Below are 72089 nucleotides of genomic sequence, written 5' to 3'. Positions count from 1 at the left end.
CTATTTTATACTAGTTAATCATAGTCACTCTGGGCAGGAAACTATTTTCTGATTTGCGTTTGTAGTCTTCGAATCCCGTAATGGTTATCTCTGTCATAACGCTTCTACTAGGGTATGATTAGGTTAATACATTACGTGTTATAGCCGCCTTCCACTTAACGAGCTGGAAGGTACTGGGTTCGCCTCCCGGTACCGACTTCCACCCATAGCGTGTTTAACGATTGGATGGGCAGCTGTAAGGCTACTACACCAACTTCTCTCTCACTAACCACCAACAACTAATCATTAACCTACCGTCCTGGAAAGACAGACCATATAGCTGAGGTGTGACACAGTGTGCCCAGGACAGCATGCTTGAACCTTAATTGGATATAAGTACGTACGGCTGTAATTTCCCGTCTGGTTTAATTTCCCTGATGAAGTTAAAAAAAACATTTTTTAAGTTTGTTTTGTTTTGGGGTTTTTAAATAATTTATTTGCATTGTTGTTTATTCAGTTGGGTTAGACTGTGGAATTAATAAGTGGATCAATCGAATTTTCAAAACGAAATCATAAATACTTAATGATATCCTGGAAAGGTACAGAAGAACTTTGTCAATAATATGCATTAACTCAATTGATTAAAATACGACACACTGAACAATGATGCTAAAATGTACCTTACAAAGTGGAATTAATTATTAATTAACAGATCATGGATTTACAACCAGAACTGATACAAATCTTGATTGTTTTTAAATGAGAAAAAAAAGAGTAAATTTACTTTTTAAAAAATGATTAACTTTTGTGAAGTATATAGCTTTGCACTCTCTACCAAATGAAACAAAAACAAGCAAACAAACAAAAACCGCAAAAATTACATTACAAAACGAGGTTTCGGGGGGAGGGGGGGGTGTCATCTCATTTTGGCCAAAAGTGGACCAAAAAGTTAAAGTTAACATTTGTTTTGTTTAACGACACCACTAGAGCACATTGATTTATTAATCGGCTATTGGATGTCAAACATTTGGTAATTTTGACATATAGTCTTAGACAGGAAACCCGCTACATGTTTTTCGTTAGTAGCAAGGGGTCTTTTATATGCACCATCCCACAGACAAGATAGCACATATCACGGCCTTTTATATACCAGTCGTGGTGCACCGACGACCGGTCTCGGTAGCGTCGTGGTTAGGTCATCGTTCTACAGGCTGGTAGGTACTGGGTTCGGATCCCAGTCGAGGCATGGGATTTTTAATCCAAATACTGACTCCAAACCCTGAGTGAGCGCTCCGCAAGGCTCAATGGGTAGGTGTAAAGCACTTGCACTGACCAGTGATCCAGAACTGGTTCAACAAAGGCCATGGTTTGTGCTATCCTGCCTGTGAGAAGCGCAAATAAAAGATCCCTTGCTGCCTGTCGTAAAAGAGTAGCATATGTGGATACAGCGGGTTTCCTCTAAAAACAAAAGTGTCAGAATGACCATATGTTTGACGTCCAATAGCCGATGATAAAATAAACAAATCAATGTGCTCTAGTGGCGTCGTTAAATAAAATAAACTTTACTTTTTGGTGCACCGACGAGGATCGATCCAAGATCCAAGATCGACCGCGCATCGAGCGAGCGTTTTACCACTGGGTTACGACCCGCCCTGTCCAGCCACAATGCTATTTTATACTAGTTAATCCTGTAGTCATTCTGGGCAGGAAACTATTTTATACTAGTTAATCCTGTAGTCACTCTGGGCAGGAAACTATTTTATACCAGTTAATCCTGTAGTCACTCTGGGCAGGAAACTATTTTATACTAGTTAATCCTATAGTCACTCTGGACAGGAAACTATTTTATACTAGTTAATCCTGTAATAACTCTGGACAGGAAATTATTTTATACTAGTTAATCCTGTAATAACTCTGGACAGGAAACTATTTTATACTAGTTAATCCTGTAGTCACTCTGGACACGAAACTATTTTATACTAGTTAATCCTGTAGTCACTCTGGACAGGAAACTATTTTATACTAGTTAATCCTATAGTCACTCTGGACAGGAAACTATTTTATACTAGTTAATCCTATAGTCACTCTGGGCAGGAAACTATTTTATACTAGTTAATCCTGTAGTCACTCTGGGCAGGAAACTATTTTATACTAGTTAATCATAGTCACTCTGGGCAGGAAACTATTTTATACTAGTTAATCATAGTCACTCTGGGCAGGAAACTATTTTATACTAGTTAATCATAGTCACTCTGGGCAGGAAACTATTTTCTGATTTGCGTTTGTAGTCTTCGAATCCCGTAATGGTTATCTCTGTCATAACGCTTCTACTAGGGTATGATTAGGTTAATACATTACGTGTTATAGCCGCCTTCCACTTAACGAGCTGGAAGGTACTGGGTTCGCCTCCCGGTACCGACTTCCACCCATAGCGTGTTTAACGATTGGATGGGCAGCTGTAAGGCTACTACACCAACTTCTCTCTCACTAACCACCAACAACTAATCATTAACCTACCGTCCTGGAAAGACAGACCATATAGCTGAGGTGTGACACAGTGTGCCCAGGACAGCATGCTTGAACCTTAATTGGATATAAGTACGTACGGCTGTAATTTCCCGTCTGGTTTAATTTCCCTGATGAAGTTAAAAAAAACATTTTTTAAGTTTGTTTTGTTTTGGGGTTTTTAAATAATTTATTTGCATTGTTGTTTATTCAGTTGGGTTAGACTGTGGAATTAATAAGTGGATCAATCGAATTTTCAAAACGAAATCATAAATACTTAATGATATCCTGGAAAGGTACAGAAGAACTTTGTCAATAATATGCATTAACTCAATTGATTAAAATACGACACACTGAACAATGATGCTAAAATGTACCTTACAAAGTGGAATTAATTATTAATTAACAGATCATGGATTTACAACCAGAACTGATACAAATCTTGATTGTTTTTAAATGAGAAAAAAAAGAGTAAATTTACTTTTTAAAAAATGATTAACTTTTGTGAAGTATATAGCTTTGCACTCTCTACCAAATGAAACAAAAACAAGCAAACAAACAAAAACCGCAAAAATTACATTACAAAACGAGGTTTCGGGGGGAGGGGGGGGTGTCATCTCATTTTGGCCAAAAGTGGACCAAAAAGTTAAAGTTAACATTTGTTTTGTTTAACGACACCACTAGAGCTGCATATTTGATTAGTTAATCATCGGCTATTGAATGTCAAACATTTGGTAATTTTGACACGATGTCATCAGAGGAAACCCGCTACAGCTGTCCTAATGCAGCAAGGGATCTTTTATATGCACTTTCCCACAGACAGGACAGCACATACCACGGCCTTTGACCAGTTGTGGTGCACTGGTTGGAACGAAGAAACCCAACCAAATCAATTGAATGGATTCAAAACAAAGTTTTAGCCAGAGATACCCTACAACGTTTTTGTTAAGAGAAAAAATACTTTACTTTCTCTGTCGGATTGATTGAAAACATAGTTTATTCCATAAACAACAAACGAATTGGGAACAAGTTTGATAATCTCCTGTATAAATGCAAAATACTAATTAGATTAAAGTTTGTTTAACGACACCAACAGAGCACATTGATTTATTAATCATCGGCTATTGGATGTTAAAAGTTTGGTACTTCGGACATATAGAGAGGAAACCCGTCACGTTTTTCCATTAGTAGCGCGGGGTCTCTTATATGCACTACAACAGGATAGCAAATACTACGGCCTTTGGTATATAAGTCGTGGTGCACTGACTAGAACGAGAAATAGCCCAATGGTTCCCACTGACGGGGATCGATCCTAGGGCGACCGCACATCAGGCGAGCTCTTTACTACTGGGCTACATCCCGGCCCGTATAGTAATAAACTAAAGTTTGTTTTGTTTAACGACACCACTAGAAAACATTGATTTATTAATCATCTGCTATTGGATGTCAAACATTTGGTAATTTTGACATATAGTCTTAGAGAGGAAATCCGCTATACGTTTCCATTAGTAGCAAGGGATATTTTATATACACCATCCAACAGGCAGCACAGGCAGGATAGCACATACCACAGCCTTTGATATACCAGTTGTGATGCACTGGCTGGAACGATAAATAGCCCATGGACCCACCGACGTGGATCGATCCCAAACTGACCGAGCATCAAGCAAGCGCTTTACCACTGGATTACGTTGCGCCCCTGTATATTAATAAGTAATAATCTTTTAATTTTAGGCTTGAAATAACTGCTCTTAAATCAATTACTGTATACTGTAAACTACACATTTGTTTTTTGAATGGTGAATATTATTATATATGAGAAAGGGAATATCAGAGAAGTGAAACGTCAGCGTATTTACAGGGGAATTGGGTATGACGGGGTTTTTTGGGGGGGGTTTTGTGGGAGGTTTTGTGAGGGGGGGGGGAGTTGGGGGATTTTTGTTTGGGGGGGGGCAATTGGGAGGGGAGTTGCTATCGAGTCTCCCCTAGGTTGTCATGCCACGATCTGAACAGATCAGAGATCAGACCCTTATAAGGGCCCCTATGTGCAACCTAGGGAGACATCTCAACACCAGCTAGGTCCTAGTAACGAGTAACTCTCGGCAAACTAAGTTACAAAACATATATAGCTCCCCTTTTTCCATTCGGCGGATCGATAAAAAATGCGCCATATTTCCTTCACTCAAATTGCACACCTGTTTTTCTTTGGCATTAATCCTACGGGACATTCCACATTCCATAGCACCAACCCCACCCCCCCCCCCCCCCACCCACACACCCCCACCCCCACCCCACCCCCCACCCCCCGCCTGTTACCGACCCTGGTCGGGCTGCTGGTCCTTTCTTCCACCAACACTAACGCTTTCCTATCCTGTACGGAGGACACTGTGCCCATGACAGGCGTGCGCTAAAACAGCTTGCTCTGAATGTGCACGTTAATCCCTATATCATACCATACCAAGATGTTTTTGAATGCGATCTATGTCTACTTCTAGAACAAAATCACCGTTTAAACTGAGCAAATCTAAGGTAGAACATGACAGTTATTTGTGAATCTTCAGCTGAGATTTATGCATACCAGCTCATGGCATCCTAAATGCTCACCTATGGTTTAAAATTTTTAAAAGGTATTTTTAGTCGCAAGGAAATTGCAAAAAGGGTCATAATTGTAAAGTGTACTCATTTAAAATATTTTAGTTAAATGTATGTGTTACTTTCTTCATAATGGGAAAAAAGCATGTTTTATTTAATGACGCACTCAATATATTTTATTAATGGCGTCAGACATATGGTTAACGACTTCTTCATAATGTGCCCAAACATTTAGGTGCATTTTTGACAATGTTCACATCCATACAAACCACACCCAAGCGGGAGTTGGCGGATATGGCGCATATATTTATGGAAACCTTTCTCATCAAACCTTACAAAAAACCTCATTTGAATAACGGTTTAGCTAATCAATTTTTCACAAGATTAGCTTGTTTGAAAATTGACCCATGTTGATCGCGCCCCACTTTTGTCACAAGAAAAACCCGGTGTATGAATACCAAACCTCATTACAGCTAAACCATTTGCACTGCTGATAAAAAAAAAATCATTTTTTAAAAAGGACTCATTGGCTATCACTAAGCTTAAGAATTTACTTCCTAATCCAAATAATTAGCTTTCATACATGGATCTGTGAAAAACCAACAAGCGAACTCTTTGCCCGGGTACTCAAGGGAGTTAACTGTATAATGCTAACCAATAAAGTCAGGGGATTTTTTTACTTGTTTATTGATTAGAATAATTGCATAAATATAATACATGTACAATAATACAATAGTATAATTATTATCTTACTTAAAATAAAATAAAATAAAATAAAATAGTATTACTCCAAATGAATATTTTGAAATACAAATATAAAAGATCAAACTATTTCATTCTTTACATATTTACTCACAGAATACAAACATAAAAGATAAAACTAATTCCATTCTTTACAGATTCACTCACAAGTAGAATACTGACATATATTTCAGATTTGATTAAAACAACAACAAGATGAAGAAGAGAGTTCTTGGTAAATGTTGACATTTACCATTTTAACAATACTAATTGGGATAGCACGGGAAAGAAAAATGGGACTATCCAAAATACCCTCCCCCATTTAATAAATTACAAGGGGCGGGGTGAAGTCAAGTGGTAAAGCGCTCGCTCGATGCGCGGTCGGTCTAGGATCGATACCTGTCGGTGGGTCCACTGGGCTAAATCAGTGAATCACGACTGGTATATCAAAAGCCGTGGTATGTGCTATCCTGTCAGTGGGATAGTGCATATAAAAGATAGCTTGCTACTAATGGAAAAAATGTAGCAGCTTTTCTTTCAGAGACTATATGTCGAAATTGACATCCAATTATAGTCGATGGTTGATATACCAATGTGCTCTAGCGGTGTCGTTAAACAAAACAAACTTGTTTCTAAACTTTAATAAATTACAACTTAAGCTCTTTCGACTGCAAATCTAATGCAAGTTGAACACAATTCGCACGATCTAGTTGGCTAATATCAACGAATAATACTAAAAGTCTAATTTCTCAAAATACTCATATTGTACATATAGTAATGACTACAGTTGCGTCCCTTTAACAATGCTAAAACCAGTTTATAAGAAACATAATTGTGATGACGATTGGCCCACCGGCCTCAGTGGTTTGGTGGTTACAGGTTAGTAGGTACTGGGTTCGTGTACCGGTACCAACTCGTACCGAGTGAGTTTTACTGACTCGTTGGAGAATGGAAAGGCTACTACGCCAATTTCCCTTTTTCTCTCTCACCTACTAGTAAACCACTAACCCACTGTCCGGGACAGCAGACCAAATAAATATGGTATGTGCCCAGAGCAGCATATTACTGGAAAACAAGTTAACGTAAAATGAACTTAAAGCTATAGTTTCTCTTCTCCATCGTGTAATATTTCTTACAAAAGCAAAATAGAAACAAAACTACAAGCAAAATACAAACAAAATTATAATTTTAATAATATCGTGTCGTTTCAATATGAATAGAAATCTTCAACTGCTTATGTACTACAAATCTGTCGTCGCCATTTTTAAAAAACGCAAACCAGCTTTATAAATGTCTTATGTGAAGGCCTTATATATTGTACTGACCACAGTATATTCTTTTCCAAAAGAGTTTTCAAATAAATGTGCAGAAATAAACTCCAGATTTATATTTTCCAGTCTATGTATATGCTGTGCACATGCGTGTTATTTCTTTTAAGTGACTTAGATTGTGAAAAAAAATAATCTAAAGGAAATCGAAGAATGACGCGTCAAGAGTAGAAAACAATGATCTATTCTAAATACTTTAAAATGTTAAAAGTGTTCTAGATACCGCAGCTTCAATAAAAAAAATATCTATTAAAAATATAGATAAGACAATATATATATATATATATATATATATATATATATATATATATATATATATATATATATATATATATATATATATATACATATATATATATATATATATATATATTGTTATATTGTTATATCGCTTGGTAAGACAATCAAAATATATGCAATGTGTCACCATTATGGTACAACACAATACAAAATACATATAGGTACTTATTACATCATTTGGCAATACACTTAAAATATCGACATTTTCTTTTTAATTTAACATGATTAATAAATCATAGTGCTGCAACATACAAACTAGTTCTGAAAACCCCCACAAAAAAAAATTGCAATACCCTGAATTAAAACACACGTCCCATAATCCAGCTTTAACCATATCCCACAATGCAACTAAATCCCGGAATCCAGTAGCTATTAAGCACAAGCCTCGCTTCCAGCTTGAGTATCGGGTTGGTCCTCGGGCTGCTCCTGCGCTAGAGTGGGTATCTGACCTTGAAGCAAGTCCTTCATGGTGTCCCCGTCATCCTTGTCCCTGGCCCCGTGTTTGAGGGTCCGCGTGAACTCGTTGTAGTCGAAGCGCCCCTCGGAGATGGGGGCGCAGTGGAACAGGTCATCGACCATCTCCTCTGACCACCTCTCACCCATAGACATCATACACTCCTTCAGAAACTCCTCTGGAATGTACCCTGAAATACATTTAGTGAACATTAGGATAGAGCAAATCGACTATTGGATGTGAAATACATTTAGTGAACATTAGGATAGAGCAAATCGACTATTGGATGTGAAATATTTGGTTATTTTGACATAGTTTTATAGTCTTAAGCTGTATCCTTAACTGTAACTTTCTTCCCTCTCTTAAGCTCTATCATAACGAGCGATTTTTTGTTTGTTTTAGAAACCATTATTTTAATCGCCGTATCCTAACCGCAATTAAAAGCAATGATTTCTAAAATAATCGCTCGCGTCGATCGCGACCGGTAAGGATACAGCTTAAGAGAGTAAAGAAAGTTAAAGTTTGTTTTGTTTAACGACACCACTAGATCAATCGGTTATTGGATCTCAAACATTTGGTAAATTTGACAGGAGAGGGGAAAAGTTAGTTTATTTTGTTTAACGACACAACTAGAGAAAATGGCTATTGAATGTCAAACATTTGGTAATTTTAACAAGACAGGATGGAACGTTAAATTTTGTTTTGTTTAACGCTACTACTAGAGCAATCGGTTATTGGATGTCAAACATTTGGTAAATTTGACATATAGCCTTAGAGGGGAAAAAGTTAAAGTTTATTTTGTTTAACGATACTACTAGAGCAACTGGTTACTGGATGTCAAACATTTGGTAAATTTGACATATAGCCTTAGAGAGGAAAAAAGTTATAGTTTGTTTTGCTTAACGATACTACTAGAGCAACTGGTTATTGGATGTGAAACATTTTGTTATTTTGAGATATAGCTTCAGAGAGGAAAGAAAGTTAGTTTCTTTTTGTTTAACGACACCACTAGAGTAATCGGTTATTCAGTTTTGCTTTGCTTTGTTTTGCTTTATTCTGTTTTGCTTTGTATTGTGTTTGTTTTTGCTTTCCTTAGCTTTATTTTGCTTAGCTTTGCCCTATTCAGTTTTGCTTTGCTTTGTTTTGTTTTTTGTTTGTTTTTGCTTTCCTTAGCTTTGTTTTGCTTTGCTTTGCCCTATTCAGTTTTGCTTTGCTTTGTTTTGCTTTATTCTCTTTTGCTTTGTATTGTGTTTGTTTTTGCTTTCCTTAGCTTTATTTTGCTTTGCTTTGCTCTATTCAGTTTTGCTTTGCTTTGTTTTGTTTTTTGTTTGTTTTTGCTTTCCTTAGCTTTGTTTTGCTTTGCTTTGCCCTATTCAGTTTTGCTTTGCTTTGTTTTGTTTTTTGTTTGTTTTTGCTTTCCTTAGCTTTGTTTTGCTTTGCTTTGCCCTATTCAGTTTTGCTTTGCTTTGTTTTGCTTTATTCTCTTTTGCTTTGTATTGTGTTTGTTTTTGCTTTCCTTAGCTTTATTTTGCTTTGCTTTGCTCTATTCAGTTTTGCTTTGCTTTGTTTGGCTTTGCTTTGTTTTGCTTTATTTTATTTTGCTTTGCTTTATTCTCTTTTGCTTTGTATTGTGTTTGTTTTTGCTTTCCTTAGCTTTATTTTGCTTTGCTTTGCTCTATTCAGTTTTGCTTTGCTTTGTTTGGCTTTGCTTTGTTTTGCTTTATTTTATTTTGCTTTGCTTTATTCTCTTTTGCTTTGTATTGTGTTTGTTTTTGCTTTCCTTAGCTTTATTTTGCTTTGCTTTGCTCTATTCAGTTTTGCTTTGCTTTGTTTGGCTTTGCTTTGTTTTGCTTTATTTTATTTTGCTTTGCTTTATTCTCTTTTGCTTTGTATTGTGTTTGTTTTTGCTTTCCTTAGCTTTGTTTTGCTTTGCTTTGCTCTATTCAGTTTTGCTTTGCTTTGCTTTGTTTTGCTTTGCTTTGTTTTGCTTTGCTTTGTTTTGCTTTATTTTATTTTGCTTTGCTTTGTTCTGTTTTGCTTTGTATTTTGTTTGTTTTTGCTTTGCTTTGCTTTGCTTTGCTCTGCTTAGTTCTGTTTTTATTTTATTTCATATTTATTTGGGCTGTTTGTTATTGTTTTGTTTTTTTGTTTCTCTGTTTATTGGCCTGCTGTTGGTTATTTTAGAGTTTGCTTGTTTGTTTGGTTTGATTTGTTGTTGTTGATGGGTTGTTTTTGTTTGTTTGTTTTTATTGTGTTGTTTTTTGGGGGGGATTTTGTTGGTTATTTGTTGTTGGGGTTTTTTTTGTTTTTTTTTGGGGGGGTATGTGTTGTTGTTGTGTTTTTTGTGTGTGTTTTTTGTAGTTTTTTGGGGGGAATGGGGGTATTTCTTTGTTTCTTTTTCAGTACCCACCCATATTGCGCTCGTCGAAGCACGTGAAGGCGTTCCGGATGACCTCCTCTGGGTCCGTTCCGTTGAGTTTCTCGCCGAACAGCGTGAGGAACATGGTGAAGTTGATGGGGCCGGGCGCCATGTTGAGCATGCAATCGAGGTCGTCGTCACTGGGGTTCTTGCCGAGAGACGTGTAGATCTCGAACAGGTCGTCCTTGTCCACGAAACCGTCGCGGTTCTGGTCGATCATGTTGAACGCTTCCTGCAATTTAAAACCCAGGTATTAAAGTCGCAGATCCCAGTTTCAGCCCTTGAAAAATAGACACTACGTTTGGTTAAAGTGACGGACACTAGTGTTTAAACACTTCAGCGTATGTTTCACTATTAAAGCCGTTTTTGATAATTGAAATCAGACATTGCTTAAATATTATTGTTTAGATTTTTCATTTCCGTACATCCGAAGTGTTTATGGTCATCCTGGTGTTACTAATACAGCTAAATAGATGATTCATATTTTTAAAACTGCATGTACCTCTGAGACGTAACGGTTGTAGAGACGAGGTCTAGTCTATTTTAAGGGCGTTTTCACGTTTTAACGTCACCGACACGTGTTTCTCTCTGTTGTAACTTTATCCAGATGTGTTACAGGTTTGTAGGTTAATTAAACTCAGTGTCCATATCTACGTTCTGAAACTAGGGTCTGCGCCTTTAATACACATACCTGTACAAATATGTATAAAATGAGAATAAAGTGAAGTTGGAATGGGCAAAAACACTTTAAGAATAACCGTTACTTCTCAGAGGCAGAACATAACGTTTTTATAATTATGGAAAGAAAAACTTTGGATGTAGGAAATGAATAATAGAAATAATAAAATACTAGTAATGTTTAATTTAAGTTATCAAAATTTGGCTCTAATAGTGAAAACTACTAGCATCTATTAATTTAAAGGCATGATATCACGCCCGTTAACCTACTAAGGGAGAGTCGAATGCATTACATGACTTGAAATATACACGTTCCTCTTCAGCTAACGCTCGCTATAATTAGCCGCTGTGCAACATTTTAAACAGCCATCGTTAGCTAAAGCTGAACGAAATGGGTTTTTTTTTTAAATATGTTTTATGTCTACGTAGCCATAATTCCGTAAAATACCAAAATATTGGTAAACATTGGATATAATGACCGTTTAGCCGGTATATAATAATAAAAAACGTTTTCGGAACAAATTAAATATGCATGTAACATACGTTTAGAAAATATTTTTGCTGGGCTATTCAGTAAGTCAACTGCCGTGCGAGCCTACCTTTAATCTATAAGAAATTCTATTCGTCGTTGCTTATAGAGGAAATTAAAACGGAATACAAAACATGGCGGCTGATTTTATTTGACACAAGAATATGACTCTGTGCATCCATACATATGCAGCTTAATTATTTCTTTTGTATTACTTTTGTAACATTATATGATATTGTACGACCCATAAATAATTAAGCTAATATATATAGTTAAAAACTTGTATGTGTTTGCTGCTAGTGTATGACGATTCCGAACAACAGTAAGGTAGCATGGTACCAAAGAAGAAAGTTCCGTGTCAAAGTTCGAGGTGTACCGTCAAATATTTATGGAGTAAAACCAGTTGTGGGTGTGATTGGTAGTAATATGTAACATTGATTATTTGTGCAAATACTATTATCCATTGATAATAAATAAATACACTTTTATTTGTTATACAGTTGTTATGCTGTATATACCAGAAGTTGAAACTAATGCAGGGTACACCCAAAAATTGAACTGCAATTTTCAGCAAAACTGACGGATGCTAATTAAATTTAAAAAATTAAATCTCTTAAATGGTATGTGACCCCTCCCCTCCCCCATTTTCTTGCAGGTAGGTTAGATGTGAGGTGCTACAGTTTGTATTGCTGTACTTCCTGGGTGTGTTGATACGCTGCTTATATCAGCTATATTAGTAAACGTTAACATTATCGGCAATAGGGATTATTTGGTCTATTAGAACCTATACAGAGCCTTTGTTTTTCATATTCAGCCTATGTAGTCCGGTAGAACCACAGCTGGACAAAGAAATTTCGTATATAGTTTCTTTTTCTTCGTTGAATTGTGTAGCCTAGGGAGACCCTTTTGAGAAATTCAAGATGGTGTCTAAGATGGCCTCCAATTTATATCTTCGGATATAATTTCCACCTTACTAAACCCATTTTATAACTTATTTAACCGGAGATCTGAAATGATGATCGTGGTTCACCAGGCAGATTGTTAAAAGGAACACCTTTGGCTATGCAAGTTCATCGAGAAATAAAACTATAAGCAAGATTTCTAGGATAAGTAATAAAAATCCTTTTGTAGGATCCAAAACAAAAATTGTGTTTGTATCTTGCATCAGTAAACAGTGTAATTCGAGGCGAAACAGCATTTTTGAAGAATCTATATTTAATGTATATTTGAATTTGAATAAAATAACTCCTGAATTACGTTTAACGTTTGTATCTGCACATGGCTGAACATGACATGATTACAGATTTAAATACTCTAGATATACATATTGTATATTTGAATTTGAATCACAGACCCCTCTCGACTTATCTTGAACTCTTTTATCTGGGCCTGGTTGAATATGACACAATTATAGATTTAAATAATAATAATAATAATAATAATAATAATAATAATAAATAAATATAATAATAATAATAATAAATAAATAAATATATATATAAATATATATATATATATATCCAAGCACATACAGGATATGTGAAAAGAGCTCAGTCAAACCCTATATGAAACCAAACAACACACCTTTATACATCCACAACAAGAGCAACCACCCTCCAAATATCATCCGCAGTATACCAAAAACAATAAATAAAAGGCTTTCTGATATATCTTCGAATGAGTGCATCTTTGAAGAAGCGAAACGCCCATATAAGGAAGCCTTACTCAAGAGCGGATATAACTATAACCTCAAATACACCCCAACAGCAGAAAACAACAGACGCAGAAACAACCGCAATAGAAACATCACCTGGTACAACCCACCATATAGCTCCAACGTGAAAACCAACGTAGGTCACCAGTTCCTCAGATTACTCGATGAGTGCTTTCCCAAAAGCAACCCTCTCCACAAAATTATAAATCGAAACACCGTTAAAATTAGCTATAGCTGCATGCCTAATGTTGGGAAAATAATTTCAGCGCATAACAAAACTCTACTTCAACAACACAGAGACAAAGACGCAGTTCCCCCCAGAGAATGCAACTGTAGACGAAGAGCTGAATGTCCACTTGAGGGCAAATGCTTGCAGAAAGGAGTAATATATCAAGCTACCGTTAATACACTCGATAACAACAAGCAAGAAACATACGTTGGTTTGACCGAGAACACATTTAAGACGAGATATACTGCGCACACGAGCAGTTTTCAAAACGCAACACAGAAGAACGCAACAGCGCTAAGTCAGTACATTTGGACACTGAAGGATAGATTCACCCCATACACCATTAAGTGGAAAATTTTATCCAAAGCAAAATCATACTCTCCAGCGAGCAAAAGATGTAACCTCTGCCTGAAGGAAAAACTGTTCATAATGTATAAACCTGAAACCAGCACACTAAACTCCAAGAATGAACTCGTATCAGCATGTCGACACAGACGCAAATACCTTCTGTGCGCATACCACACATCACCTATTATAGACCTGCATAGTGACGTAACCTCGACGTCACAGAGTCCATTACGTCATCAGCTTTCCGTTGACGGTGTAATTAAATCTACATCTGATGAGTGAGAGCAATAATTCAACTCTCTCACGAAACAAGCCTGTCATGTAGAGAAAAACATACACTTTTTAACGAATATATATATATATATATATATATATATATATATATATATATATATATATATATATATATATATAGATATATATAACTATCGACTTACCTTGAACTCTTATATCTGGGTCTGGTTGAATATGAAACATTTATAGATTTAAATAATCTCTATATATTGTATATAACTCTCGTTACCTTGAACTCCTGTATGTGCTTGGTTGAACATGACGAGATTACATATTTAAATAATCTCTATATATTGTATATAACTCTCGTTACCTTGAACTGCTGTATCTGTACCTGGTTGAACATGGCGAGATTACGAGATTACATAATTAAATAATCTCTATGTATTGTATATAACTCTCGACTTACCTTGAACTCCTATATCTGGGCCTGGTTAAACATGACGAGATTACATATTTAAATAAGCTCTATATATTTTATATAACTCTCGACTTACCTTGAACTCCTGTATCGGGGTCTGGTTGAACATGACGAGATTACATATTTAAATAATCTCTATATATTGTATATAACTCTCTTGTTACCTTGAACTCCTGTATCTGGGCCTGGCTGAACATGACAAGATTACATATTTAAATAATCTCTATATTATATTGTATATAACTCTCTTGTTACCTTAAACTCCTGTATCTGGGCCTGGTTGAACATGACGAGATTACATATTTAAATAATCTCTATATATTGTATATAACTCTCTTGTTACCTTGAACTCCTGTATCCGGGCCTGGTTGAACATGACGAGATTACATATTTAAATAATCTCTATATATTGTATATGACTCTCGTTACCTTGAACTCCTGTATCTGGGTCTGGTAAAACATGGCGAGATTACATATTTAAATGATCTCTATAAATTTTATATAACTCTCGATTTACCTTGAACTCCTGTATCTGGGCCTGGTTGAACATGACGAGATTACATATTTAAATAATCTCTATATTATATTGTATATAATTCTCTTGTTACCTTGAACTCCTGTATCTGGGCCTGGTTGAACATGACAAGATCTGGTTGAACATGACGAGATTACATATTTAAATAAGCTCTATATATTGTATATAACTCTCTTTTTACCTTGAACTCCTGTATCTGGGCCTGGTTGAACATGACGAGATTACATATTTAAATAATCTCTATATATTGTTTTGACTCTCGTTACCTTGAACTCCTGTATCTGGGTCTGGTTGAACATGACGAGATTACATATTTAAATAATTTCTATATATTGTATATAACTCTCTTGTTACCTTGAACTCCTGTATCTGGGCCTGGTTGAACATGGCGAACACGTTGGACGTGTAGCGCTGTGTCCTCGTCCGCTTGTTCTTCTTCGACTTCATGCTCGACATCTTCAACGTGGTCAGCGACGACGACGAGTTTCCTGAAGTATAACACAAACTGTTAACTACACCATACAAGGGTTGGGAAAACGTGAAGCGTTTTCTTAAAAGTATTTTGCAGAGTTGTTTGTATGGCCATTTTGCTCGTAGAATCTGAATCCGATGAACGTTTTGACGTAGCAGGAAGTTTTATATCGGTTAATGACAAAAATTCAAAATGGCTGCAAAAAATGACAATTTTCGTAAAATTAGGTTACGTTTTAACATATTATGGGTTGCACATTTGCAGAGTCCCCTGCATTCCTTCTTACAGCCACACCGTAGCAACTCTGAACAGGACACTGCTGCTTCTGGCAACTCTGTCCACAATGGCTCCCATCCTCCTGAAGTATTCTTTTTCCATCCCCATTACTCTGGCGAAGGAACATCTGGAGCTCGTATGTGTGCCTGCCCCCAAACATGTCCGCCCTGGTAAATGGCACGTGTTGCGTGCTGCAAAAGCGCTGCGCTAGTTGGTGGGATGGTACCGATGGATCTTGCTTTGGTAGTGAATAGATGTCTCCTGGCTGAGTCAGCGGTAGCTTCAAAACTCGTTCTGTCATATAGCAGCACTACGTACGACTCTAGTACTGATATACAATCATCATTGAAGCTTGCTGGCTTTGCAGCAAGTTTCGAAAATACTGCAGTAACTGCATTGAATGATTTCCATGTGTCAAAGGCAGTTGTCTTGCCCCTTCCAGCAAAGGAAGAGACCGTGTCACAACCGGTGAATGCGTGGAACATGGGAAGAGCTCGTGCCTTTTCTGCACCCAAAGATGTGGCGATTTGATGAGCTGGGATGTATCGAAGGTGTTTGCCAGTACCAAACGCTATCCAAAGTTGCGTGTTCTCGAGTTGCATAACAGTCGAGACAGCCAGGATGACGACATCCGTGTCCACTGTACGCAGCATCTGCTGCATCCATGACGTGCAGAAACATCCTGGTGTCGGCCTTTTCGTGAATACAAGGTGCTAACGATGAGACATCCTGATGAACACGAGAACAAAGCACATTCTCGCCGCATGTTGAGATCACTTCCTTCTCTGTCGAAAGATTTTCCACCACTTGATGTGCCAAGAAATCAAAGAGCTCAGTCTTGTTATCATCTATTCTCAGAAACTCCTGCCAGTTTCCTGGGATTGAGTTGGCTGTTGTGACACGCCTTCTGACGCCCTTTCCTCGTTTCTCTCTTGTTGTATACTTTAGACTATCTTGGCGATACACATCCCAAATAATGTCAACTCTGTTGGATTTTGCCAACTGTGCCTTGATGTACGGCAGGAACACTAGTGTGGCGTAGTCTTGGAAGCTTTTCGCTCCCACTGGCCTCAGCATATTGACGATAGCAGCTCCATCCAGTATGATGACGTCGACTGTTGGCGGCTCGCCTTCAGATGTACAAAGCTTCTCTAGACAGTCGGTTAGATCCGCTTTGGTACCAAGCCGTAGTTTTCCCAACTGAGACAAGGCTGGCGGGTATGCATGGTTTTCATGCTTGAAAACGTTTACCAAACCACCGTCACGTGTTTGGCATGCGATGTAAAGCCTGGAGAACAGTGCACAGTCACTCTTGAGCGATGCTACCATCTGTGTCGCTTTGGATGGAGTCCTTGTGGGTGGCCGGCTGAAGAAGGCCAATCTGTTTCTGGGACTCGTATCCGATACAGGTGTTGTTCGCTCAATTAACCGCTGAGTGACACAGCTGTCATATTGGTCCTGACTCAGCTTCTCTATCCCACGAAACATTTTAGCTACAGCTTGATCTGGGATCTCTCTGGTATCTAGAACCAGAAGGTCGCCACTGTCTTCCATGAATGGATTACCGAGGTCTTTTATTACTTGCACAAGAGCCCTGACCTCGCTGGCAAAGGAGACTTGTGCGGATGGTGTATGCTCATGATGCCTGACTTGGTCTTTCCCAGTGTTGTTATCCGAGCAAACTGTTTCGAAACTGTCTATGGCCCTCGCGATTTCTGGTCGGATTGCCCCACCATCTCCCTTGACGATTTTGTTGTTTTGTTGTTTTGTTCATGTGCCTGGTCGATAGCCATGGCTGAGAAGGGGCGAGTCGTCTTATGAACAATGAAGCTGCCTTGATCGAACTCCTTCGCTACATGGGGAAGTCGTTGGTGTAGTGTTGTCATATCAAGTATGAGCACGGGAACCCATCGAGCATAGTGAGTGTGGTCCAAGGCAAAGAACAATGGAGCTAATGCCTTCAGTACAGGAACGTAGAGTGAAAAGTTACCATCACGAAGTGACCGCACATAGACCAGGAGGAGACATGCAAGGTGCATGACCATATACCAGTAGTGGAACTGTGGAGAAACCTCAGCTTTCTTCACACACCAATCGTCAAATGACAGTGGTGCACTTGTTTTCATGCTATACACATCATAAGCTGTGTGGAGCAAACTTGATAATGCACTGGAGGTGACTTGGTGTGCATGTCTAGTGCGCTTGACATGGGCACCTTTGAGAAAGGAGTCATCCGTTCCTGCTGTCGCAATACCTGCTTGGGTAAGAACATTAGTCCAGCCACTGCCATCCAGCAAATCCCCGAGAGTGGTCAAAGCAGCCATTTCTATATGCAACCCTCCAAGTAGGATGACAAAGTTCTCTTCGCCGTACACTTCTGGCCAGTTCCATTGGATGAGCTTTGCGATCGCGAACAAAGGCTGATCTACTGTGAGCACAGGAATCTGTCCAGGGTTCAGATGTTCGACAGCTTGTTTGATAACATCCATCGAATGACGAATCATGGCCACTGACTTTGAGTCGTCCGGAAACAATGGCAGAAGTGATGTGATGGTGACATCTAAGTTACGTGATTGTTTTTCATATATCAGCTTAATCGGGATTTTAATGCCTTTTAGCGACACATGAGTGGTGCCATTGGCTTCCTTATGTGTGAAAACATATAAAACGATATGTTATTCATGTCTATGTGATATATATTCAGAAAGATAGGACGTAAAATAGATTTTCACGATTCAGATGGCGGCCATCTTGGATTTTTCCACTTTATGGGTGTAAAAGGAAAAAATGTGCTTGGCCCTATATCTGAAATCATTTAGTATGTCATGATCATCAACTGTGCCAATTTTGGTGCTTTTACCACAAAAGCCACAATCATATCTCATAACTGCCTAACTATTAGATCACTATGGGGATATACTGTTGTATTTATCAATTCACTATTTAAAAAAAAAAAGTTTGCTACTAGATTATTTGAAGTATCTAAAAGTATAGCTTTCCTTCCTTTCTTTGGTTTCTTTCATAAGTATGTTAGTCTTGCCATCCCCTCGAGAATAGCCTCATTTTGTACTTTGGTGGTGACTATGAATGCGCATTCTTATGTCATTCCAACCAAAACTTTATCATGTTTTCCTTCTGCATTTCATTATCAGTTTACTGTATAACAAATAAGGAGAGAAATAAGGAGCACTCCAACCAATCTGTACATTTAGGATCTCGCACTTGGAAGAATGCATACAACGTAATATTGGTCAATATTAATGTGATTCTATAAATAAATTCATTAATTATAAGTCACTTTAACAGCAATTGTTTTTATATCCGTGCTTCATATCAAATGCTTGACATCATATTTAAAATCAGCATTCTGAAAAACGTAACAAATCATATATTACATGACATAGTGTATTACAAAATACACATATGTAATGTTGTGACAAATTATACCTTTTTGGCCGCTATTTTGAATTTCTGCCGATATCAAGCGTCAGGATAGGTTACAAATTCCATCCGATTTGGATTCTACATAATAACCAGGGCCGTAGCTAGCAAGGGGGTAAGGAAAAAGTTCGGAAAGCATTATAGAAACTTAAAGAAAATTTTCTTCTTAACTGTTTAAGGAGTTTTAGACTATTAACTATTCAGTTGCCCCCCCCCCCCCCCCCCAACAAAAAATCCTAGCTACGGCTCTGGTAACGACTGTCACGGTTCGCCCAACCCTTACCACACAGTCAACTGAACAGAGCTGTAAATAGTGGGCAGAACAGGCATAGATGCCTTTTTTTTCTAGGGTGCGGGTGCAGAAAGGGTGCATCCAGTGTTCAGTGAGGGGGTAGCAAATTTTTTAAATTGCAGTCAATGTATTGAAAAGCACGGATGATAAAAAGAAACTGCATATTTGTCAATGTCCTGTTAAGTAATAACTATAGGCAATGGTCAGTATTATGACATTGACAACATTGCAAATGTTCTTTTTATTCAATATAAATTGCTAATTGCTAATTTCAAAATTCTGTCCATTTTCACCCCCCATACCCCACCCCCCCCCCCCCCCCCCCCCCCCCCCCCCCCTCCTAAGTCAGGCCACCGATCTTATCGGAGGTAGGACTCGGGATGGGCGTGTTCGGGGCCCTGGTGGTATACGAACACGTTAAACTAGTTATTTATCTATCTAATTTCTTTTTGACCGCCCATCTAATCTAGCGACTAAATTTAATGAGTAGAATTTTCTTTATTAATTATATTAATTAGAGATGCGCATCAAAATTTTAAAGACCCACTATTTAATTTTTGGATGTAAATTTCAAAATTCTCCCTTTAATTTAAAAAAAAATTCTGTCCCAGAGCAAGTCACTGGCTATCCAGAGACAGGCCCCGGGACGGACATGCTCGAAACTCTAGTGGTATTTGAGCATGTACAAATTATTCGCACTCGCACTCGCCGGGACAGTATGACTCGACTGCCCTATAAACTTAGTTTACCAATTTTAGCCACCACCACCCCCCCCCCCTCCTCCCCCCTCCCCCTCCGATACAATTCCTGCACGCGGACCTGAGATAAAACGATAGAAATATTCGATACAGATGCAGATCTAAAATGTGACAGTCACAAAATATATGACTAACTGTTACATACATTGTAAAAAACATCAGGCACAACAAAAACAATCAAAATGCTCATTATTACCTGCCGATGATTAATTAATCAATGTGCTCTGGTGGTGTCGTTAAACAAAACAAACGTTTAATTTTTCATTATTACCTCTACAAATGGATGATAGTAAATATCGCCTGAAACTAGAACGGTAGCACTGTGACGTCATGCGTCTGTCATGTTTACAATTCTCCAACTAAATACGAACAGTCGAAACATTCTGAACATATTTTATTCCAATGTCCAATCTACGACAGAGAAATTGGACAATTTCTATTTACTTATTCCAATCTAAACTACAAAATACTTTTACTTCGAAACTCAAATTTCGACGATCAAGAAAATGCTGATATGTTCAAAATTATTCACAAGTTTATAATTACAAGCAAACGCTTTGACAATTTTTCTGTCTCTGTCTCTGTCTCTGTCTCTCTGCTGGTAGTAGATACTTACCTTAATTACAACACAGTAGACTTTCTCAATTTAAATAGTAAAAATCATAACTATTGGCGGTCTAGGCGTCAGGCTAACCACCGCCGCACCATCTAACAATCGCCCCATCCCTATCTACTTTCGAAAACAAATATGTTGACAGTGGCGTAGGAAGGTGCCAAAAAGTGGGGGACACTTTTATATTTACACACTTTTACAATATTATAAAGCAAATATAAAGCAAAATATCTGACACATGCCCCCTTGCCCCCCCCCCCCACCCCGCTTTCTAAATCACTGGTTGGTGATTGATTTGAAAATTATAGAACCTTAATTAAATTAAAAAATTAAAAAAAAAAAAAATAATCGAAACAATCAATAGTACAGATTAATCACCGCCGCATCCCCAACAATAACATTCAGCACCATCCTTATTTCCTTCAGAGTTTTTTTTTATATATATATGTATTAACAACATACATGAAAACATAGGCAATTAGCTTTAGCCCTAATTAAAATGTATACCACAGTAAACACTAAATTTAACACAGCCGAAATCACCGTAGTCAGGGGCGTAGGCTGGGGGGGGTCGGGGGGGGGGGGCGGACGTACCCCCCCCACCCCACCCCACCCCGCACCCCACCCCCGCTAAAGCAAATGGTCTGCTTTTAGAACTAAAACATACAGGTTTATACATATGGAGTTTTTGGTGGTGCAAAAACAAAATAGAAAAAGGTCCACTTGGTTCATATTCGACACACACACACACACATCCCACCCCCTCCAGGTCCAGATCAAGCTACGCCCCTGGTAGTCCGCGATATAATATATCTCGGTCATCTGCCGTCAAATTGTATTTGAACTCAAAATACCGATAGTATACCCACCGCTGGACTCCCGTCTAACACTTTCTCCGCCCCTACTTCCTTCTGACAAAAACAAAATGCTAGTAATGGAAACAAAATATAACTACCTTTAATTACACTGTTTAAAGTATAGTAAACTAAATTATCAATTATTCCGTTTTCTTTTACTATAATTTCTCACTCCATTGTCCGGGCGATTCCATTTTCATGCGTATTTGTTATCCTTTAAAACAAAGTTCAGTATATACGAATATCGAAGCCTAATCACACTTTCAAAGAGTTAAGTGGAAACCCGGTACATGCTGCTGAAACAAAACGTAATCAAATCAAATGTTACAAACCTCTAAAAGATGTAAGTTGGATCTGTAGTTCTTTAGTTCCTGAGTCTCGAAGATGAAGAAAAAATGGCGGCTGTCTGGCTGGCAGGAAGGATGGTACAGAAGTCGGAGAAGATAACAGACACATGTGCCGAAACTTGATCCCTTCAAGTTCCATTCCACCGTTCCCATGCCGAGGCGTAGTCGGGTGTTAGAGCGGTCGCGTTAAAAGAACTCTTAAAGCTGCAAAATATTGAAATATTCTTCTTATTTAAATCCGCATTTTCAAGTTATTACTACAGGCATGGCGGAGCAGGGGTGTGGGGGGGGGGGGGCAGGGACGCTCTAGCCCCCCCCCCCCCACACACACACACACACACACACACACACGCAGTGTACACCTCAATAATCCTGAATCAAAAATAATATTGGTAGTAAATCTTAAAGCAGAGATGAATTTTAACTTGTAGAATGAAGGAAATTACATTTCTGGACATCTAGTTTTCAAAATTTTACGTGGGAGCATATCCACGAACCCCCTAGAAACTTTGCTTTGCACCCTCGATCTGTCACCCCCCGCCCCCAATATTTATTTGCTCCCGCCGTGCCTGTTAGAGAGTGTAAAATATTTCCGGCTGCTACAGATTTTAACCGTCAACTTAAATTATTAATTTCGGAAACTTATAGCTTATTGTGGTCATCGTTGTGTTTGATATAGCTCGCAATATATTTTATATCAAACAGAAAATGTACATATTTAGGTTATTGGCCTTAATGCATGACATAGTAAGGTGTGTGTGTGGGGGGGGGGGGGGGCGATGGCATGGTGATTTGGTGATTTTTACATATAGACGTAATAGGAAACGCGCTACTTGTTTTCATTGGCAGCAAGGGATATTTTATATTCACTTTCCAGTTACAGGACAGCACATACCGCGGCCTTCATATACAGATCTTGGGGTACTGGCTGGGACGTGGGATAAAACAATCAGAGAATGTATCTACTGAAATTCTACGACGCAAGCATGCGCTCCAGACACCCATGCTTTTATTTATTCATTACAACTTATTGTCATGTTTAAATCCAAATAAGGTTCAAGCACGCTGTCCTGGGCACACATCTCAGCTATCTGGGCTGTCCGTCCAGGACAGAGTGTTAGTTGTCAGTGGTCAGTGAGATAGAAGAGGGTGTAGAGGTCTTAAATCTACCCACTGAGTCGTTAAAACTCGCTCTGGGAGAAAGCCGGTACAGGGGTGCAAACCCAGTACCTACCAGCCTTATGTCCGATAGCTTAACCACGACACCACCAATGTCGGCCACACCTACTATTATAGTATCGCTTTGTATAAGCAAAGAAAGGTTTATTGAACCTACTAGTACGAGTAACAGAACAGGTTATATCGCTCATCACTTGACGCACAGATGGGCATGGGCGCGTTTCAAACAACCCAGTTTTCATATAGTATAGAGAACCGGTTTTTTCATATGATTGAAGCTATATATATATTGTCGTATGTGAGGGATGTGCATAGCAAGGGAGATGGAAGAAGGGTAGATGCATCCACCTAAAAAAACAAAAACGAAAACGTTGCTTTTGTGTGTAGTTGAAGACAATTAGTACTATTACCAATACTGTGCCCTGATCTCCCCCACCCCGCGTTGTTTTTTAATCCTATATATTTTTGGCCAAATAAAAAATGTATGAAGGGACTGCTCCCCTAGTACAGACAGCCTAACAATAAAAATGGTCATCGGGTAGATATCATTTGTGTTTGTGCTGGGGGTGGGGGGGGGGGGGGGGGTGGAAGGGGGTGGGTGTAGCTCAGATGTAATGTGCGTCTGTGGTGCAATACATGGTAGTATCAACCGCCTTTGTTTGTTTTTATTGTTTGTGCCTTTGGTAGTGTGTTGGGTTTTTTTTTTGGGGGGGGGGGGGGGGGTTGTGTTGTTTTTTATGCCTCCTCTCTCTCTCTCTCTCTCTCTCTCTCTCTCTCTCTCTCTCTCTCTCTCTCTCTCTCTCTCCCTGGTTGTTTGTCTCTCTCTGTGTTTCTGCATCTCTGTGTTTCTGTTCTCTCTCTCTCTCTCTCCCTCCCCTCAATCCCTCTCTGTCTCCCTCGTCTCTCTCGTCTCTCTCTCGTCTCTCTCTCTCTCTACTCTCTCTCGCTCTCTAGAAGGATCTCTCTCTCTGAGGGCATCTCTCTCCAGAGACTCTCTCTCCCTTCCCCGTCTCTCCTCTCTCCTATCTCTCTCTCTACTCTCTCCTCCTCTATCTCGCCTCCCTCCCTCTTTCTCTCTATCGAGAAGAGATCTCTCCTCTCTTCTACCTCTCTCGAGAGCGATCTCTCTCTCTCTCTCTCTCTCTATTATTCTCCCTTAGATATACATAGGAGAGAGTCCCTCCTCCCTAGGTAGCGGGAGAGAGACATCTCCATAAAGAAAGAAAGCAATTATCCCTCCCTCCCTCTCTCATCTCTCTCTCTCTCTCTCTCTCTCTCTCTCTCTCTCTCTCTCCTCCCTCCCTCTCCTTCCCTCTCTCTCTCTCTCTCTGCTCTCTTCTCTCTCTCTCTCTCTTTGTCTCTCTCTCTCTCTCTCTCTCTCTATCTCCCTCCTCTCTATCTCTCTCTCTCTCTCTCTCTCTCTCTCTCTCTCTCTCTCTCTCTCTCTCTCTCTCTCTCTCTCTCACGCGTATTTTTTAATATAAAAAGGGGGTGGGGGCGGGATTTAGCTTAGTCGGTTGAGCGCTAGCCTAGGGTACTTACGTCGCAGGATCGAACCATCTCGGTTCAACTGAATGAGTTTTTCTCGTTCCGACCAGTGCACCACAACTCGTCAAATGCCATGGTATGTGCTTTCGTATCGGTGGGAAAATGCATATAAAAGATTAAACAAAACAAACAAATAAACTTTAATATGGAAAATACCAACCGACGTTAATCGAGGCTCGAGACAAATACCGATTAACTAGACGTGGATGATATTTTACATATTAAAACATACGAGTAGCAAAATCTAACACTTCGAAAATAACATTTTAATTTAGTAAATCAAAGTTCTGAAGTCGCTTCACCAGCAATATGACGTCATGCACTTTAACTAAATCTCATCAAAACGTTACGCTCAGGTATACAAGTCTTGTTGGCTGTAAACAAATGACCCATTGATAGCAAAACATTGTTAACCGAGTTAATAATGGTAAATATCAAATGGATTTATGGCATGGTTATTATGGGTAAGATATAGGATAAATATACAGACACAAACACACACACACGCACGCACACACACACGCACACACTAGTGGCGGGTCCAGAAAATCCATTTAGGGGGGCCCCAATAACAGAAGGCGGAATGCCAAGGGAAATTTGGGGAAGGGTTGAAAGTGGATCGTAAAAAAAAAAAAATAATTACTATATAATAAAATTATAACTGTCTCAAAATTTAGGGGATCCCGGGCCCGTGCCCTCCCCCTAGATCCGCCTCTGCACACACACAAGTAAAAACAATTAATCACTGTTCATGTCCGTTTGGTGAGTGAAGATTACTAAGTGCACTTTGTGTTATTTATTAATCTATTAATCGACTGCCTTCAGGACGTTGATTTTGTCGCCAACATGTACACCCGCCAACAGGTACACCCGCCAACACGTTCACCCGCCAACCTGTACACCCGCCAACCTGTACATCCGCCAACACGTACATCCGTCAACACGTACACCCGCCAACACGTACACCCGCCAACATGTACATCCGTCAACACGTACATCCGCCAACACGTACATCCGCCAACACGTATATCCGTCAACATGTACACCCGTCAACATGTACATCCGTCAACACGTACACCCGCCAACATGTACACCCGCCAACATGTACATCCGTCAACATGAACAACCGCCAACATGTGCATCCGTCAACAAGTACATCCGTCAACACGTACACCCGCCAACATGTACACCCGTCAACACGTACACCCGCCAACACGTACACCCGGCAACACGTACATCCGTCAACACGTACATCCGTCAACACGTGCATCCGTCAACACGTACACCCGCCAACACATACACCCGCCAACATGTACATCCGTCAACACGTACACCCGTCAACACGTACATCCGTCAACACGTGCATCCGTCAACACGTACACCCGCCAACACATACACCCGCCAACATGTACATCCGTCAACACGTACACCCGTCAACACGTACACACGTCAACACGTACATCCCTCAACATGTACATCCGTCATCATGTACATCCGTCAATTTGTACACCCGCCAACATGTACATCCGTCAACACGTACATCCGCCAACACGTACATCCGCCAACACGTATATCCGTCAACATGTACACCCGTCAACATGTACATCCGTCAACACGTACACCCGCCAACACGTACACCCGCCAACATGTACATCCGTCAACATGAACAACCGCCAACATGTGCATCCGTCAACAAGTACATCCGTCAACACGTACACCCGCCAACATGTACACCCGTCAACACGTACACCCGCCAACATGTACACCCGTCAACACGTACACCCGCCAACACGTACACCCGGCAACACGTACATCCGTCAACACGTACATCCGTCAACACGTGTATCCGTCAACACGTACACCCGCCAACACATACACCCGCCAACATGTACATCCGTCAACACGTACATCCGTCAACACGTAAATCCGTCAACACGTACACCCGCCAACACATACACCCGCCAACATGTACATCCGTCAACACGTACACCCGTCAACACGTACACACGTCAACACGTACATCCCTCAACATGTACATCCGTCATCATGTACATCCGTCAATTTGTACACCCGTCAACAAGTACACCCGTCAACAAGTACATCCGTCAACATGTACATCCGCCAATGTGTACACCCGTCAACGTGTACACCCGTCAGCGTGTACGTCCGCCAACTGGTACATCCGTCAACATGTACACCCGTCAACATGTACATCCGTCAACATGTACACCCGCCAATATGTACACCCGCCAACATGTACACCCGCCAACATGAACACCCGTCAACATGTACACTCGTCAACAGGTACACCCGCCAACATGTACATCCGTCAGCATGTACACGCCAATATATACACCCGCCAACATGTACACCCGCCAATATGTACACCCGCCAACATGTACACCTGTCAACATGTACACTCGTCAACAGGTACTCCCGCCAACATGTACATCCGTCAACATGTAGACCCGCCAGCATGTACATCCGTCAACATGTACATCCGCCAATACGTACAACTGCCAACACGTTCAACCGCCAACACGTACAACCGCCAACACGTACACCCGCCAACATGTACACCCGCCAACATGTACATCCATCAACATGTACACCCGCCAAAATGTACACCCGTCAACTGGTACATCCGCCAACACGTACATCCGCCAACACTAACACCCGCCAACACGTACATCCGCCAACACTAACACCCGCCAACACGTACATCCGCTAACACGTACATCCGTCAACATGTACATCTGCCAACACAAACACCCGCCAACACGTACATCCGTCAACATGTACAACCGCCAACATGTACACCCGCCAACAGGTACATCCGCCAACATGTACACCCACCAACACTAACACCCGCCAACACGTACATCCGCCAACACGTACATCCGCCAACAAGTACACCCGCCAACATGTACATCTGTCAACATGTACATCCGCTCCCAACTTGGCTGTTTCCCGCTCTTTCACATTTAATTTACGTGAAGCGCAAAAAAAACAACCCCCAAAAAAGTCGACTCTCAACTTGACCAGCGATGAAGTTGGACGTTATTTCATGCGCTCTCGACCTACCCCCCCCCCCCCCTACCCCCCCACCTGGGGGGATAGATCGCTAGTTATGGATCGCTGTTAGAATACCGCGTTGCGTACACAGGGTCACGGCGACGCGGCTATAGCCAAGAGGAAGGGAACTAGGAAGAGGAAACGTGCGCCAGGGGCTGCTCAGGCGGAGACAAAGCTGGCGGCTCCCGTCTGCGTCGTCGTCCCCACCACGACCAAACCGGACGGATCGACGGGAGACTGTACAGATGCGGAAAGTGGAACAGCCAACCAGTGCACCGCGACCAGCGTCACCTGTTCCCGCTTGTCGTTCGTCTGCGTCGAGACCCCCATCCACGGGGGACTCTGGATGCTGGGGCTGTCAAGAGGAAGGCCGTGACCCCCCCCCCCCCCCCCCCCGGGGGACCAACCAGCCAAGACGCGGCCTTCTACTTCCTCTTCGGGTGACTGGAGAGTGGCAGCGCGGAAGATCAAAGGCCAGTACTCTAAATACCTGGTGGGAGACGTCACGGACCCCGACAGACTGCCAGGCGGAATCTACGAGGAAAACTTCAAGACGTTTCCCGATGGCCACCAGGTCGCCATCCACACGGTCAAACTACGGGGAGTGGAAGCTATAGTAGTGACGTCGCGCCGGGATGATCTTTACCGACAGGGATTCCTCAGCCATGACATGGATAACAACACCATCCACAGAATCATGAAGATCGTCACCGGCGCCCAGTACCCACAGATGGTCCACTGCCTTAGCACCCACAGCTACAGGAGACTGGTGCCTCACTTTGAGGAGAGGAACAACATCACCTCCCCGTAGATGGCACTCGCGTGGACATATCGATCGGACTTTAAACTTTTAGATCTGCTTTCAGAATTTTATGTCGAAATTACTTCTTTTTTATAATATTATTAAATAGTCCGATCCTCTCTTCTTTTTCTTATTTAATTTTGGACTGTCCTTCTAAAATGCTCCAAATTATATAAATATTCGGCCGAGCAGTCAATTCTTTTTTATTTTTGGCTTGTAACATTTTTTTATTTTATTATTTAATCTATTAACTTCTTTACTAATTGCCCGAGTCAGGCCACCGATCTTATCGGAGGTCAGACTCGGGATGGGCGTGTTCGAAACCCTAGTGGTATATGGGCACGTTAAACTAGTCATCATCATAATCACCAAAAAAGTCTAATGGGTGTCTAATTACGCAACCGAGCGTCCGCGTCAGTTGAACGCGGTAGACCGCCCTCGGTGGTGTCGTGGTTAAGCCATCGGACATAAGGCCGGTAGGTACACGGCTCGCAGCCCGGTACCGGATCCCACCCAGAGCGAGTTTTAATGACTCAGTGGTTAGATGTAAGACCACTACACCCTCCTTTCTCTCAGTAACCACTAACCACTAGTCACTAACAACTAACAACTAAACCACTGTCCTGGACAGACAACCCAGATAGCTGAGGTGTGTGCCCAGGAAAGTGTGCTTGAACCTTAATTGGATATACGCACGAAAATGAGTTCAAATGAAATGAAATGAACGCGGTAGAGTTCAGAGTAGTGTGTTTACCTGACTGCTTGCGCAATCAACAGTCTAGTTGCGTAAACGAGTCACATGGCTTTGATCGAGTTATTGGTGTGCTAAGAACGTAAAAGTATTTTCACACCTATCAGCTTATCAGGATCAGAATAGGGTAAGATTGTATTTATTTATTTTAATTAAATTATTTATTTATTTATTTATTTATTTGTTTATTTATTTATTTGTTTATTTATTTATTTATTTGTTTATTTATTTATTTATTTATTTATTTGTTTATTTATTTATTTATTTATTTATTTATTTATTTATTTATTTATTTGTTTCTCCCTGGGGCAGGACGTAGCCCAGTGGTGAAGCGCTCGCCTGATGCGATGTCTGTTTAGGATCGATCCCCATCGGTGGGCCCATTGGGCTATTTCTCATTTCAGCCAGTGCACCACGTCTGTGGGATGGTGCATATAAAAGATCCCTTGCTGCTAATAGGAAAATGCAGCGGGTTTCCTCTCTACGATTATGTCAGAATTAACAATTGTTTGACATGCAATAGCCGATGATTAACAAATTAGTGTGCTCTAGTGGTGTCGTTAAACAAAAGCACTTTAATCCTTCAATTGAACATGTTAGGAACAGCTGAGTCGAGGTTACTTCGTGTTATCTATTAATTACTACGTTCAATAAGTTGAACACCAGACACGTTTTGACTGGTTCCCACCCTTTCAATTTTAATTAACGTTAAGCGCACAAAACTAGTAGAGGTATGTGTAATGAAAGAAAGAAAGAAATGTTTTATTTAACGACGCACTCAACACATTTTATTTACGGTTATATGGCGTCAGACATATGGTTAAGGACCACACAGATTTTGAGAGGAAACCCGCTGTCGCCACTACATGGGCTACTCTTCCGATTAGTAGCAAGGGATCTTTTATTTGCGTTTCCCACAGGCAGGATAGCACAAACCATGGCCTTTGTTGAACCAGTTATGGATCACTGGTCGGTGCAAGTGGTTTACACCTACCCATTGAGCCTTGCGGAGCACTCACTCAGGGTTTGGAGTCTGTATCTGGATTAAAAATCCCATGCCTTGACTGGGATCCGAACCCAGCACCTACCAGCCTGTAGACCGATGACCTGCCACGACGCCACCGAAGCCGGTAGGTATGTGTAATGAGGTCACCTGACTGTTTGCGCAATCAAGAGTTGCACAAACAACACCTGGCTTCATCGTGTTATTGGTATAACTGATAAGGTGTAGGAATCTAACAGTACTTGGACACCTACCAGCTTATCAGGATCAAGATGGGGTGAGATTTCCTTTATTAATTTTATTTATTTATATATTTATATATTTATTTATTTATTTATATTATTTATTTATTTATTTATGTATGTATTTATATATATTTATATATTTTATGGGAAGTTGTCAACGAGTGTCCGCGAACACAAATGTATATTGGTAGCTCGTTGTTAAAAAAACGCATCCAAGTCGCTTTTGCTCGTAAGATTCGTTTAAAAATAACTTGTAAGATAAATGGTATCTAATGCAGTCTTCTTAATTTAAGATCATGGGCTTTATTTTCTTGTACATGTTTATTTCACCCAAGTACTATCAGGTTTAAACAAAAGTAAAGTAAAAAAAATAAAAATAATAAATAAAAAAAACACCAGCACCACACACCACAGTAATAGAGGGTGTAGAAATAATTACTAGACAAAAAGGAAATATAGATCGGACTTTAAACTTTGAGACTTTCGTTAAAAATGTTATGTCAAAATTACTCTCTTTTTCTATATTATTAAATAGTCAAATCCTTATTTCTTTCTTTCATTTATTTTTGGACTATCCTTCTAGGCCAAGCAGACGATTCCTTTTTTTTCTAGTGGGGGTTTTCCTGGGTTTTTGTTTGTTTTTTGTTTTGTTTTTTGTTGTTTTTTTGTTTTTTTTGTTTGTTTGTTTTGTTGGGGTTTTTTTTTTTTTTGGGGGGGGGGGGGGGTTTTTTTTGGGGGGTGGGGGGGGGGGCTTGTTAACGTTTTTATGATCGATTATAATCGAAAAGTGGTCGGTTAGGCTTTACCATTTTAATGTGTCGGTATGTATTGGTGGTCCGGGTATGCATCTTTCCAACAAATAAGGAAGGCTCATGTTTAAGTTTACTCTCCCTTTAATGTTTGACAACCAAAAGCCGATGATTAATTAATCAATGTTCTCAAGTGGTGCCGTTAAGCAAAACAAACTTCTTGATTCTGATAAGTAAGAATAATCCTGATCGATTGCATATTTAGTCGAAAGTTAATTGTTTGGTGCAAACCGATCATGACTGAACTGAACTTTATTTACACTCAGGCCGTAGAATACGGCATATGAGGATATATATACATACAATAGTCAATATAATTGTAACAAGATGGTGGGTGTACATAAATACAATAAATACATATTAATAAATACAAAAAATACACAGAATATCAGCCAGAGGATTTGAAAGTATTCATAATTAGATTACAAAATATAGAAAGTTTTCTAAGGACACCAGCTTTCTTAAAGTTTAATAATTTATAAAATTTATATATATTTGGTTTAGACTGACAGAAAGATGGTAAGTAACGCTTTCTTTCATTCTTAAAAAACAAACATGTAAATATATAATGAAACTCATCTCCGATATCGTAATTATTACACAATGGACATATTCTATTTTGTAGTGGTACATTTTTCCATCTGCCCGTTTCAATTGGAAGATTATGTTTTGATAATCTGAAGCGTAATAATGGACACCAATGTTTTCTCTCTATAATTGTGATGTATGTCTCAAATTCAACAGTATTTTTAAATAATTTATAATTTGAAGCTTTGGATGAGTTATCAATATAAGTATACCATGATTGTAAGTATTGATCCGTAAGCTTTGTATTAATATACGTTTTCAACATGGAAGCACTAGTAATAGCTTTGCATTGTGATAACCATATATATGTACAACCAATATCATCTAAAACAGATTTAACATACATAATCCATTTGTGATTATACAAGTTATTATTAACATCATTCAGTAATAATGTGTACACCAATAATGACAACTTGGACTGTTTTCCAGTAATTGCTGATGATTGATGATCAAATTCCTCTCTATGCTAGAGAGCAGTATAGATATAACTTTTTAGAACACGGGAAGAGATCGAGTATTTTACCGTATACATTCTAACTGAGATAGCGGAGATACCCGTAATCAATCGAAATGTTCCGAATGTCGGTAACCGGTTCGTGAACAACAATAAGTAACTGGATTTGAGGTCACGGGAGTGAAACGGAGCGTGAACATACCAGGGTGTCTCTGCTGAGTGTCGACTGGGTTAGCGAACTCGAGGGATGGCGTAAGTTAGCGCTTCTTTATTCTGTTTATTTCTCTCTTGTCGTTGTTTTTTTGTTCTTTTATTGTTCTCGTTTATTAGTTTATGTTTTTGCGGTGACAAAACCTCCCAAATAACGCCCATATCACCCACTAGCGTGTGTATCCTCTAGGACCGCTCTGTACCTGACTGGGCAGGACGTGGCCACTTACATTTGGTAGACAACAGGGTAGTATGCAGTTCGACCGCCGCCCAAGATGGACCCACGCCTACAGTACACGCACTTCGTGTGGATCTTCAAATGAGGCATTCTGTGATATGGGAACAGCGATCTCCATTATTTTACCTTGACCTTTTATACGTAGGGTCACCTTTGACAACAGAAAGGAAAGGAAGGAACTGTTAACGACGCACTCAACACATTTTATTTACGGTTATATAGTTAATATGGTTAAGGACATATGGTTAAGGACCATACAGATATTGAGAGAGGAAACTACTCTTTTCGATTAGCAGCAAGGGATCTTTTATATGCACCATCCCACAGACGGGGTAGTACATACCACGGCATTTGATATACCAGTCATGGTGCACTGGCTGGAACGAGAAATAGCGTAATGGGGCCACCGGCGGGGATCGATCTCACACCGACCGCGCGCTGTACCACTGGTCAACGGCCGTAGTGTGTGATGTCAGGTCTGTGGGAAAGTGCATATAATAATAAAAGATCCCTTGCTGCATTAGGAAAAATGTAGCGAGTTTCTTCTGATGACTACATATCAGAATTACCAAATGTTTGACATTCAATAACCGATGTGCTCTAGTGGTAACGACCTTTCAAGTGGGAGGGGTCGCATTATTTAAGGTCGGGGTGTGTGTAGCGCGAAATATTTTATTTATGGGTAATCTATAACAACAGATGCGTGTGCAGGGGGTGGGTTTCTGGGGTCGAAAACACCTCCTGCTCAAGAAAATGGTATTTTTTTCAATACATTTCCGGGGTAGCATATGTCAACCCCCTTATAAACTTTGCTCTCTGCAGTCTAGCCACAGACACACCCAGTTGCTAAAATTCCTACACACATGCCTGAACAAGAGGGCGGTTGAACGGGGGGGGGGGGAGTCATGGGGAATGCAGGATTTGTTCTAGGATAGGGTATAATGTTTTAAAATTGCAACCACTGTAATTAAAAGTAGTGAGGGGTGCAACATTTAAAGTAGGACACCTGTCAGGCGCTTGTGAGGGGTGTTTGGGAGTCGAACCAAAACTGCACTGTACATGGTGTTTATATTCTCTCAAACACGAAGTCGAAGGAGATTTTACATGTGCCCCACACAATACAAATAAATTAATTGTATTAATTTTCTACACACTGGAGTTTTCGTAGAACACCGAAATTCGAGAGGGGGTGCGTACCCTTAGAAACCACCCCATGGATCCGCGCTTAAGGTCCACCTTGATAGATTTTTAGACGAACTGGAACGAGATTTCCTAGCATTTGGAGAACAAAACACAAATGCATAAATAGACGACAGTTTTTATCTGTTTTACAAGTCAGTATATTTAGTAGGCCTATGACCCATACATTTATATTCCTCATTAAGTAATGGGTGGGGGGGGTGGGGGGGGCAGATCCCCGGGGTCCACTAGCTAGTAGTCATTTACTAGGGGCCTACTCAACCTGTTTGTGCCATTTTCACTCCAGCTAACAAGATACTGATTCATCAGTTCGGACATATTACCTCTACCCACTCACGCGCTCACACTTTCACTCACTGGCTCACCCTCTCATACTCACCTTGTCACTCAACCTCACTCACTCTCCCTCGTTCACTCACTCACTCTCTAACTCGCTCTCACACTCTCTGTGTCTCTGTCTGTGTCTCTCTGTCTCTCTCTCTCTCTCTATGTGTTTCTGCCTCTCTGTCTCTTTCTGTGTCTGTCTGTCTGTCTGTCTCTCTCCCTCCCTTCCTCCCCTCTCTCTCTCTCTCTCTCTCTCTCTCTCTCTCTCTCTCTCTCTCTCTCTCTCTCTCTCTCTCTCTCTCTCACTCTCACTCTCACTTTCACTCGCAAAAACCGAAAACTAGCAGTAAATATTCTATATTTGCATTTACCTGTGGCGTTTTTAGTGAGCGGAGGGTGGGTGTGGATTCCCGTGGTTAGTTTGACCGGTGCCATCGTGTTCTATTCACATTCACTTAAAGATAAACCGAATTAGTGGATCCAGTGGCGCGTGTGTGCGTGCGCGCGCGCACGTATTTGTGTGTGTGTGTGTCACGATTGCCCTTTTTAGAATGTTGTGGACCCCCCTTATAAAACCCTGGATTTGCCCATGAAAGACTCGTCAACGAGCGACCACGATAGCTCGCTCTCCTAAACATGCCAGTAGTACTAATCAAGGAATATTTGTTGGGACAAGAGAAACGTCATGCGAGCGCACTACTAGTTTACGTACACCCGCTTGACTTTACGTACAGAATCTCCTGTATTTTCCTATTAAACTGAATGTGGAACAACTAGACACTGACATTCGCTCAGCTGTAACACTATAATAAGTCAGTGAATCACAGAACTGGTTTGAGTAGTTTCTAGTTAAGGCAACCACTCGACCACGACCACACAACACTTAACAAACAGCCGTGTTCAAACGTTGTTGAATAGTAAAACGTATGCAGGCTCATAGCAAGATATGTTGGGAGTGGGGATAAGGGCGTAATCTCTAGTGGAAGGTGCCAAGGATCAAAGTATCGGGGGGAGGGGGGGGGGGCACCAGCCAGTTTCATTCTCGAGTGGGGGGGCACAAGTCCCCTGCCACTTAATATTGAACCAATTAAGTATACAACTTACGTAACACGGCGGAACAAGGGCGGATCCAAAAGGAAGCCAGCCCGCAAGGGCGGATCCAAATGGAAGCTAGCCCACAAGGGTGGATTCAAAAGGAATCCACCAAGCAAGGGTGGATCCAAATGGAAGCTAACCCGCAAGAACTGCTTAAATGTGAAATCTCAAAGTTCCATAACTTCTACTTTGAAATGTAAACATTTTACCTTATTTTTTCATTTCATTTCAACTTATTTCCGTGATTATATCCAATTAAGGTTCAAGCACGCTGCCCTGGGCACACACACACCTCAGCTATCTGGACTGTCTGTCCAGTACAATGAGTTAGTTGGTTAGTGAGAGAGAAGAGGTAGTGACCTTACACCTACCCATATTGATTCGTTAAAACTCGCTCTGGGTGGGAGCCGGTACCGGGCTGAGAACCCTGTACCTACCAGCCCGGTTTTACACGTACCTTCAACTATTTGCCTGTAAAGAAATTACAACCAAATAATTGTTCAGTTCAGGCAAACATCCCGTAACGTTATGCTAGACGAATGTTATTGACAAGTGTCTTGTCTGTGTCACTGTGGGCCCCATCTTAATGCCCACAGTGGTCATGCCAGATTTTGTGGATACGATTTTCACGAGCTCTTCGTACTTTGATAGGCCTCAGATTACAGTTATCTTCCCATTTGGTTGTCCAAAATCCGGAAGTTTCACCGCGCAAGTAGTCTGCTGTTTGACTGTGATTATTTCATGGCAGACAGCTATGAAGTGGCAACTGTTTGACTGAAGTGACAGGGGATAGCATGTAGTTTGCAAACATGTGTAACTTGTTGACATTGAAGACTTGTTTGTGGTAATTCCGGCCCATGCAAAAGTAGTGCTTTTTGTGTAAAATGGGTGTACTCCGGCCTGGTTTAGAGGGTGTGTCTGTTTAAACCAATATGCTGGGAGAAAGAGCTGGACAACAGGGGTTGTCCTTTTCAGGGTATGTGTCTCCCATGCAGGCAAAGGTACATACAAAACTTCACGGGCCTGCTGATATTAATAAAAATGTTATAGCCACTAAGGCTATATAGAAACATATAGCGAAATTAATTGTGGTCTGAGGCCATATCTGTGTAATCGTTGTTGTAAAGAATGGCAGAAAGAAAAAAAAGGAGGAATTGAGAGGAAGAAAACACAAAATAAAGAATGAATTTGAAGAGAGATGATAGTAAACTGTGTTATAATAAATACTTCTTCATGATATATATTATTTTGGATTTTATTATAACACAACGTTTACTAGTGCTACATGCATCTTTTAGCTTAAAGTCATTCTTTATTTCATTATTTTTTCTTTCTTCGTTCTTTATTCCATTCTTTATCTTCATCTTTAAAATAATCATTCACTGATGCAAGTCCATGAGCGGGACGTAGCCCAGTGGTAAAACGTTCGCTTGATCCGCGGTCGGACTAGGATTGATCCCCGTCGGTGAGCCCATTGTGCTATTTCTCGTTCCAGTCAGTACACCACGACTGGTATATCAAAGGCCGTTGTATGTGCTATCCTGTATGTGGGATGTTTGACATTCAATAGCCGATGTGCTCTAGTGGTGTCGTTAAACAAAACAAATCTTTTAATGCAAATCCTGTTTTTGTTATGTATTAACATGCATGTATGTATTCTCTTTCAGGATTAAAATCTCCGTTGTGTCGGCCATTTTGACGCTGCTGATATGCGTGTGCACGTGCTCTATTATCGACACACGATGTTTTCCGGGACAGACGTGTTGGCCGAATCAGCGCCAAGTGTTCGAGTTTATCACCTCGTTGAGTGGTAAAGTTTACCAGCCGTCTAACAAAGAATACTCCCAGTTCAACACCTACCGCGAAATCAGATACCACCGAAGCCCCGCCTTTGTTGTCTACGTAACTGGGGTAAATGACGTCATAGCCTGCATGAAATTTGCCAGGAAGCACAACATCCTAGTGACAATCAAGTCATCCGGGCATTCGTACAATGGTCGATACACGCATGACGGAAGTCTGCAGATAAATATGATGAAGATGAAATACAAGAATGTGAAAATCGACTCTGACCGAAACGAAGCAGGGGAGATAACCGTAGAGACGGGTAATACGTGGAAGGAAATTTACCAAGAGGTAAGAAAGAACAAAATATGTTAACCCAGCGCTCGAACTTAACGACGGCATTGACGGCAATTGCCGTAATTGCGATCTTAATTGCCGTCGGTCAGGAGATTGACCGATGGCAGTCTTTTGCCGATGGATAAAAATTATTGCTGTTGGTTGATTTTTATATTTGTTGCCAAAGTTACTAGTTTAAAATTGCCGAAGGAGGGCTCAAAATTGCCGTCAGTAAGCATTTTGCCTACGGCAAAACATTTTCGTAGGTAACAAATTCTTAAGTCCAAGCCCTGCTACTACACCTCAACACTATAAAAGGATATTCCTGAGTTTGCTGGACTTTTTAAGATGTTATCGACTAACGGAGACTTTTTTTTAAAGTAAAATATTAGTGACTGCATATTAAACGTGTTTCTGATCGTTCTAATATTTGTACTAAAGTACTAATCAAAATTATACCCAGGTGATGTTTCAATCTTATATATTAGTTATGAAAATCCCTGGAATAAAAACCATAAAAATGTGTCAGTATTATCATGACCTGTTATGGTATTCAAACAACCGGAAGAAAAAATGATAATAAATGACCTGTTATAGATAGAAATATGAGATGTATTTACAATTTTACTGCAAAACATATGTAATTTGGAACAGACTATAACTCCCAGGTTTATATTGATTACACCTGACAGGTGAAATCACAAGTACTAAGCTAAGCAGAGAGGTGGTCTCAGGGGTGTTCAATATCAAACTTGGTGTTATAGTCTGTTTCATATTACATGTTTTGCAGTAAAATTGTAAATAAATCTCATATTTCTATCTCTAACAGGTCATTTATTGTCATTTTAGGTACCGGTTGTTTGAATACCATAACAGGTCATGATAATACTGACACATTTTTATGGTTTTTATTCCAGGGATTTTCATAACTAATATATAAGATTGAAAAATCACCTGGATATAATTTTGATTAGTACTTTTGTGTTTTTTCATACGTATGAAATTATTTGAAGACAAAATCCAGTTTGGGCTTCTTAGAAATATTAAGACGACCAGAAACACATTGAATATACAGACATTGATATTGTAAACAAGAAAATATATTTAACATGTAATTTTAAACGTAGAAATATTTTATTAGTCGGAAGTAGTATCAGGGCCTGTATGGTGCCATGACCTTCTTTCCGTGACCTTGACCTTGATGACGTCACGTGACCTCGTCCTGTATAGCCCCATGACCTACTTTCCGTGGCCCTGACCTACTTAGACTGGCCTACTGTGCAGTGTGCAACGTCCTACTGGCCCTGACCTACTTAGACCGGCCCCTGACCTACTTAGTCTAGTCCTGACCTATTTAGCCCGATCCGTCGTACTTAGCAACGCCCGTGCTATCCTGTCTGTAGGATCCCTTGCTACTAATGGGAAAGTGTAGCGGGTTTCCTCTCTAAAACTGTCAAAAGTATGTTTCACATCCAATAGGCAATGATTCATAAATCGAGGTGCTCTAGTGGTGTCGTTAACCTACCACATCTAAGGACTCGGCCCGACGCCAGGTAGTGTGTTTAATTTTAGCGCACTGAATGATGAATGGTTATCACTGTTTACATCCGGGAAGCGGTGGTATCCTATTTTATTGTTGGTGGCAATACTGAACTAGAAGTTACATTCTTAAAGACGTGAAATAAGAAATGATTTAAATGGTGTAAAATAGAATTCTCGCTCTACCCTATCTGATAGCGCATTCACAAGATTATTATGAACTGACCTATTTCATCACGTCATTCCGCGCTTCGCCGCTCGCACATATAGCGGTTTAAATGACAGATGTTGTTAACATGCTTTTAGTAGTCAAGTGCGAACGACTTCGCGTCCAGCGCTGAGGGTACGTCGTTCGTATCTCATGTGGGGAAATTAAAGTTTTACTATTATTTTTTAAACAAAATAATAATTTATAGTTTGTTTTTATTTTACTTATTTACTTACTTATTTATTTATTTGTTTATTTATTTATTGTTACGAGGGTTTTTTTTTCAAGCAGCCTCTAATAACCCTGTGGGGACGGGACGTAGCTCAGTGTTCCCTTGATGTGCGGTCTGTCTGGTATATATCCAGCCAATGCTCCACAACTGGACAACGGTATGTACTATCCTGTCTGTGGGATGGTGTAGGATCCCTTGCTGCTATTCAAAAAGAGTAGCCCATGCAGTGGCGACAGCGGGTTTTCTCTCAAAATCTGCGTGGTCCTTAACCATATGTCCGTATAACCGTAAATACAATGTGTTGAGTGCGTCGTTAAATAAAATATTTCTTTCTTTCTTGTATAACCATAAATAAAATATGTTGAGTAAATAAAACATTTCCTTCCTCGTAAAATAAAGATTAATTGAACACAAATATTTTATTTTGTTTTAGCCATAGGAAAAGAATGACATATTTGTCTCGAAGAAAGGAATGTTTGTTAAGAAGAAAGGCATATGTGTTAAGGAGAAGAAAGGAATATTTGTTAAGGAGAAGAAAGGAATATTTGTTAAGGAGAAGAAAGGAATGTTTGTTAAGGGAAGAAAGGAATGTGTGTGTGTGTGTGTGTGTGTGTGTGTGTGTGTGTGTGTGTGAGAGAAAGATCCCCAGCCCATTGCTTTGAAGAAAGAACGCGTGACTGCAACTGAACGCTCCGACCTAAACTATGATCTTTTAACTACATTTTAAACACAAGTATTTCCCTAGAGTACAAGCCTTTTTACAGGGCTTTTTTAATTACCAAATAGGTAAATACAGTGGTCGATCTAGGATCGATCCCCGTCGGTGGCCCATTAAGCTATAGCCAACTAGTGTATTATGTCTGGTATATCAAAGATCGTGGTATGTTCTGTCTTGTACACACAGCTCTTGCTACTATAAAGTAGCGGTAGTAATATCCAATCACAAATCTAGTCATAGAGTAAAAAACACAAAAAACAAACGCAATGGTTTGGTTTTTCATTTATTTCTAAATTACAAATCACTGACACATATATAAAATGGACACACACTGGGTTACATCGAGAGGCCTTAAGGGCGACATGTGAATAATATGAGTGTTCATTTCTCTTCATCATCGTCGTCCTCCTCATCGTCGGTATCGTCGTCGTCTTGTTCGTCCAAATATTCGCCGATCCATGAACGATACTGATTTAATTTAGAACGAATCTGTGGTCTCACATCTTTGTCTGGATTCACAAACTGTAAAATTTGTCTGGTGTTGGGACTTTTGTCAAAGTAATGCATATAGGTCAGGAAGCGAGAGTACGTGTCTTTAAATAACTTCCATTGCAATGTCTTCATGTTTCTTTCAATGGTATCTTGGGACATGTTTTTTTCTTCGTAGCGTTTCCTCTTGCTTTGGAGATAGTCACGATTGATGTCGAATACACGTTCCACCATGAGACGAATGCCTTCGTTTTCCAGGTCGGGCGACGGCTCTCCATTTCCCTTTTCGCACGTTTTCACGTGTCGCTGCAAGTCGCTTTCCGTCTTTAAAGACCAGACCACACGTATCGCAAGACTGCATTCTCTTGACTTTTTTTCAGATAGGGTTCTAAACCATTGGGTCGAAGGCGCCAGTGTTCGGGCGTGGTCGGTTTCAAGTCCACCAAGAGATGTCCGTAGGGCCTGTGGGTAGCTTCGTCAAACCGTTGCATGAAATGATGAGTTTTTTCCGGATACATCTGTCGTGCCAACGTCAGAACTTGCTGCTTGTCGATGGGCTTGTTGAACAGCGCCAGGTAATGACAGTTTCTTCTCTGTGCCGGGTCCTTACTGTAACAGAGGTTCTGATTGATGGCAATCACCGAGAGGTTTCTGTGGTGACTTCCTTCCGTAAACAGGTCGGTGATGAGATAATCTTTATTGTCATCCAACACGGTGATATTTCTGACTCTGGGATCCAAATAACGATCGTTTTTCAAATGTTCAAAACTTGCCCCAATGATAGCAAAGAAGGGTTGTAATCGTTTGTTGAGACATGTGATGCGGGGGTGGGGGGTGGGGGGATTTTACCATCCCATAGCAGTTTGTATACCAAAACCGTTTTACCACACGATATGTGTCCCAACACGATCATGGTTAAGGGGTGTAGCAAATTAAGAGGCTGCTGCTGTGACCCAGAGCCGGAGACGGAGCTGGAGCTGGAGCAGGAGATGGAGCTGGATCTAGTGTTCGTTGTGGTAAAATACGTACATTTTCCCAGTGCCGTATCATGTTCCATGATTTGGAATAAGTCTTTGCACATATGGGACATGACCTTCTATTCATGATATTCGCAATTTCGGGGACATACTGACTCATGATGTTAACTCTTCAATGACGTTGTCTGGCTCATGTGATTCCGTTTATAGTCTATTTGGAAATGCTTCTTCCGTTTCAGGGCTTTCCAACCCATACCACTTTGATGATGATGTTGTTGTTGTTTTGTTGTTGTTGTTGCTTCCGTTTCAGATCGGCCTTGGCTTGCTCTACCACCTGTTGCGTGGGGGAGACCATGACCGCACTGGGTGTCGAAGATGTTTTTTGTTCTTCTTTTTCTTTCTTCCACGTGGGATCGTAGAATTCTAGACATCGATACACACTGAGCTGACTTTTCCCACCTCGCTGAATTTCATAGTGAGACTCAAGTTTGCATTCTGCTTGCAGCTTGTAGAAGCGGGTCCGCTTATCCACTTCGGGTACATACAAACTTGTACTGATCTGACATGTTGCTTCTCTGAAGGTTCTAGCTCAAATGACGAACATCATTACCCTTTTACTTATATACCTTCCCACGCATAAAGATATGGTACAGGAATGTGTTTGATTCGTATCCAGGTATACCAAAGTCGAGGCCCTGCCCACCAAGACTCAAGGTCACGTACCTGCACAACAAAGTCGCGCACCAAGGTCACGTGGTCACGGAAAAGTAGGTCATGGCGCCATGTAGGCCTTGCTTCTGCTGTGAAAACGCAGCTCCCAATGATCTATCGTTATTGCTACTGCTCTTTTGGTATAACACACACACACACACACACACACACACATATATATATATATATATATATATATATATATATATATATATATATATATATATATATATCATAATAATAATAATGACTGCAACTCTTATGTTCGATGTTGGGGTTACATAGGGACTACAATATAGTATCCAGTTATTAAAAACACCAGATAAATGTACTATTATATATTGACATTTTCTCAACGTCAGATGATTGGTGCGTTCTCTGTGTTTTATATTTTATATTTGATCGACGTACAATTTGATATTCGAATTCTCGTGTGTGTGTATATAATATATTGTGTGTGAATATCTGATGTGATGATAAGCTTGCATAAGTGTACGAGACAGGGGCGAGGGAAATGCTGGAGCAAAACCTTAAATTAGGCAAAAATTATAGTGACATTCGGGTTAAATGTGCTAACCTGAGACCATTTTACCCTGCATTTATATCATTCTACCCTAACAATTAGTTATCATCCATGTAAAAATGCGCAGTGAATCGTTTGCAACCCTGTACAGCCGATTGGTAGTATTACTAATATGAATAAATGCAGATTCGTTTTTTTTTTTTTTTTTCGGGCAAAAGTCTTAGATACATATTATATTTTGCCAAACATACATTTTGTAGGCATGCATACATATTTACAGATAAAATAATATAATGTGCACACTGCGAGGAATGGTAAGTAGCAACGGGCTACAATAGATAAAAATCAATGGTACATGGGTTATACATGCAGAGCAATAATACACAATATAATAGCATATGTCATGTATCAATGTTGTCTGTTATATGCGTGGTAGCAGAGTTCAAATACTTACGCAATTTAATTAGCTGTTTTGAACTGTCGCTGTACAGTAGTTGCGTTAATTTAAACGTTGATGTTTTATTATAATAAAAAAGCTTTAATATATTTATCCGTTGATGTTTTATTATAATAAAAAAGCTTTAATATATTTATCTCTTATGGTACTGTTGAAAGGACACACTAAGATATTTCGTCTCCTACTACATTCATATTGCACTGACTGCCAATCTGCACCTATAACAATGGGAGTACGTACGCCTGTGTAAGCTTAGCTGAAATCAATGACACAATTGAATGTGTAGTCTCAAGCACGATTCAAACTTATGAAACTGCAGCTGTGAATTACTGTAATGATCTATACATATTATGTTCCAGAACAAAGGAACAGGATTTACCTGTCGGCTTAATGCTAGCTTGAGTTGCTTGCAACGCAGGATCGGTCCGACATGACTGCCAATCTGCAACTATAACAATGGGAGTACGTACGCCTGTGTAAGCTTAGCTGAAATCAATGACACAATTGAATGTGTAGTCTCACGCACGATTCAAACTTATGCAACTGCAGCTGTGAATTACTGTAATGATCTATACATATTGTGACGGAACATGCTCTTATTTTTTTTTCGCCTGTGGCGATGTTAATTGTTTCAAAGGGCCGTGTGCGGCGTGGTTACGTAATACCCCTGCGCGATAGTGGTCGAGCTGTTCCCAATATGCACTTAAGACCAGGTGGGCACTTTGTTACGTAATACCTCCACGCGACCGTACCCCCCTGAAACACACCCAGAGCAGGTGTGGAGGCCATGTGGCCAGTAGTTACGTAATACCTCGATGTGATTGATGTGACTTTAAATATTTTAATACTGTATTATACCAATATTCTTTAGACAGTGTCTTCGGTCATCTGACGAAGTAAATCGTAGACTTTTTGTTCTAACATTATACGAGTATTTGGTAATATAAAGCTTAGCCAGTCATCCTAGAAGACCTAGGTAAACTGTATGTTATTGTCTTTATTGTGATAGGTACCAGTATTAATTCTGTGTTACAAGGTTATTGAATGAGTAGTTAGGGTTAATTAGAAATGAACCAGTTAGGAATAGTGCTGTAATTCCTTTATTAATTAAGTTCCCCTGGAAGCGGTTCTCCAATATCGCACGCGTGTGTGTTAGCGTTTCTCAATTATCACACGTTACTGAACGAGTAGTAAGGGTTAATCAAAAATTAACCAGTTAGGAATAGAGTGGTAATTCCTTTATTAATTAACTTCTCCTAGAAGCGTTTCTCAATTATCACACGTGTGGGTGTTGTGTCACGGTGAAGTGATTAGCATATTGTGTAAACTAAACTCCTAGAGATTAACTAATTAAGTGATCAGTTCTGGGTTGTTATTATTGTTGTTATTAATTAACTACTGCGGCTGTGCATTTGTCAGCGTAGGTTAATAGAGATCGTATCTCTGATCATACCTAGAGACGAGCCAAAGCGGTTTTGAACTGACCGTTACAGAGCTATCTAATAGATATACAGTTAGGAGAGATATTTGGACAATCGTGTTCTATTCAGTTACGGGTATTATAGAATCCCCGTGACATATGTACTTTAAGGGCGGGACGTAGCCCAGTGGTTAAGCGCACGCCTGATGTGTGGTCGGTCTAGGATCGATCCCCGTCGGTGGACCCACTGGACTATTTCTCGTTCCAGCCAGTGCACCACGACTGGTATATCAAAGGCCGTGGTATTTGTTATCCTGTCTGTGAGATGGTACCTATAAAAGATCCCTTGCTACTAATGGAAAAATGTAGCGGGTTTCCTCTTATGACTGGGTCAAAATGACCATACGTTTGACATTCAATAGCCGATGATTAAAAAATCGATATGCTCTTACACTGGCACGACGAAGTCAAGCTGGTCAAATCGAAGTTTGGGCTCACTTCGCCCGCTCGCATGAGCCCTGCTCTAGTGGTGGCATTAAACAAAACAAACTTCTATTTTCTTTAGATCTCATTTACAATGTAGATCACATTCAAATGCACTGTTAGTGAAATAGACATTGAGATTGCCGAATTCCCATTACATATATATGTTTATCTACATACATTTACCTAGTCCAGTGTTTCTCCCAGAAAGACTTTTTTGGGTATGGCGTTATGAAATTGAATATTTACAATGTGTATGCCGAATGCAACCGCAGTCGATAGGGATATGGGGGTGGGGTGGGGTGGGGGGGGGGGGGGGTGGGGGGGGGGGCTGCACCAGAAAGAAAATGGGTTAGGTTTAGGGTTAGGGTTAAGAAAACCATACAGTAATGATAAGAGTAATTGATTTTGTCAAAAGGTCAACTTAAACAAATTAAATCTGCAAAAACATTTGGGTATGGCGCCATACCCGTGTTAGCCTCTGGTAGAAACCCTGCCTACATATATGTTTACCTACATATATGTTTACCTGCATGTTTACCTAGTGACATATATGTTTACCTACATGTTTATCTAGTGACATATATGTTTACCTACATGTTTACCTAGTGACATATATGTTTACCTACATATGTTTACCTAGTGACATATATGTTTACCTACATATGTTTACCTAGTAACATATATGTTTACCTATATATATGGTTACCGCGTAAAGGAAAATGAGCTGCTTGCAGTGTCTTATTTTCAAACTGTCAGGTAAAATATATTTGGACATTAATTAATGTTATATCTACAACGATTATAATTATTAAAAGCTGTTTTGTGTTTAAAGTTACATTTTCTGGTTACCATATTATAACATCATGTACAAATATGAAATACAAGCTCAAATGCACTTTTAAAAAACTCGTGTGCGTTCGCTATGAACGGAGATCGTCAAAAGTATACGCTTGATTCGTCGCACGTGCCGCCATTGCTCGGCAAAGCACAAAAGACAGCCTGTTGTCAGTTTCAGTTAACACGTGCGTTTGCCGATTTCAAATTGTAGGTTTCGTCTCAAAAAATGAAATTAGAAAGAAAGAAATGTTTTATTTAACGACGCACTCAACACATTTTATTTACGGTTATATGGCGTCAGACATATGGTTAAGGACCACACAGATTTTGAGAGGAAACCCGCTGTCGCCACTACATGGGCTACTCTCTCCGATTAGCAGCAAGGGATCTTTTATTTGCGTTTCCCACAGGCAGTATAGCACAAACCATGGCCTTTGTTGAACCAGTTATGGATCACTGGTCGGTGCAAGTGGTTTACACCTACCCACTGAGCCTTGCGGACCACTCATTCAGGGTTTGGAGTCGGTATCTGGATTAAAAATCCCATGCCTCGACTGGAATCCGAACCCAGTACCTACCAGCCTGTAGACCGATGGTCTAACCACGACGCCACCGAGGCCGGTATGAAATTAGAAATATTGCGCTGTACAAAGAACGTTCGGTTCACGATACGGTACTAGAGTCTTTCGTTAAAACCGATTTGATCTTAACAACATATTATCGATCATCGTACCTTCCTATTTCAGAATTAATATTTTATAAAGTGTTAGTAGAACTTTCAAAGTTTAGTTTGTATACTAGTAACACATTGATCATGTATATATTCTATATATATAATTTTACGTGTGTTAAAATCGACAAATTCAAATAAATATTTTTTCGTTGGAAAGGGTAAAGTTCGGGGTTTTTTTGTTTAACGACATCAGTGTCAGAGCATATTGATTTAATAATCATCTGCTATTGGATGTCAAACATTTGGTAATTTTGACATATAAACTTAGAGAGGAATCTGGTGCATGTGCTGGGGGAGGGTATTGGAGGTCGAAACCCTTACTTGCCCAAGCTTAATTTTTTTTAAATATATTTTCTGGTGGAGCATGTCCTCATATAAACTTCGCTCAACAGTCTATAACCCCAACCCCGCTGAAATCCCTGCACACGCGCCTTGGAAACCCGCTACATTTTGTTTTAGCAAGGGATCGTTTATATGTACCATCCCACAGACAGGATATCACATACCATGGCCTTTTATATACCCGCCGATGGGGATTGATCCTAAACTGACCGCGCATTTCCAAAAAAACATCTTTGTTGGTCTAAGTAATGAATAAAAATAACATATAGTGTTGAAAATGTTATGTAAATCGAACACAGTACCCTCTTCCTCTACCCCTAAAACGTTACGTAATTATTAACACCCCTTGCATGTAACGCGTATGCCAACCGCTGGGCACTGTCAAAATTTCAAGGCAAATCCCCCACCGACCCCTGGGAAGGTGTACCATACATTTATGGAAATAAATATGTTTTGGAGATATGAGACGTCCCCTCAATCAAGACAGTTAAATTTGTTTAAAATCACGTGAGAAGCTCAGCGCCTGCGCAAATCACGTAAAGTCCCAGTTCTACTGGCGTCCCGCTAAATGAAGAAAAACAAAGTTGGTCATTGCGTTTGTAGTTGACCTAGATAATGTAGATAAGCGATCAATACGAAACTATAACAATGTGGTGGACCTTTTGTGTACCAAACAGAACTGAGTCATCTATTCTATATGCTTAAATAATAAACATATTCCAGGGATTGCAGCTTTAAAATGGCCATCTTGTGATTGACGATATCTGTGTATATATTGAAAACACACGCGTTTATTAATACTGTACTTCTATTCGTATTTTGTATTAAGTTTATTTCGGTTAACGACACCACTAGAGCACATTGACTAATTAATTATCGGCTACTGAATGTCAAACATTTGGTAATTATGATTCGTAGTCATCAGAGGAAACCCCATCATTTTTCCTAATGCAGCATTACTAATTATAATTTTACAGGTTCAAAGGTACGACCGTGTTGTCGTAGGCGGAAGTGAGCACACGGTGACACCTGGCGGATACACCCAAGGGGGAGGTCACTCTCCGATATCGAGATCGCTTGGTCTGGCGGTCGACCATGTTATCGAGGCTCAGCTCGTCACAGCAGACGGTCGACTCGTCACGGCGCGGGAAAACGAGACTCTCGTCACCGACGCAGACGATAAAGTCACCCGGATTGAAAACGGAGACCTCCTGTGGGCGATCAGAGGAGGGGGAGGGGGCGTATGGGGGGTTATAATCAACTACACGTTCAGACTGCACCGGCAACCTAGTGGGATGGTTACAAGCAAGCACTTCTTTGAATTCATCGTCAACGACACCGTGCCCGGGACACAGATTCTCAAGAATCTTTTCCCAATGCTGAAGGAACTGCCGCCCGAGTGGGGGGGATACCTCCTCATCAACAACTTCAAAACAAAGACTTTTCAACCTGGAGCGTGGGGCCACATTACGCTAGCTCTGAACTACTTCGGGGACTGGGATTCTCCGAAAAGAAACAAAATTAAAACAATCGTCGATATCACGAACAAACATTTTCACTTTATGTCTAACAAAACGTCGTTCTGGGACTATACGCAAGGTACGAACAGCACCGAGGTGGCAAGTTCTCGAACGTACATAGCCAACGGATTTCTTCACAGCAACGAAACCGACTTCAGTGACTGGGTGGACGCCGTATCTACATTTATGCTGAAGAACCGAGACTCAGCAGGCTGCACTGGGACACTGCTAGGAGGTAAAAAAGAAAACGTTTGTTTGTAAGGTGTGGCTTACATTTTTTTCGGTTCATCGAGATTGAGCGCAAAAAAACGTAAGCACCCCTAAACCGATCATATTTCTGTAAAGTGTATAGACGAAAAGAAAATTTAATTATATAAATATGAATTAAATTTCCTTTGCCTCTTATACACTTTACGTTATTAATTACATAAATATTAACGGCCTCGGTGGCGTCGTGGTTAAGCCATCGGACATAAGGCTGGCACGTACAGGGTTCGCAGCTCGGTACCGGCCCTCACCCAGAGTTTTAAGGACCACTACATCCTCTCTTTTTTTTTCTCATTAACCACTAAGAATTAAAAACTAACCCACTGTCCTGGACAGACAGCCCAAATAGCTGAGGTGTGTGTCCAGGACAGCGTGCTTGAACCTTAATTTGATATAAGCACGAACATATGCAACGTCATCTCAATTGGCATGCTCGAACGATGTTTACAACTTATGTCATACTGGGGCTATGTTCATAAATTAAGTAGTTTATAAGTTTCAATACATTTCATTATAATGTTATTGTCCCATCATGAAGATGGTTTCAGTGCCGGTTTTTGCAATTACAACAACTAATCTGTTTTATTCAAAATCAACAAAACTGATAATAAATATTAATCTTTGTACATTTTGTAAACACACCCAGAAACTATAGTTTGGATTTCAATTGCGCATGAGGTCGACAACCAAGGTATGAATTGACTTTCTTTTCTTTTTTAAAGAAGTTTATTGACCCCAGACACAAGTATGGTAGTGTCACGGTTGATTTTACTACCTTACACCCATATATATATATAAGAGAGAGAGAGAGAGAGAGAGAGAGAGAGAGAGAGAGAGAGAGAGAGAGAGAGAGAGAGAGAGAGAGAGAGAGAGAGAGCAAGCAATTAGAATCAATATAATAATATTAATAAGCATGAATACATGAAAACATGGAGTTCACTAATATGTGTAGTTAACAGTGAAGATAGAGATAGAGGAAACGTTTAAAGGGAATGGTAAAGGGAGAAAAGAGAAGGTAAGGAAGGAAGGAAGGAAAGAAAGAAAGAGTGAACATATTTGTATTGAAATACCTCTAGAACATTGTATTGCCATGTCTTGTTTCTAGGTATCTGGACCAAGGTGCCCAATATTCCTCATATTCTTGAAATTGACAATTTTTGAAAAGTATATATTTTTCAATTTCTATTTTATCTTTTAAAATATTTTAAAAAACATATATGGTCCATGTTTCTGCATTTTAGATCTATATATATATATATATATATATATATATATATATATATATAGTATTTAACATTGATAATGAGCCAATTAATAAATACCATCTTGCTTTTTTTCCCCTTTATGATTCCAAACAAGACTGTCTGTTTATCGTGTTGTGTATGGTCACCTTTGTCCTGGATCCATCGTTCAATTTCCTACCATAAAAAAAAAGACTTTAGAGCAGTCATAGAACAAATGTTCCAATGTTTCTGATTGTCTATGACAAAAATCGCAGATATTTGATTCCATGCATTTTATTATATATAAAATCGTGTTTGTCGTGATTATTCGATGTAGAAACCACTGTAAAGTTGTATCTTTTAAACATAGAAATGGTAAATTATACACCTTTTCCCACCCCTGTAACGATAGTATGAAACCTAATCAATCTGATTAAAATTAGTTCTACTGGGTCTAGCCAGTAGATCTAACAGCATTGCGTGGACTCCCATGTTCAGGTGGCATTTCATCTATAAATAACGATTTAAATATCGACCAATTACCCTTCGCCTTTTATAGCGTTATTCGGGAGCATACAAATTCTAAAAATAGGCGAACTTGTTGGTCTATTTCAACATAAATAAAAAAAAAAAACAGGGGGAAAAGTGTAGTAATAAACTTTGGATTGTATACTAGTATAAACAGATTTTATGGCTATACCATAACGGTTTTTTTTTTTTCGTCTTGAAACGAATTTTATATAAAATTTTATATTGCAATTAGTTTCCGGCATACTTCGTAATTCACCCGAATTATTTTGTATACCTCGGCATAATCCCGAAAGTAAGGATTTGATTGGTCGAATGAAAGGTCAACTGGACATGAGCTCCAACGGGCTGCTATTAGATCCACATGTAATAGTAGAGCTAATTTTAATTAGATTGGAAACCTAATTTGTAATATTTTCTTTGGGAAGTTGGCACTATTGTCGATTTAAAAAAAATATTATAAAATATTAAAATATTATTTCTTTGCATTCTTTAGTCCAATTTAAAAGGAAATATAAGATTTAAGATGTAAACCTGTTGATTGTTGATACTTGACAATCTGCAATGTATAAAGGTTTTAACTGCTTTGATTAAAGATGCATATTCTAAGAAGTTCGATTGTATCTGAAATTTAAATCTAAATGTTTCATAGGTTAAAAATCTACCCTGTTCATCCAGTAAATCTTGAATAAATATGACTCCATTTTTAATATAGTTTTCATAATATATAGGTTTGTGGTCAATAGTTATTTTACTATTATACCAAATATTAATTCTAATTATTGAAAAATCATTAGACATTTTTAATTTCAAAGCCTCAATTAAAAACTGGATTAAAACTCTGTATAATAATTCAATGTCGAGGGTGATTCAAAATGGCTTTCCGTCAGAGACATTTAAATTAGAAAGAGGATGTAGACAAGGTGATCCACTTTCTCCTTATATTTTTATTATTTGCGCTGAAATTTTAGCTATATTAATAAAAAAATAACGAAAACATAAATGGAATAACAATCGATGGTGAACAATATCTAATATCCCAATATGCAGACGATACAACTTTTATATTGGATGGAACTCCTAGATCTCTGTTTAATACTTTAACAATATTAGAATATTATGCCACAGTATCTGGATTAAAAATAAATTATACAAAATCAAAAGCTATTTGGATAGGCAGTAAAAAACCCTCAAAGGATGTTTATCACCATTCATGATGGAAATTGGAATGGAATACATCAGAATTTAAGATGCTCGGAATAACGTTTACAGTAAATTTACAATTAATTGTTAAAGCGAATTACCCCACAAAAGTTAATGAAATTAAACTATTGATAAAACTATGGTCAATAAGGAAGTTAACTGTCTTAGGAAGAATAACCGTATTAAAAACACTAATAATACCTAAAATTACATATTTACTCATTTCACTACCAAACCCATCCAAAAAAGAAGTTGACAATTTGAATAGATTATTTCATAAATTCATTTGGCAAAATAAACCCGATAAAATAAAACGAGTCTTATTAGCTCAAGAATTCAAAGATGGTGGATTACAAATGTTAAATATATATAATTTCATGATGGCTTTAAAAGCTTCATGGCTCAGGAGACTATTTTTAGGTAACTCAAAATGGATTTTAAACTGTTTGAATCTACTACTAACTTATCCAATAGAGACCTTGTAATAAATGGAGATTATTATTTGAATATAAAAAGAAAGAAATTAAAAAACATGTTTTTGGAAAGATGTCTTATACAGTTGGGAGTTAATTCAACAAAAACAAATTTTGGAAAAAACAGAAGACATTTTAAGCTCAAATATTTGGTACAACAGCAATATAACAATAAATACAAAACCATTCTGTTATAAAAATTATTTAAAAAAGGGAATAATATTTATAAACGATCTACTTGATGAAGATGGAAATTTCTTTACATTTGAGAAATTAAAAAATATATATAACGTAAATTCACACTTTTTAGAATATTCATCGCTTATAAACAGCATTAAGGCATTTATAAATAAAGCAGACAACGCTAGAAATGGCCACTTTACATTGCTAACTAATCCTGTATTTCCGGTAAAATTTAATATTATTCTTAAAAGTCAAACAGGTATTAAAGACATGTATAAACTATTAAATCACGAAATTATTACACCAACATCACAAATAAGATGTAGAAACCAAGGTTTTGCTTTTGACTCAAAACTTTGGGGAAATTATTATAGATTGCCTTTTATAAGTCTCAAAGATACGACTTTGATATGGTTTCAATACAGAATTATACACCAGATACTAACAACTAATACCTTTTTACATAAAATTAAATACATAGATACTAATGAATGTACGTTCTGTGGCAGTTCACCAGAAACATTAACACATTTATTTTACTATTGTAATAAAGTGACTGATCTGTGGCATGCTGTCTGTAAATATGAAGAGTATAATACAATCTGGGCACCATGGAAACGTCTCTTCAGTCAAGAAAGTAATTTGATGGAAGATAATAGAAACAATTATCAAGCGAGCGCTTGACGTGAATTTTGACATTATCACTTATCACTATAATTACCTACTATAACTTCTCTTTTTAACATTCTTTCTTTCTAAACTTATATATTTATTTTATGTCCCCATTACATCAACCAGCCTATTTAAATATATTTCTATTAACTAGTCATTTATAATACTACTATCTACATGTACATATGCATTAATATTAAATATATCACCATGTACATTATGTGTATAAGTATTACGATTACTATAATCAGCATACTACCACAAAGTGTATGTACTTCCAGTATTTAGCGTGTATAATCTAATTCATATTCTGTGAGGCGATGAATCAGGGCACCCCAACCCTGGCATCGTCAAAATTACCTGGGGACAATAAAGAAAAAAAAAGAAAAAAAGAAAAAAAAGAAGAAGATAGTTTTCAGCCATATGTAACACTACATACATTCCTTCTAGTGACGTAATACATATCACTTTGATACGTACCAAGATAGTTTTCAGCCATATGTAACACTACATACATTCCTTCTAGTGACGTAATATATATCACTTTGATACGTACCAAGATAGTTTTCAGCCATATGTAACACTACATACATTCCTTCTAGTGACGTAATACATATCACTTTGATACGTACCAAGATAGTTTTCAGCCATATGTGACACTACATACATTCCTTCTAGTGACGTAATACATATCACTTTGATACGTACCAAGATAGTTTTCAGCCATATGTGACACTACATACATTCCTTCTAGTGACGTAATACATATCACTTTGATACGTACCAAGATAGTTTTCAGCCATATGTGACACTACATACATTCCTTCTAGTGACGTAATACATATCACTTTGATACGTACCAAGATAGTTTTCAGCCATATGTGACACTACATACATTCCTTCTAGTGACGTAATACATATCACTTTGATACGTACCAAGATAGTTTTCAGCCATATGTGACACTACATACATTCCTTCTAGTGACGTAATACATATCACTTTGATACGTACCAAGATAGTTTTCAGCCATATGTGACACTACATACATTCCTTCTAGTGACGTAATACATATCACTTTGATACGTACCAAGATAGTTTTCAGCCATATGTGACACTACATACATTCCTTCTAGTGACGTAATACATATCACTTTGATACGTACCAAGATAGTTTTCAGCCATATGTGACACTACATACATTCCTTCTAGTGACGTAATACATATCACTTTGATACGTACCAAGATAGTTTTCAGCCATATGTGACACTACATACATTCCTTCTAGTGACGTAATACATATCACTTTGATACGTACCAAGATAGTTTTCAGCCATATGTGACACTACATACATTCCTTCTAGTGACGTAATACATATCACTTTGATACGTACCAAGATAGTTTTCAGCCATATGTGACACTACATACATTCCTTCTAGTGACGTAATACATATCACTTTGATACGTACCAAGATAGTCTTCAACCATATGTAACACTACATACATTCCTTCTAGTGACGTAATACATATCACTTTGATACGTACGTACCCATATGTAACACTATAGTTTTCAGTGACCATATGTACGTACAAGATACATACACATTCCTTCTAGTGACGTAATACATATCACTTTGATACGTACCAAGATAGTTTTCAGCCATATGTAACACTACATACATTCCTTCTAGTGACGTAATACATATCACTTTGATACGTACCAAGATAGTTTTCAGCCATATGTAACACTACATACATTCCTTCTAGTGACGTAATACATATCACTTTGATACGTACCAAGATAGTTTTCAGCCATATGTAACACTACATACATTCCTTCTAGTGACGTAATACATATCACTTTGATACGTACCAAGATAGTTTTCAGCCATATGTAACACTACATACATTTCTTCTAGTGACGTAATACATATCACTTTGATACGTACCAAGATAGTTTTCAGCCATATGTAACACTACATACATTCCTTCTAGTGACGTAATACATATCACTTTGATACGTACCAAGATAGTTTTCAGCCATATGACGTAATACATACACTTTGATACATAGTTTTCATATCTACTACATTCCTTCTAGTGACGTAATACATATCACTTTGATACGTACCAAGATAGTTTTCAGCCATATGTAACACTACATACATTCCTTCTAGTGACGTAATACATATCACTTTGATACGTACCAAGATAGTTTTCAGCCATATGTGACACTACATACATTCCTTCTAGTGACGTAATACATATCACTTTGATACGTACCAAGATAGTTTTCAGCCATATGTGACACTACATACATTCCTTCTAGTGACGTAATACATATCACTTTGATACGTACCAAGATAGTTTTCAGCCATATGTAACACGTACCAAGATAGTTTTCAGCCATATGTAACACTACATACATTCCTTCTAGTGACGTAATACATATCACTTTGATACGTACCAAGATAGTTTTCAGCCATATGTGACACTACATACATTCCTTCTAGTGACGTAATACATATCACTTTGATACGTACCAAGATAGTTTTCAGCCATATGTGACACTACATACATTCCTTCTAGTGACGTAATACATATCACTTTGATACGTACCAAGATAGTTTTCAGCCATATGTGACACTACATACACTACATACATTCCTTCTAGTATTTACGTAATTCACATATCACTACATTGATATCACTTTGATATTATGTACCAAGATAGTTTTCAGCCATATGTGACACTACATACATTCCTTCTAGTGACGTAATACATATCACTTTGATACGTACCAAGATAGTTTTCAGCCATATGTGACACTACATACATTCCTTCTAGTGACGTAATACATATCACTTTGATACGTACCAAGATAGTTTTCAGCCATATGTAACACTACATACATTCCTTCTAGTGACGTAATATATATCACTTTTACATACCAAGATAGTTTTTTTCAGCCATATGTAACACTACATACATTCCTTCTAGTGACGTAATACATATCACTTTGATACGTACCAAGATAGTTTTCAGCCATATGTAACACTACATACATTCCTTCTAGTGACGTAATACATATCACTTTGATACGTACCAAGATAGTTTTCAGCCATATGTAACACTACATACATTCCTTCTAGTGACGTAATACATATCACTTTGATACGTACCAAGATAGTTTTCAGCCATATGTAACACTACATACATTCCTTCTAGTGACGTAATACATATCACTTTGATACGTACCAAGATAGTTTTCAGCCATATGTAACACTACATACATTCCTTCTAGTGACGTAATACATATCACTTTGATACGTACCAAGATAGTTTTCAGCCATATGTAACACTACATACATTCCTTCTAGTGACGTAATACATATCACTTTGATACGTACCAAGATAGTTTTCAGCCATATGTAACACTACATACATTCCTTCTAGTGACGTAATACATATCACTTTGATACGTACCAAGATAGTTTTCAGCCATATGTAACACTACATACATTCCTTCTAGTGACGTAATACATATCACTTTGATACGTACCAAGATAGTTTTCAGCCATATGTAACACTACATACATTCCTTCTAGTGACGTAATATATATCACTTTGATACGTACCAAGATAGTTTTCAGCCATATGTAACACTACATACATTCCTTCTAGTGACGTAATACATATCACTTTGATACGTACCAAGATAGTTTTCAACCATATGTAACACTACATACATTCCTTCTAGTAACGTAATATATATCACTTTGATACGTACCAAGATAGTGCTCAACCATATGCTACACTACAAACATTCCTTCTAGTGACGTAATATATATCACTTTGATACGTACCAAGATAGTTTTCAGCATGGAAAAAAATGAAATAAATATAATAGCTGCTCAAAACGTTTTAAAAAATAAATACGAAATAGAAAAATATATTCTTTTTAAAAACTGTAAATATGAAGAGTATAATACAATCTGGGCACCATGGAAACGTCTCTTCAGTCAAGAAAGTAATTTGATGGAAGATAATAGAAACAATTATCAAGCGAGCGCTTGACGTGAATTTTGACATTATCACTTATCACTATAATTACCTACTATAACTTCTCTTTTTAACATTCTTTCTTTCTAAACTTATATATTTATTTTATGTCCCCATTACATCAACCAGCCTATTTAAATATATTTCTATTAACTAGTCATTTATAATACTACTATCTACATGTACATATGCATTAATATTAAATATATCACCATGTACATTATGTGTATAAGTATTACGATTACTATAATCAGCATACTACCACAAAGTGTATGTACTTCCAGTATTTAGCGTGTATAATCTAATTCATATTCTGTGAGGCGATGAATCAGGGCACCCCAACCATTTTATTTATTTGTTTTATCATTTTGTCTGGTTGGTTAGGCAGTGAAATTAGTAAGTGTGTTAATTTGGGAATAATTAAGGATTCTAAAACAACTATTCTACAAAACACAGTGAGTTTTCTTGTAGTCCAAAGTTTTATTAATTTTTCTATTTCAAAATTAATGGCAGTAATTTGTTTCAGGTCAGCTGAAAATTTTATTCTTAACAATTCAAAATGTTCTGCACCCCATTCTAAGTTCCATCTTACTTGATGATAAACTTCTTTTGAGAACTTTTTACTGCCTATCCAAAAAACTTTCGATTTCAAATAGTTTATATTAGCATATAGGATTTTTAAGGTATTCTAAAGGGATCCATCTAGAATAAAGGTTGTTTCGTCTGCATATTGAGATAAGAGGAATTTCTGATTAATATTGCGAGGATTTCTGCACATATAATAAAACTATATGGTGAGAGAGGATCATCTTGTCTACATCCACGTTCTAAGTTGAAGCTTTCTGATAGAAATCCATTTTGAAGTACTCGTGAAGTTGACTTGTTACATAGGGTTTTTATCCAGTTTTTAATAGATATTTAAAAAAAAAAAATTCCAACGCTTTTTGGATAAATTTCCAAGAAAGAGAGTCAAATGCTTTTTCGAAATCTTTTAATAACAAATAATATTATAATGTTATAATTAATAATAACATACCAGATATGAATTGACTTTAATAGTTATCACAAAGCTATCTTCCATAAAATAATCACAGTTTAACAGTAGACTGCTTGTCCGCATTTATTTTTGAATTGTAAGGTCAGGTCATAGGTTTTAATGTGCATATTCAGAATAAGCTGTTGTAGCACACGCCTGTTGTGGGCGCAGGTGTCGACTTTCACCGGCAGGAAACGGTTTGGGGGTGGGTGGGAGAGGGGGTCGCCCTCGCTGGGCTGTACAAGGGAGCACCAGCAGCCCACCCAGGGTCAGTAGCGGGCGAGAGTTAGTATTGGTGTTATTGAATTTGTAAATGTCCCGAAAGATTTAAAGAAAATAGAAAATGTTGCGTAATTTCTTGAAGGTAATTTTGACGCATATTTTAGAATGGTTTATCAAAATTAAAAATGGAGCTAATTGGTTGATTTGACTTAGGTAATCGAAAGGTAGCTCCTTGCTGGAACCTTTTGCGATTGGGTAGAGTGAGCTGGTATTCTTTTGTCCGACCCCCTCTGGGTGCGAGTGCGTATCAGAGAGCCCATTTTCTTTTGCCTGGCTCCCCGTGGAACGTAGTGCACTGGTGCTGGGCCATTAAAGGTAGTTCGGTTCATTGTTGTCAATGCATCCTGTTTGATCGTGATGTATTTAACATGCGTGCTTATAACTGTAATCTGTGGTCTTCTCTTTATAGGTCAGGTGAACGTAACTAACCCTGCAACCTCAGTGTCGCCCAAGTTCCGGTCCGCCACGTTTGCGATGACTTGTTACACCGCCTGGTTGGACGAGAAAGACGACGAGAAACATCTTGAAATGGGACGCCAACTAAACGACGATCTGGTCGAATACGGCGACGGGGTCTACTACAACGAACCCTCGTTCTACCTGCCCGCGTGGAAGGAGGAGTTTTGGGGAGGAAATTACGACAGATTACTCGCCATCAAGCGGAAGTGGGATCCAGACAACTTCCTGTGGTGCCACCACTGCGTCGGGTCGGATCTGTCTCCCAGCGGAAAACCAGGACCGATCACGTGCGCAGGTGACCGTGCCAACGCACTGTGGTTGGTTGTTGTATCACTCACAACGTTAACTGGTGTGTTTTAAATCGCATTAAGTAAAGCTACTTGGTTCTTTAACAACATTGTATGGTACTTTGGTCTACTGGCGCCGCCACACAACACAAGTGTCTCGTGCGAGAAAAGCTAATTGTAATCATAATTGTAATGTCTGTCTTGTCACAATGTGCTATATGTGTGTGACGTTGCCTTTATGCGTTGTTCTTTCTTAGAATTGTCATCTTTAAACATTAGTCATGTAGAATTTGTTTCTATAGTCCGTCCCACAGGGAATGCCCTTTTTCATAGTATGGAATTTACTACCAGTTATTTATTTCTGAGGCGATTGATTCGTAAATTACACACAAACAAATAGTGTTATTTTGTTATTTCCAAATCACTTTTAATTCTTCTTACGTAAAACCAAACTGAAATTATTTTCAACCCCCCCAAAAAAACCAACAACAACAAAACAACAACAACAACAAAAACCCAGAATGATGGGACGGACTATAGGTGTATACACACATGTAGATCAGGTGTTATCTGGCAGGGCCGTAGAGATAGGTACAGCAGGTCAGGCTTTGGATTGATTTGTATTTGGAAGAAAACAAAATGTGTGCATGGGTGTCGTTAGTCCTGCCCCAAACACTGTAATCGAAACTGATTTCTACTCCAAAATTATCCAGAATGCAGCAAAAAAGCTTTTATTTAAAACTAAATATGGGTGCGGAGGCATTATCACATATCGTCTATGCGCCGTGTAGACAAAATAGGTCCTACTAATAATTTTGGGCATCCTACGGGCCTGTCTAGCCCTGTTCTGTTCATGTGTGGCTAGAGGACACTCGAGCTATATCATCTCGTTCCCCGAAATTTCAAATGTTTCCTAGAGATCAGTAAAGGCTTATACGTGTGATGATCAGTGTGGTGTGTTCCGACTGATCGCAAATCACGTGATTCAGTTGCTGGGTTGCAGTGTCGTTAGTATTTCGGCGCTCTCCTGATCTGGGGCCTAATTCACAAAGATCTCTTAGGCTCTGTTAGACAACAAAGCATCCTCTTTGCAAGTCTTTTAGCATTGCACTGCGAGATCGAAAAGTTGCGAGATCGAAAAGTTGCGAGAGTTTAGTGAATTAGGCTCCAGCACATTAAGTGGTGTCAAAATATCGCGCATGTTCTATGTCGTCTGAATTACCAAATGTTTGACATCCAATAGGCGATGATTAAGTAATCATTGTGCTCTAATGGTGTCGTTAAACAAAACAAACAGTGCCGTCTGCTGCCAGATATGTAGTTCGCGCCAACACAGACGCGGTGTGTTTTGTTGTATTTAATTCAGTGGGTTTCCTTTTCGACTGGTACCTTACTCGCCAAACCTAGACCCAGCTCAAGAGCGTTTTGCGTCATTAGCTTTTATAGACATTAAGACAACGGGGAAAACACCCCGAGCATAAAAATGAACACTCTAAGCTAAGATTCAAACATATGTACCATTCAGTGTTTTTAGAGGGTCACGCACCTTTAAAACAAACTGTCTACTAAACAAAGACAAATAACGATTATAGAATTTCTCTGCCACTCACAACACGCAAGATATAGATATTTTATACTTGTACATTATGTACTTTGTGCGTTTCTATTAAAGGCGCAGATTCACAGTTTAATACCGTAGTAACAAAAATGGTCATTCATTTCTCTTGTGAAATGTAAAGATTATTCTATTACAAAACATTACAGAAACGCATTGGTTATAGAGAGATTTATATTTTAAACAAGAAACTAATTATATTATAATTGTAATAATGTAAAGATTTTTTAATTGCCATAAAGATTTTAAAATGGCAGCAAAAGGGATAGTCCATTTTGTAGATTTAATTTTTTTTAAATATTTTATTACGTGTACGTGCATTTTTCACTTTTGATAAAAAAAAATGTATGCATTAATTATTTAAATGCTATTCAGTCTTGCGTTATAAGTATGATATTATAATAATTATTGTAATTTTAATCTGTATATAACGAAAATTATGATTGGCTAATTGAATCCAGCATTAACGTGTTGGAAATTGGGGGATTCCTTGAGAGCCTATTTACATATTCATATGCTACTCCTCGATACTTATTTTTAAAATATCACCCATGATTAGAGAAACACGCAGTTTGCTTGAAAAAAAAAAACATTCCTTCAAGGGGTTTGAACCTACGATCCACGCACCCCAGGCGAGCGCTCTACTGGCTGAGCTAGATCCCACGCCCTTGATACATGTATAAAGCCATCGGCTCTGGGTTCGAACCCCAATATCAACTCCAAGTTATTTTTCATGTCATACACTCCCATCAACCACACAAACATAGACACGCGTGCGTGCGCGGTTAAATTCTGACATTTCGTAAGATGTTTTTATAGGAGAATATATTTACACTGTTTTGTAGACTTAAGTCACTATAGATATATTATTCAGATCTCAATATTAGAAACGTTATTGGAAGTTGTTTATTTTCATCTTGTAATGTATACTCGTAGAAATGTTTCGCTTTAAAGTTACGGACCCCAGTTTTTAAACACTACAGCATACTAGTATTTTACACTATTACAGGGTGTATACTACCAAATCAAATCCCATAGACGACAATAGTAACATATGTGGCTACAACTCCTACCTGCAACGTATCAACCGACATAAACGCCACGGATATAAATACTACCACCCCTTACACTTAAAGTGAATCAGAGAAGAAATAGGGGCCAAGCTGCTCGTTTCTGAGATAACGGGTACCCTAGTTTCGCACAAAATTCGAGTACTTTTTTTTTACAGGTACTCCATACATGTTTCAAGCACAAGGCTACTTGGCACATTGGTACTAGATGAAATAAAATTGCACTTTTTTTTTTTTACCCAGATGAAACTGTTACTTTTTCCAACCAACACACTCACATTTATAACCAATCACAGGACTTGTGGTGTTCACTTCTCTATCAAAAGTTGGGTGCACCTTGAACTTTGACCCAGCCGGAAGTTATTTGGTTTAGTACTACCTATAGCTGTTTTTCATCACTGAAATCAGACATTGTTTATGTTGTATTGTTTAGATTATTTCCCTACATCCAAAGTATTTATAGTCATCCTGCTGTCTGTACTGCTACGAAATGAATTGTTTTTCATAATTCTAAAAACGCAAGTACCTCAGAGAAGTAGCGGTTGTTGAGACGAGCTCTGGTGTATTTGCAAGAGTGAATTTGAACATCACCGACTCTTGTTTCACTATATCTCATCCTTTTTCAGATCTGTTACAAGGACCCATTTCACTAAACATCGTAAGTTTACGTCTGCTACTAGCAGTTATACCGGTCGTGCGTTTACACGTGTTTGGCATCCATTTTACATAGAAATTACATCACTACGGAAGCTGGAGTAATTTAAAGACAAAAGAAAATGAAATAGGTCTACTTCTAACTATGTTGAACTATAATAGTAATAAGAATTGTTATTTAGTCGTAGATTTACGTTTACGTGTAAAACTAGGATTACGATGCTTTGTGAAACTGGGCCCAGGTTTGTATATTAACCAAACTTTAAGTGTCTATATTCACAGGTTTAAACTAGGGTTTGCGACTTTGGCATCTTTAGGGGTTTGAATTTGTTGAAAATATATGAACAATTTTATGAAGTAGTAGTTGAAGCCAATATTATCTTTTACACAGAAAACCAAAACCAGTACATTTGGTCAATGTTGCTTTTTGTTTTAAAGTGTGTCAAAATTTCAAACGCCAAAGACCACAGCAAACGCTATACATGTACATAGATTGTAAACTTATTTTATTGCACATAATGTATACATGTATATACAAAAGGCTTGGACACAAGATATCGAATTTATGAGGCTCTCTACTAATTACAAACATTAAATTGTATACAACAATGGCGACTGCAATTTTCAACAAATGAATCAATCAGTCAATAAGGTAAACGTTTGTGAGAAAAAATTGAGTAAACTGAAAGAACAGAACAGAAAACGAAATAGAAGTAATCGATGGTATAACAGTATTTATTATTAACATTTCATCTTCTCAGACAGTCCAGCTGATAATAATAATAGTAGTAATAGAGAGAGAGAGAGAGAGAGAGAGAGAGAGAGAGAGAGAGAGAGAGAGAGAGAGAGAGAGAGAGAGAGAGAGAGAGTAAAAGAAACAGAGAGAGAGAGAGAGCGAGAGAGAGACGGACAGAGTAAAAGAGCAACACACACAGAGAGAGAGAGAGAGAGAGAGAGAGAGAGAGAGAGAGAGAGAGAGAGAGAGAGAGAGAGATATTGGGTAGAAGTTTGCCCATTTACTAGGCCCTGTCCTATATACATACACCATAATGGCGACAATTACTTAATTATAATATAATAGTAATGTATGCATATAAAATGTGTATACAAACGCATTTTATTAACAATCAAATTGAGGAAAAGAGGGTATTATGTACAACAGGATTTTGAAAGAAACTAGAAAAGAAAGAAGTAGATGTACCTTCAAACCATTAGACTATTTTAATCAAAACGATGTGTTTGTTTAATAAACATTTTGAACGCAAATAAATAATAATAAAAAGTATTATAGAGGTCATTTAATGTATTTCGACCATATAAAAGCAGTTGAAAATTGATTGGTGGCGCAGTGGTTAAACCATCGGCCTATAGGCCTGTAGGTACAGGGTTCGCAGCCCGGTACCGGCTCCAACCCAAAGCGAGTTCTTAAGGGCTCAATGGGTAGGTGTAAGGCCACTACACCCTCTTCTCTATCACTAACCAGTAACCAACTAACAACTAACCCACTGTCCTGGACAGACATCACAGATAGCTGAGGTGTGTGTCCATGACAGGGTGTTTGAACCTTAATTGGATATTGTTATGATAATCTGGTTTTAAGTTAAATCTGGCTTTGGGTTATGTAATATGGACGTTTTTATCGTCGGGTGAAAATTCAAGTAAAAATATGGAAGATTATGTGTTTCGCTGGCTGGAGAAAATAAAATATAACTGTGGCGGACATATCTCATTATGTCCTATCATGTGTTTAAACAACGACGGCGTGCTGAAATAATAAAATAATGACTTACCTGGAGAGCAAACATGTGTTCGGCAAGGTGGCTGACATTTTGTTTTTGTCTGTTCGTATAGCCAGACCGTGATCTGTGGAGCACCTGTCTGGTGGCTTTTCGTTTTTGGAATGATTTGATTGGTCGGCGAATTAATTTACATCGTAAGTTATGAGTTCTGCACGATGTTCTTGTGGAGTGCATTCTGTTGCACACGTCTTCAGATGCCTATATAAACTGGGAATCAACGCACAATCTTCAGAACTCGAAGTTAGAGTATCTCCTGTCCAGCACCGTCAGAAGTTACCACGTCAACAAAGCATGAAGGAGCGGCGACCGGTCATCTTGTTTAGCAGCCCTTGGCAGTCGTGCATTGAACTTTTCGTGATGGACTGATTTTCGTTTGGTGACTATTAATTACTAACTTAAACGCCAGAATTCTGTGGGAAAACTTTATGTATTTAAACATATATATTTTATATAAAAACATTTAAACACTTGCTACTTGTTATGTAATTTTGTCAAGAACGTGTGTGCTCAATGTTTTAGCTATTTAGTCAATTTATTAATCGGGCAATTAGTTTATTGCATTGAATAATGTGATATTAAATATCACACAGTCTATATCTAATAATTGTATTTAATTGCATGTGATAACCTGTACACATGGCAATTGTTTTAGTACCATGATTGGATAATTCGGATTTATCAATCTTGGTACACGTGACTTCTGCGGTCTATTAAAGTTTTTAATCCAGTTAGTGGTTATTGTGGATCGGGAAGGTCACAAATGGGGGCTCGTCCGGGATCTTTTTTGTAATATATGTCATTGGATGGTATTAGGAGATTACAAATTGATCTATTTTGATTATTAGAATAGATGATAATAGTTGACTAGTTAGAGTTTTATTTTGAGCACACGTTTTGACAATTACATAATCAAGTTCACATGGATAGCATATGGTCAGTAGAACAAGTAGTTGATAATTTTATATCTAGTTTAGATGAAACTGAGATAAATTATTTAACTGTAGCACGGTTGAAAGAAATTGCTGAACACGTAGGATTAGAGTTGGACATTGGTTTGAAGAAAGCTGAAATAAAATCGTTGGTGATAGATTTCTTAAGAAATATGGCAGAAAGTAAAATTCAGTTAGATTCAAAGGTGTATACTGGTAGGGAAATTGGGTAGTGTTGAACTTGATAATGAAGATAGTTTAGCTATGTTGAAACTTAAGTTGGACTTTCAGAGAGAACAATTAATGTATGAGAGGGAACAAAGAAATTTGGAGAGAGAAAATGAGAGGGAACAAAGAAATTTGGAGAGAGAAGATAGAGAAAAACATAGAGAATGGGAGACAACACAAAGATCTCTCGATAGGGATATTAAAAGTAGAGAGTTGGATAACTATAGCAAGTTTGATCCACAAAGATATATTAGGATGGTTCCTATTTTTAATGAAAATCAAGTTGATGAATTTTTTGATTGTTTTGAAAAGATAGCTCTTGGGGCTGAATGGCCAAAACGGTATTGGTGTTTATTGTTGCAATCTGCTTTGAAAGGTAAAGCACAAATGGCTTATGCAGCGCTTTCTGTTGATGATTCTTCGTCATATGACTTAGTTAAAGCTGCTATTTTAAGAGCTTATGAAAAGGTGCCTGAGGTGTACCAACAAGATTTTCGAAATCTTAGGATTTCAGGTGGACAATCTTATTTAGAGTTTGCCAAAGAAAAAGAAAGGTTATTTCGGAAATGGTGTAGTTCAAAGTCTGTGAATAATGATTGTGAGAAATTAGAAGAACTCATTCTTATAGAAGAGTTTATGAGAGGTTTTGCCATCAGAAGTGGTAATTCACTTACAGGTGCGTGAACCAAGTACATTAGCTGAGGCAGCTATAATGGCTGATAAATTTGTTTTAGCAAACCGTAAACCTGATTTCAGTAATAAACCGAAGTCACAAAGTTATACTTTCAAACAAAGTGGAAGCAGTAGAGATGGTTCAGTTAGGAATAATAATACACCGCGAGATATGGGTAAATCTCAAGATCAGAAAAATTCGGGATCACTCCAGTGTTTTTATTGTAAAAGAATGGGTCACATTAGACGTGATTGCCGGAAATTGAAATATGATCTTGGAAGTGGCAATCGTTCTGGGCACACACACATTTTGTATCTCAGTTGTCTGAACCTTTGAATTCAAAAATGTCAAATTAAAGATGCGTTATCTAGGGTTAAGAAAAGAAATCCAAGGTTTGAACCATTTCTGACTTCTGGTCATGTGGTTACATCACACGATGGTGATGTGAAACAATCTATAGTGATTTTGCGAGATACTGGTGCTGAACGAACAATCTTACTTGAAAAAGAATTGTTAGATAAGGACAACACATTTTTGGGCGAGTATATTACTTTGTCCACAGTTGAAGGTACTATATCTAGTCCGTTACATACTGTCGAGTTGGATAGTGATTTGGTTAAAGGCAGTATTGTGGTAGCAGCGGTTAGCCATATACCAATTGCGGGTGTATCATTATTGTTAGGGAATGATGTAGCTCAGGAAAGGGTTATTCCTGTACCCATTATGACTGAAATTCCTGAAACTGATGTTGAAACAGAAAAGTTATCTGATGTGATTGATAACATCTTTCCTGCATGTGTTACAACTCGGTCTCAAAACAAAAAGTTGCACAGGAAAATTAGGGTTGAGAATGAGGTTGCCAATAAAAATTGGGATATTTCTGATTTAGGTGATACTTTTATTGGTCATGATTCTGCGCCCGAATTAGGTTCAAATCTGGAAAAATGGTTCAGATCGGGAAAAATGTTTTGACCATGAAGTAGGTAACCCAGAAGAAGAAAAAATATTGCAACAGTTACCAGATGACAATGATAGGTTAATTTTAACCATGATCAGTTTATTCTTGAGCAACAAGCTGATAGTGAATTACAAATCCTTTCAAAGGAAGTGTTAGAAAAATCCGAGTTGGATGAAGAACCAGTTGGCTATTATTTCGAAAATGGTGTTTTAATGAGAAAGTTTCGAGATAAACATTCACAGAATAATGATTGGCAGGTGATGCATCAAATCGTTGTTCCTAAAAGTTGTCGGAAAACTGTGTTGAGTTTAGCTCATGATGGTCCATTAGCAGGGCATTCAGGGGTACGTAAAACGTATCAAAGGATTTTGAAACAATTTCATTGGCCGCATTTACATCGTGATGTTGTTAGGTATTGTTTAACCTGTAAAACATGTCAGATTGTTGGTAAAACCCAATCAAAGTATTAAACCAGCTAGTTTGATACCCATTCCCGCAGTTAATGAAGCTTTCAGTGAGGTTATAGTTGATTGCGTTGGTCCTTTACCTTGCACTGTTCATGGTAAAGAATACTTATTGACCGTTCTTTGCAAAAATACACGGTTTCCTGAAGCCATACCTCTGAGCAATATTAGGGCTAAAACAGTTGTTGAGGAATTGATTAAAATCTTTACTCGATATGGATTTCCGAAATTCATTCAAACTGATCAAGGTAGCAATTTCACTTCGAAATTGTTTCAGCAAGTGATGGATGAATTGGCCATTAAACATCATTTTTCTTCTGCTTATCATCCTGAAACCCAAGGTGCGTTGGAACGATTTCATGGAAACTTTGAAATCCATGATTCGAAAGTTTTTGCCTGAAAAGGGTAAAGACTGGGATGAAGGTATTCATTTGCTGATGTTTGCGATTAGAGATACTTATCACGAATCCATGGGATTCACTCCTTTTGAAATGTTATATGGACATTCAGTTCGTGGTCCATTACAAATGTTACACGAGTTTTGGACAAACTCGGAGGTAAAAAAGTGAAACTAGTGTGTTGAAATATGCGATTGATTTGCGGGAAAAAATTGCAAACAGTTAGAGAAATATCCCGAAATGTGTTATCCGATAGTCAAGATAAAATGAAAACATGGTTTGATAAAAGAGCTAGAGATAGATCTTTCGATGCCGGGGAAGAAGTGTTAGTTTTGTTTCCTTTGGTTAATCAACCCATTAAGTGCAAAATTTCAAGGACCGTATATTGTTGAAAAAAAAATCAGTGCGGTTGATTATGTCATCCGTACTCCTGATCGTAAAAAGAAAACTCAGCTTTGCCATGTTAATATGCTTAAAAAATATTATAATCGGGAAAAACGTCTTGGCTAATACAATAATTCTTTCAGGGATAGATTCTGATGTTAAGATGAAAGATGATAATTTTAATCCAGTTGAGCCGAAATTGGTAAATTCGAGGATATTGTTTAATCTTCATTTAAAAATCAGCCATTTAAGTGAAAAACAACAAAGTGATGTTCAACAAATCATTTCTGAATTTAGCCAAATTTCCCAGATGTTCCCAGTCGAACAAATGTTATTAAACATGATGTTGATGTTGGTGATTCCAAGTCAATTAAGCAACATGCTTATCGAGTTAATCCACAAAAACAGGAACTTATCCGAAAAGAAATAGATTATATGCTTGAGAACGGCATTATTCAACCTAGTTTTAGTAACTGGAGTTCTCCTTGTTTACTTGTTCCTAAACCTGATGGTAGTGTACGGTTCTGTACAGATTTTCGCAAAGTTAATGCTGTGACCAAATCAGATTCGTTTCCTATCCCACGAATTGATGACTGCATTGATAAATTAGGAACTGCTAAGTATATTAGCAAGTTTGACCTTTTGAAAGGTTACTGGCAAATACCATTAACTAAACGGGCCAGAGAAATCTCTGCGTTTGTAACCGCTGATGGGTTATTCGAATATCTGGTTTGTCCATTTGGAATGAAAAATTCTCAGGCTACATTCCAAAGAATGATTAATCAGGTCATTTCTGGAGTAGAACAATGTCAGGCTTATGTTGATGATATTGTTGTTTATAGTCATAGTTGGAATCAGCATATTAGTCAAATCAAGGAACTGTTTGGTAGACTTTCTAAAGCCCGGTTGACTGTGAACTTGGGTAAAAGTGATTTTGCTAAAGCTACTGTTGTTTTTCTTGGACATGTGGTTGGTCAAGGGCAAGTAAGGCCACTTGAGGCCAAAGTTGAAAGCATTGATGCATTCGGCGTACCTAAAACAAGAAAACAGTTAATGAGATTTTTTAGGAATGGCTGGGTATTATAGGAAATTTTGTAAAAATTTCAGTATAATTACTTTCCCTTTAACAAATTTACTCAAACGAAATGTTAAATACATTTGGACCAAAGAATGTCAAGATGCGTTCAATAGTGTGAAAAACATATTGAAAAGTAAACCTGTGCTTATGGCACCCGATTTTAGGAAACCTTTTCAATTGACTGTAGATGCTAGCGATATTGGAGCTGGTGCAGTTTTGTCACAATGCAATGAACAAGGAGTATTTCATCCTGTCGCTTACTTTTCTAGAAAGTTCAATAGTCATCAAAATAAATATTCAACTGTTGAAAAGGAAACATTATCACTGTTGTTGGCCTTGGATCATTTTGAGGTTTACGTGTGTAACCCAATTGAATCAATTATCGTTTGGACTGATCATAATCCCCTTGTGTTTTTACATAAAATGAAAAATAAAAATCAAAGATTGTTAAGGTGGTCTTTGCAGTTACAGGAATACGATCTTCAGATATGCCATATAAAGGGAAAGGAAAATGTGGTAGCAGATGCTTTATCTAGAATGGAATAAATAATTGAGATAATTGTTAGGTTAGTGGAAAATATAAGCATTAAGAAGATTAGTGTTATGCAATTCCTATAGTGTGTAAGGTTTTGTATATAGATAAGAATTACTGTAGGAATGTGTATATAGTTATTTTATGATATGGTATTTATAATATTGACCATATGAATGTGTTCCCAAGTGTGTATAATGAATAAAAAATATTGTTTTATTAAAACAATATTTTTGAAAAATTGGGGGGAGATGTTATGATAATCTGGTTTTAAGTTAAATCTGGCTTTGGGTTATGTAATATGGACGTTTTTATCGTCGGGTGAAAATTCAAGTAAAAATATGGAAGATTATGTGTTTCGCTGGCTGGAGAAAATAAAATATAACTGTGGCGGACATATCTCATTATGTCCTATCATGTGTTTAAACAACGACGGCGTGCTGAAATAATAAAATAATGACTTACCTGGAGAGCAAACATGTGTTCGGCAAGGTGGCTGACATTTTGTTTTTGTCTGTTCGTATAGCCAGACCGTGATCTGTGGAGCACCTGTCTGGTGGCTTTTCGTTTTTGGAATGATTTGATTGGTCGGCGAATTAATTTACATCGTAAGTTATGAGTTCTGCACGATGTTCTTGTGGAGTGCATTCTGTTGCACACGTCTTCAGATGCCTATATAAACTGGGAATCAACGCACAATCTTCAGAACTCGAAGTTAGAGTATCTCCTGTCCAGCACCGTCAGAAGTTACCACGTCAACAAAGCATGAAGGAGCGGCGACCGGTCATCTTGTTTAGCAGCCCTTGGCAGTCGTGCATTGAACTTTTCGTGATGGACTGATTTTCGTTTGGTGACTATTAATTACTAACTTAAACGCCAGAATTCTGTGGGGAAAACTTTATGTATTTAAAAATATATATTTTTATAAAAAACATTTAAACACTTGCTACTTGTTATGTAATTTTGTCAAGAACGTGTGTGCTCAATGTTTTAGCTATTTAGTCAATTTATTAATCGGGCAATTAGTTTATTGCATTGAATAATGTGATATTAAATATCACACAGTCTATATCTAATAATTGTATTTAATTGCATGTGATAACCTGTACACATGGCAATTGTTTAGTACCATGATTGGATAATTCGGATTTATCAATCTTGGTACACGTGACTTCTGCGGTCTATTAAAGTTTTTAATCCAGTTAGTGGTTATTGTGGATCGGGAAGGTCACAGATATAAGCACGAAAATAAGTTGAAATGAAATGGTTGTAACGAGTTACAAAGAACCTACCTCTGTTGCTCATGTTTCAATATGAACAATATGAGCAACAAATAAATTACTCCGCTGTGGTTCTTTAATGTGTTTGTGAACGTGCTCATATATTTGTTTATTGGTATCACCATTTAACATGTCTTGACCGTTATAATACTAGTTGCAGATTAATTGGTTCAGAACTGTTTAGAAATGTCAAAATAATTTGTATTTCATAATTTGCTGGTTAGAAGTAATGTATTTCGTAATGCCTAAAAATAATGTGTGTTTCCGGGAGTGTGCCGAAAAAAAGGTCCGTCTGTTTTGTTGGGTGGTTGTTTTGTTTTGTTTTGGTTTTTTGTTTGTTTGTTTGATTTTGTTTTTGTTTTGTTGGTTTTGTAATATTTTAACCCCCAAGGA

At 38.4% G+C, this 72089-nt stretch overlaps 3 protein-coding genes across 7 annotated transcripts; 1 reads left to right on the top strand and 2 right to left on the bottom strand.

Annotated features, from left to right (window-relative positions):
• Window positions 1-7539: 7539 nt before the first annotated feature.
• Window positions 7540-22219, bottom strand: LOC121377462 (myosin regulatory light chain 12A-like). Of its 5 annotated transcripts, none has more exons than XM_041505456.1 (4): window positions 22108-22219; window positions 15421-15554; window positions 10310-10550; window positions 7540-8089 (listed from the first exon to the last, which is right to left on the bottom strand). In XM_041505456.1, the coding sequence occupies exons 2-4, from the start codon at window positions 15520-15522 to the stop codon at window positions 7818-7820; spliced, it is 615 nt and encodes a 204-aa protein (XP_041361390.1). In that variant the 5' UTR covers window positions 15523-15554; window positions 22108-22219; the 3' UTR covers window positions 7540-7817. The 5 variants fall into 5 exon arrangements, with proteins under 5 accessions (XP_041361390.1, XP_041361389.1, XP_041361391.1 ...); XM_041505455.1 differs by lacking the exon at window positions 22108-22219 and adding an exon at window positions 20577-20638; XM_041505457.1 differs by lacking the exon at window positions 22108-22219 and adding an exon at window positions 20502-20630.
• Window positions 22220-32752: 10533 nt separating this feature from the next.
• On the top strand, window positions 32753-61843 carry LOC121377169 (VAO-type flavoprotein oxidase VAO615-like). The gene is made up of 4 exons (XM_041505077.1): window positions 32753-32831; window positions 37314-37782; window positions 48417-49194; window positions 59298-61843. Exons 1-4 carry the CDS (start codon window positions 32827-32829, stop codon window positions 59705-59707), a joined length of 1662 nt encoding a protein of 553 aa, XP_041361011.1. The 5' UTR covers window positions 32753-32826; the 3' UTR covers window positions 59708-61843.
• Window positions 61844-69115: 7272 nt separating this feature from the next.
• On the bottom strand, window positions 69116-71301 carry LOC121377106. Its single transcript, XM_041504981.1, has 2 exons — window positions 70882-71301; window positions 69116-69839 (listed from the first exon to the last, which is right to left on the bottom strand). Exons 1-2 carry the CDS (start codon window positions 70917-70919, stop codon window positions 69521-69523), a joined length of 357 nt encoding a protein of 118 aa, XP_041360915.1. The 5' UTR covers window positions 70920-71301; the 3' UTR covers window positions 69116-69520.
• Between the last annotated feature and the right edge of the window lie 788 nt (window positions 71302-72089).

The sequence above is a fragment of the Gigantopelta aegis genome, chromosome 7 (assembly GCF_016097555.1).
Source record: "Gigantopelta aegis isolate Gae_Host chromosome 7, Gae_host_genome, whole genome shotgun sequence".
NCBI classification, from domain to species: domain Eukaryota; kingdom Metazoa; phylum Mollusca; class Gastropoda; order Neomphalida; family Peltospiridae; genus Gigantopelta; species Gigantopelta aegis.
Note: the sequence above shows the minus strand (reverse complement) of the source record. Positions and strands in the feature narration are given on the sequence as shown.

Coding starts and splice junctions, on each gene's coding strand:
- LOC121377462 (XM_041505455.1), bottom strand. CDS start 20,637: ATGACGTCACAGTGCTACCGTTCTAGTTTCAGGCGATATTTACTATCA. Junction 15,555..20,576: donor ACTATCATCCATTTGTAGAG/GTAATAATGAAA, acceptor GTTATACTTCAG/GAAACTCGTCGTCGTCGCTG. Junction 10,551..15,420: donor CCCAGATACAGGAGTTCAAG/GTAACAAGAGAG, acceptor TTTAAATTGCAG/GAAGCGTTCAACATGATCGA.
- LOC121377169 (XM_041505077.1), top strand. Junction 37,783..48,416: donor GGAAGGAAATTTACCAAGAG/GTAAGAAAGAAC, acceptor ATAATTTTACAG/GTTCAAAGGTACGACCGTGT. Junction 49,195..59,297: donor CACTGGGACACTGCTAGGAG/GTAAAAAAGAAA, acceptor TTCTCTTTATAG/GTCAGGTGAACGTAACTAAC.
- LOC121377106 (XM_041504981.1), bottom strand. CDS start 70,919: ATGTCAGCCACCTTGCCGAACACATGTTTGCTCTCCAG. Junction 69,840..70,881: donor AACACATGTTTGCTCTCCAG/GTAAGTCATTAT, acceptor TTCTTGTTTTAG/GTACGCCGAATGCATCAATG.